At 40.4% G+C, this 72,089-nt stretch overlaps 5 protein-coding genes, 1 long non-coding RNA gene and 2 pseudogenes across 6 annotated transcripts; 5 read left to right on the top strand and 3 right to left on the bottom strand.

Annotated features, from left to right (window-relative positions):
- Window positions 1–2,837: 2,837 nt before the first annotated feature.
- LOC131229782 (pathogenesis-related protein PRB1-2-like) lies at window positions 2,838–3,486 on the bottom strand. The gene has a single exon (XM_058225797.1). It carries the CDS (start codon window positions 3,441–3,443, stop codon window positions 2,955–2,957), a length of 489 nt encoding a protein of 162 aa, XP_058081780.1. The 5' UTR covers window positions 3,444–3,486; the 3' UTR covers window positions 2,838–2,954.
- A 22,217-nt stretch (window positions 3,487–25,703) lies between these two features.
- On the top strand, window positions 25,704–26,311 carry LOC131228896 (secreted RxLR effector protein 161-like). Its single transcript, XM_058224737.1, has 2 exons — window positions 25,704–25,988; window positions 26,144–26,311. Exons 1-2 carry the CDS (start codon window positions 25,704–25,706, stop codon window positions 26,309–26,311), a joined length of 453 nt encoding a protein of 150 aa, XP_058080720.1.
- A 10,933-nt stretch (window positions 26,312–37,244) lies between these two features.
- On the bottom strand, window positions 37,245–37,833 carry LOC131229783 (pathogenesis-related protein PRB1-2-like). The gene has a single exon (XM_058225798.1). The coding sequence runs from the start codon at window positions 37,830–37,832 to the stop codon at window positions 37,296–37,298; it is 537 nt and encodes a 178-aa protein (XP_058081781.1). The 5' UTR covers window position 37,833; the 3' UTR covers window positions 37,245–37,295.
- A 2,867-nt stretch (window positions 37,834–40,700) lies between these two features.
- Window positions 40,701–52,231, top strand: LOC131228895 (uncharacterized; annotated as a pseudogene).
- Window positions 52,232–52,314: 83 nt separating this feature from the next.
- On the top strand, window positions 52,315–53,808 carry LOC131229784 (uncharacterized). Its single transcript, XR_009163587.1, has 2 exons — window positions 52,315–53,548; window positions 53,657–53,808. It is a non-coding gene; the product is annotated as an uncharacterized LOC131229784 (long non-coding RNA).
- A 5,000-nt stretch (window positions 53,809–58,808) lies between these two features.
- Window positions 58,809–59,447, top strand: LOC131229079 (pathogenesis-related protein PR-1 type-like). Its single transcript, XM_058224942.1, has one exon. The coding sequence runs from the start codon at window positions 58,862–58,864 to the stop codon at window positions 59,375–59,377; it is 516 nt and encodes a 171-aa protein (XP_058080925.1). The 5' UTR covers window positions 58,809–58,861; the 3' UTR covers window positions 59,378–59,447.
- A 2,158-nt stretch (window positions 59,448–61,605) lies between these two features.
- On the bottom strand, window positions 61,606–62,416 carry LOC131228894 (pathogenesis-related leaf protein 4-like). The gene is made up of 2 exons (XM_058224736.1): window positions 62,234–62,416; window positions 61,606–61,794 (listed from the first exon to the last, which is right to left on the bottom strand). The coding sequence occupies exons 1-2, from the start codon at window positions 62,414–62,416 to the stop codon at window positions 61,606–61,608; spliced, it is 372 nt and encodes a 123-aa protein (XP_058080719.1).
- Window positions 62,417–65,106: 2,690 nt separating this feature from the next.
- On the top strand, window positions 65,107–65,595 carry LOC131229452 (pathogenesis-related protein PRB1-2-like; annotated as a pseudogene).
- The last annotated feature ends 6,494 nt before the right edge of the window (window positions 65,596–72,089 follow it).

Raw genomic sequence — 72,089 nt, 5'->3', positions numbered from 1 at the left:
TTCTACGTAAGTGTGTGGTTTTGTTTTTAATTATGAAAATGGGTTATATAAACTTTGTTTTATGTGAGATTAGTGTATTCTAACATGTGCTAGAAAGAACTAGATTTTTGAGAAAGGGATTTCGCTTTTAGAAGTGAGGGTTTCGAATATGTATCTCTTGTAATTCTCGATTCATAATGGATTATTTGTTGATTGGTGCTGTAGTTTTTTCCTATAAGGATTTTTTTTCCATGTAAAATCGTTGTATTTTTTCGTAATTGCTCAATTTTTGTTTATCTATTCGCACGTCGTTCGATTCGTTTTAAGGTTACTTCCACACCTAATGTGTAGTGATTGCGCCCAACATTACGAATGAAGCACATCTCTAAAATCACATTAATCAAGTAATCTCAGCCATCCAATTAATGGCTATAAATTGGATGATTAATAGTAAAATCATGAGTGCATAAAGTCCAAAGGAGAAGTTTGGGCTTTAGGCGTAGCTTATATGCACCCTTCTCACACGCACCTCTCCACACATCCACACTTGATAGATTGGCTGTCTGAGTCATGTCTGGAAATGGCAACTTGGATGAGGTAGGTCTAGAGGATATGTTGCTGTAGATGTAGAAAAAAAAAAAAACAATATATATATATATATAAGAGGCTAGACCCGTGGCGGAATTCTCAACGTAAAACACTCATACCTGCGGTCCCACCATATTATATATGTAAAATCCACTCCATCAATCAAGTTTAATGCTTGATGTTAGGGTTAAAAATCAACTAGACCCACAACTTACATGGATCACACCACAGAACGGTGGGGTTGAGATGCCAACCATAGGTTAATCTTCAGGGTCACATGAGATGTATCTTCTGACAAATCCATTAATCAGGTCTAACTCACCGGTCCAAGATAAGATATAAAAATCAGAGTTGTTCAGGATACCGTTGTCACTTGCTTTTGTAGTACAAGAAACAGTTATAATATGATGGACTGAATTTTACATATGCAGCATGGTGGAAATAAAATCTTGGTCTTGTTGCGTGAAGTAGGGGGTCGCAGACAATTCAAGTCCAACGTACCTGGTATAAAAACGACGGCTGGACTGGCGTACAAACAAAAAACTAGAATGCTTTAAACTCCAGTGATAGTTCACCACCGTTATGACAACATTACGAAAATGTTTATGGATCATCGCTATTACATTTGTCACTCATGTAAAGCTATCCTGGCCATCGAAAGTGATGGGTAAATTGTGTTTGGTGCATATCTCTAAAGTCATGCTAATTTAACAACCTTAACCATTCAATTGATGGCTGTCAAATGGATGGTCAAAAGTAAAATCATGAATGCTCTAAATTCCAAGGGAAAAGTAGTACATGGTTATCATTTTCTAAGCATATATCTTGCTTTTTGAACGATTTGGTTGAAATTGTTGGACACGGATTAGCTATTGAACCGAAGTAGCGATTCTGGCTACTGAAGTGACGTCACCACATTCTTTGGGGCCCACCATTATGTATGTGTTTTATCCATACAGTCCATCCACTTGGAGACCTCACTTTAATTAGGTCAAGATCTAAAGAATGAGGCAGATCTGAAGCTCAAGTGGAGCCCACCACAAAAAACAGTGGGGAAAGCGACACCCACGGTTGAAACCTTCCTAGGGCCTACCATGATGTTTATTTGAGATCCAACCTGTTTATTAGTTAAAACATAGATGGAATAAGGTAAAACATAAATATCAGCTTGATCAAAAACTACGGTGGCCCAAAGAAGATTTTAATGGTAGGCGTTCAATCCCCACTGCTTTTTATAGGAATTTCATGTACCAAAAGGAAACTGAAGCAGGGCCCTTGAACCTAGGATATTGCCTTTATGAGTGGTACGCTATTATGAGAGGTACGTTTTGAGGAGAGCCTGGACTTTTGTTCTCTGTGACCCCCAACCCATAGATGACAATTGAGGAGGCCACGCAGGACTTTTGTTTGGTGGGCCCCACATGATCATTCGACTATAGGGCCCCACTGTATGTGTGATTGTTAAAAATAAGTTTGGGGTGATTAGGCTCATGTTGTGTCTTTATTCATTTTATTGTATCCATTGCTACTCAGCTGGAAAATTACTTGTGACAAGGACTCAAATCACGTACTTTGTTTGGTAGCCATCAGGTTTCACAGGCTTGCTAGTTCAATGTACTTGGGTCAAACTAGATGATTTCTTGACCCTCTGGACCCATAATGCCTCTCCTTATTAGCTTGTTGCACGTTCCCCCGCATATAGATTCATGTCCTCATTGGGTCCATGTGATCGGCACACTTCTAGGTTGATCGATCGTGACTGTTGATCTAGTAGGCCACCACATTAGTGACTTGAATGAAGCACTTCTACAGTTGAATATAGACAATCGGATCATCTAAATTACAGCCATTTTTTTGCCATGACCAATCCAAGGTGATACACGCTACACAAACGGTTGGAATGATGTGGTCCTTGCGCGGGTGGCCCAATCAAGCATCTCCAACCGAAGCTTATGTAAGAGACTTATAGTACGGTCAATAGCACTTCTTTTTATCCCCACTTCTTAAAAGTCAATCAGGGTGGCCCCAGTTGAATGATTTAGAGAACCATAGACCATCAAAAACTCAGAAATACCTGATGAGTGGACCACCCTTCTTTAATTTTAATTTTTTATTGTTTGGTTTAGGGCATGTTCACGGTGCTCCCTACCTGATGTATGACCCTCAATTCAAATACATGTGCCATATCCACACGTGTACCACAAACCCACTAAGCATTTTCATGCTAATTAACAAAAATGGTAAAAGAAAACATTACTTTTTTATTATTATTATTAGTAATAAAAACAAACACTCATCTAGGATACATGATCCTTGAGCTTATTCAACAGAAAGATTATTGGAGAGATAATCAAGAGTAGCAACATAATAATATGGATTATAGAGCTCTAGTACGGCCTTCGCCCAACGATGTTGCCAGGAGGGCTGTAGTTGCATGTGATGAAAATTGCACCACTGTTGCACTTCACACGTGCGCAACCGAGTCGGACCGAGTCACGCCAAACTACCTGAGTGTAGTGTCCACACTGCTTTCCGGCTGCACACGTGTTTGCGTTGTAGTTATAGTCTCGTCTCTCGCCGACCCATGAATTCACTGCATCAGCAGCTGTGAATTCACGGCCAGAGCCCCAGAAGATGTTCTCACCATATGGCCCACCTGAGTGCACAAGCCGGCAATCACCGATACGCTGATTAGCGTAGTTCCTGGCAAAGGCCTCCACGGTAGGGTCCCATGTCATGGCGCCGACGCCAACCTGCGCACGTGCGGCATTATGAGCAGCAAGGAAGTCTTGGGGGGAGTTTTGGGCTTGGGTAAGATGAGCCAGGGCTAGACTCACGACACACATCAGAGCGAGTGCAAGGCTGGAGAATGCCATCTTTTTAGCTATTGTTAGGATGGATTGCTTGACAGAAATTAGCATTGTGGGAGGGTTATTTATAGCTGCAAACATGCATGACATGGTATGGGTGGCCATGGAAAGATAAAGGCCACGTCACCGTTCTGTTTTTTTCTTTCTTTGAAAAGTCTGATAGGAAAATTTCTATGATAAAATATTCATCGTTGCCGTGAACTCTCGGGTTACATGGACAAAAAATTCAGAAGAGAGAGAGAGAGAGAGAGCGCACAACAATTATTTTCCCTAGCCATTCATTTGTTTTTGTACACTGTTTAAACGGCCTGATTAGTAGAAAAATATCTGCGCTGTGGCAGTGTTGTCCCTCTCATTGCATAGCTAATGACGTACGATCAATTTAAATTTCGATCAATACCGATCCAAGGTGAGGCCCAAGCAAATGGCCTAATACGGATAAAACGACTAGGGCTGAAAGTTAGGCAGGCTCAACCTGACCGACCTGTGACTGACCTGACATTGGGTTGGGCTCGAGCACGGTGTATTGGGTTCGGTCTCAGGCTTGGGCTATACAAACACCAACCCTATTAAACTTGGGTCCAACCGGCTCGGGTTGGCTGACCCAAACTGAACCCTATTGATATATAAGTTACTTATGAATTATAATTGGGTGTGGATGGTTTGTGTTGAAGGCACAAGAAATTACAGTGCCGTCAAGTTTAACTTATTCATGTCATTGACAATGACTCAAGCTAATAAGATACACTAGATTTCTCTCTCCCAAATAGATTGCATGCAACACAAGATGACTTTTAAAAGAAGAGTTGTCTTATATTTTAGCTTGTTTGTTTAGAAAAAATGAAATTCTTTACCATAAATAACTCTATATATAATTAATAAAATCATAGATACAAAAAGATAAGACATGTATTGAAATATAATACATTAATGCAATAATGAAAGTTATTAGCACTTATCCGGCTAGCCAACCTGACCAACTTGGCTGAGCCCGCTTGGGTTGAGAATTCCCAACCAAGGTTGGGTTAGAGTTGAGGTATGGAAATCTTGGGTTGGGCTAGGCTTGAGCACCAACCTAATCAAACCCATCTAACTTTTAGCCCTAAAAACGTCCATACCATATGTACAGTGAAATCGGATTGCGTATTGAGTTACTCGGTATGACTCAGCTAGGCCCACCTTAAATGTATGTGGTCTATCCACACCGTCCGTCTGTTTTTCCATCTAATTTAATGGGTTGAACCCAAAATTTAAGTATATCCAAAGATCAAGTGGATCATTCCACTGAAAATAGTGGTGATACATTGAAACCTTTCTAGGCCTCACAGCAATGTTTATTTGTCATCCAACCTATTCATAAGATCATATAGACATGGATGAAGGGAAAGGAAGACACAAATATAAGCTTAATCCAAAACTTCTATGGCCCCCAAGAATTTTCCAACGGTAGACATTTAAGTCAATTGTTTCCTATGGTGTGGTCCATTTGAATAGTGGATATGCCTCATATTTTGGCTCAAGCCCTAAATTTATATGGTAAAATGGATGAACAGAGCAGATAAAATACATGAATCATGGTAGACCTCACAGAGTTTACCAGTACGCGAAGGGCCTGTTTGGGCGGTGGGATTTGAAGGGATTAGGTGGGATGGGATTAAAAAAACATAATTATTACCCATGGCAGGGATTGTTCCCTATTGCCATGGGATGAGATTAATGCCATGCTTTGTTGATAATACCGTGGTACATTGGATGGATATACCCACCATCATTTGAAATTACCGAGAATAGCACACGTGTTATATCTAAACCATTCATTTGTTTTGTAACCTCATTTTATGGCATGGGCCTAAAATTGAGGTAGATCCAAAACTTATGTAGCCTCAAAGAAGTTTTCAACAATAAATATTCAATCCCCCTTGCTTTCTATGGTGGGGTCCACTTGAGCTTTAGATTTAACTAATTTTTTGGCCCATGCTCTAAAATAATCTTGATAAATGGGTGGACGGTGTGGATATAGCCCACACATCATACACAACTTGGTAACATTGAGTGAAATTGGATCAGGACCCAATGCAATTCCATTTAATGTAATTCCAAGCTTTTCCATTTCTTCCCAAACATGGGGTGGATTTGGCACGGAACCAGATGAATCCCATCCCACCTATTCCCTTCTAATCCTACCGCCCATACAGGCCTTAAGTGTCGTGAGTTACTCACGACCCGATCCGCTTCCATGTATAGTATCGGCGCAGATTGGGTACTACTCGACAAAGACATAACTAGATATGGACGGGACCTAACAACTAGTACATGTACGGTGATAAAGGGGCACTGAGATCACTATCTTCTTTCTCTATGGTAGACCTTCAATCCACATGCGTGTGTACAGAGGAATGCTCACCTGCGCACCTTCTTACATGAGCACCCATGCATAGCTTTGCACACGTGTCATGAGCACATAATGTGAATGGTCCACATGATGCAGAACCCCTTGAAACTCTATCGATCCAATTTTTAGCCTGATTAAAAACTTTAGTAGACTATAGCAAAGAGAAATACAAATCAATGGAGTAAATTGTTTCCTTTTTTCGATGGCCCACCAGAGTTACGTATCGTGCTGAAAGTTGGGTTTTGAGATTTCAAGGGGTGCCACATCACTTGAACAACTGTTCAGATTTTGTGCCCATAACACGTGCAAAGGTGCACACAGGTGATCACATAAGAAGGTGCACATGTGAGCATTCCTCTCTCTTTATATATAATATTATAGAATGGTATCTAACTTAATTATATGAGTTAAAGAATTAGGAAACTTTTTGAAAATAGTAAAAATCATTACAAAGAGTTTTAAAAAAATAGAGTTTTAAAAAAATAAAATTCTAATCATACTAATCATACCAAAACTTATAAAAAAAAATAATTGTTAGATGACAAAATCAAAGAAACTGTCTACAATCAAACTATTAAAACTTTAAAGATAATGAAAGTGAAGTTTTGTACCAAAATATAATTTTAGCCTAGAGAATCATTTCTCTCCTCTTTTTGAGAAAAGTTTTAGACCAAAATATAGTTTTAACTTAGAAAATGGTTTTTCTCTCTCTCTCTCTCTCTCTCTCTCTCTCTCTCTCTCAATGTGAAAGGGAAAGCAGCTTTATCAATTTCAACATCATAGTCATGTGTTAAACAGATGACCATTCATAAAATCATGACAGTCTACAGCCTTAATGCGCGTTTGGGCTTTCTTCCCCATAGTTTGAACCTTCCGGCTCGATTTCATTCATTCTTAGTCTCTTGTTTAGTCCTCTAACCGTCTTACATCGAAGCCGAAGTGATCCCACTTCAAGCACTTCAAGATTTATGGGATACAACGACAGATAATATAATGTAGAATTTTTAACTGTCCTTGTAAGATGAATATGATTTTATGCATGATGTGTGCCGGGTCTCTTTTAATAATATTTTTTATTTCTTTTAGAGTTTATTGCCATTTTTTTTTTAAGTCATTGATCAGACTGACCTGATCATCAGTACTATCGTACGTTCCTTTATATATTTGCTGTTCATTTAACAACAGTAATTGTATTCTTATCATGTGCAGAGAGCAGATACCACGTGATGGATGATCCACATTTCCAGTAGCACGGCAGTGGTCAGGTGTCGACATTACAGCTCAACTATGAATCTGACCCTTTAAATAGAGGGGCTTTTTTCCTACTACATTACATCTGGGATACATTGGGACCACAATATTAATTAACGGTCTGGATCGTCGTGCATATGTCCTATGGGTGCGATTTCGGAATTTAGTCCTTTGTACGAAAATGCATGTTGCTGGGTCTCGCCTTTCTACCGAACATCGCGTCATGGCACGTTCCATGCATCTCTCTGTACGGGAAAAAAACACTCAAATCATTTGGGATGAACCATCTTGTGTATGTGTAATCCACTCATTCCATATCATATGCTTTAAAAAAATCAGTTTGTTTAAAAACAAAATTGGGCCAAACCAGTGGAAAAATATAAAATTACACCTAAAACCTCTAACTTATGCATTTAATCCCATCAGAATTTTGGGTGACACGAATTTTTGCTTGTTCCACCTTATGAGCGGGTTTGATAAAAGATATATACCATGGTTGCCCCATACAAACCCGTGCTTGGCATCCCATTCACATTGTTCCCTATGTGTCTCCTACATAAGCTGCGGATCTTGATGAATTTTAGCCTTGCCGTCAACATGAACAAGTCACTCTCTTTTTATTTTTATTTTTTAACACACACGTGCACACACCCCCACACGTATCATAGTGGGATTTCACCACCCATGGATACTCAAACCCTTGACCGGGTGTTGAAACTCGTGAGAGTCTACCGCAGGAGGAAGAGTAAGGATCCCATGAAGGATATCACCTGATGGATGCAATGGGATATCCAGTGTTTCCAATTGTTTTGCCATATCATTTTTAAGAATTTAGAAAATTAGGAAGATTCAATCTGCCTAACATAATTTGGAAAATTAAGAAGATTCAAATCTCAGGTGAACTATACTATACTTAACAGCTTCACAATTAAAACTTCTTTTTATAATATTTATTTTCCATTCAACTTGTTGATGATAACACGGTAATAAAAAAGATCCAAAACTTTTGTGGCACATTAAAGGTCAATCACTACTTTTTAGATCTACTTCATTTTTGGGCTCATGAATTTAAATGATTCAGCAAAATGGACGGTCCACACGGATATACAAAATATATACTACATACATCAAGGTGGGGCCCGGTGAGGGCAGCACAATCTTAGGGAGAACGGATTGGCTACTCCCCATGCCACCAGCAACTTGGCTGGTGGTCGATGCTATGTAGGCGCCACCCTGATGTACATGCTTCATCCATTTTTAAAGATCATTTCAGGGATTGATCCAAAAAATGAGAGGAATATAAATCTCAGGTGCACCACACCACAGGAAAACAATATTGATTGGATATCCACCATTAAAATCCCCCTAAGGTCCACTGTACTGTTTATTTGACATCCAGTCTGTTGATTAGGTCATACAAACCCAGATGAAGGGAAAAAACAAAGATCAGCTTCGTCCAAAACTTTTATGGCCCCCAAAAAGTTTTTAATGGCCAAAATTCATTCAACACTGTTTCCTATAATGTGGTCCACTTGATATTGGTATATAACTCATTTTTTGTCTCATACCTTAAAATGATCTAGAAAAATAGATGGACGGAATGGATGAAACACATACATCATGGCGGGGCCCACAGAGCACCGACCATCAGCCATTGGCCGGTGGCCGGGGGAGTAGCCAATCCGTTTCCAATCTTAGGTGAGACTGGGGCCCACCTAATCCACTCCGTGGATGACGTAGATTACGTAGACACATGAGAAAAACGTGCGGCCGGCTGCGGAAACGTCTTATCTTGGACCAGAATCGTCTTCCACAATTGCGGTCCGCCACCGTGAAACGCGAGAGTTATGTGGCCGCCACCGTGTTGCGAGTGTAACCTCCACTCCGTTTATCACGTCACCTTTTTCTGTATTCACCGTACAACGCGAAAAAAAATCCAAAACTCAGCTGGGCCACCATCACCAGTAAAATTTCAAGTTCACACGGTGTGATCCGCCTGAGTTTTAATTGAGATCAAATTTCAGAGTATCCGTTAAGCGTGGTGAGGCCCATCTGATAAACGGTTTGGATAGAATTATATAATTGATGGTAGCCCCAGACACCTACCTATGGTTGGCGTCCCTTCCCCATGTGTGGACTATCTGAGTCGCAGATCGGGCTTATTTTTGCTTCCAAGACTTACCATTGTGTGACGAACGTGATGGACGGAGTGGATCTCTCACAAAAGATATGGCGGGTCACGTGTGTCGTACGCGCTGCGTGTAACAGGTGTTGCGAAGGATTCCGTGCCGGATACGACAAAGGAGGTGTCATGTGATACGCGATCAGTATCTATGGGCAGGATACACGGGTTTTCTTTTTTGACAAGTGGGTCACAATTTCTTTAATCCAGACTGTTAGAACATTGTAGCCCAATGATGATGGTCTGTCCATTGGTAATTTTCTCTCCAAAATTTGTCAATCGTAACCTCTACATTTCTAGACTACAGATAGACGGTTAAGAAGAGGAATACAGTAACTGCCTACATTCTACTGGTGAAAGTAAAAATTCGATGGCTGCGATCTTCCAATATGGGAGATTTTTTTATTAACGGGCCATCCACGGAAGTGGTCTGCTTGGATTACAATCCCAGATATCTTACATCTGTGACACGTTGGCAGGGCGCTTGAGTCGGTTGGATGAAGCCGCGACTGTAAATAGCCGTTCTCTTCGAGAAGGAATGGCCCTCCCCCACCGACCCAGGTCAGTCTTGCGGGGCGCGGTTTCTGTATGGTCGTGATCTTTTTCTTTTTTTTTTTTTTTTTTTTAATTTTATTTGAAAGGCACGCACACACACCCCCCACACACATAGAGCTGGCCATCAAACCAAGTTGGATTGGACTGGGCTCAACTCGACTTGGTCTAAAATTTATATGGCTTGACCTGAACTCGATCCGATCCAGGACATCTGACTCAAACTGATCCGATGCACGTCTGGCCTAATTCAATCCAAGTCTGACTTGGTCAGGAAAATCGAGTCGAATCGGGTTGGGCATGATTCGGATTGGTCCATAAGACCTTTTCTCCAAGCTTTTCTGCCATTAGAGGAATGAAATCCTCAAAAGCTATCGCATTTTTTTTTTCATTTTTTGCCACCCCTCCTACACTCATCCTCACCTCCATTATCATCCTTTTCCTCTCCTTTGTCAGCCTCATCATCATCTTTGTTTTCTGGAGCAACAACTATGGGTTTGCTTCTGCCGATGATAGCTAGAACATTCTTCTCGTTTAAGTTAGCTGCTCTTGGCAAAACAACTATTTGCTTTGACAGCAAACCCATCACCAAGAGCAGCAAAACTAGAGATTTCCCAGCAGCAGCCAAAACAGCTTCTGCTACAACAGATTCTATTGCAGAGCAGAGCATCCTCTCCAAAGCAACCAAATCCTCGTTGACATCTAAATTGCGTGTTGTGCATGTATCTATTCGGATCGGGTCGAATCGGATCGGATTGGATCGATTCGAATTGACCACGACCCGAACTCGATCTGAAAAACTGTTAGATCTAGATCGCCCTAGTCGATCCGCATTGATCTAGGCCGTCGGGTCGGATCCACCGGATCAGGTCAGACATGACCAGCTCATGGTGTTACCACCTATGGATACTCGAACCCTTGATTAGGTGTTGAAACTCCTAAGAGTCTACCACCAGAGCGAGAGTAAGGATCCCTGTAATGTCGTGACCTAAATGAGTTCCATCAAATCTTTTCTGTGGAGCTCACTCGAATATGTTTCTTGTATATATACATCATACATACACTTTTTCAAATCGGACCAAAATTGAAGCAGATCCACAACGCCGGTGAACTACACCACAAGGAAAAGTGGTGATTGGCGGTTAATTTTTTTGTGGGCCACAAAAGTTTTGGGTTAAGATGATATTTGTGTTTTCCATTAATTTGGGTAAAGATGATAATTGTCTTTTATATTAATCTAGTTCTAACATCATCAACAGGTTGGATGAGAAATAAAATTACGGTAGATCTTAAGAAGTTTCTAATGGCTCGCGTTCAATTATCACTGCTTCCTGTAGTGTGGTCCATCTGAGATTTGGATCTATTCCTTTTTTTTTTTTTTAATTATTATATTCTAAAATGATACGTAAAAATGGATGGACAGTATTAACTTGGTCAGTAGCCGAAGTGGATTGCATGGTGTGCAGCACACCATTTTCATGACGTCACCAAGTTATGTGGCCCCACCCTGATGTATGTGTTATATCAAGACAGATTATCCATTTTTCAAGATCTTTTTAGGGCACGACACCGAAAAAGAGTCAGGTCCAAGTCTCCGTGGACCATACCGTTAGAAAATGGTGGCGATTGAACACTCACCATTAAAACTTCCTATGGCCTACTGTAATGTTTATTTCCAATCCAACCTATTGACTAGGTCACACTGACCTCGATAAAGGAAAACACAAATATCAGCTTCATCAGATCCTTTTGTGGGCCAAGTAGTTTTTAATGGTTAGGCACCCAATTCCCACTATTTCCTGTAGTGTGGCCCACTTGAGCATTACGTCTGCATCGTTTTTCATATTATGCCCTCAAATAGTATGGAAAGAAATATGGGCAGTGTGGATAAAACATATATGTCATGGTGGGCCTCACAGAATTCTTGACAGGACCGTCCATCTCTGGTGCGAGCGTAGCTTATGTGGATCCCAGTTGGTCCGTATAGGATTGCGGATTAGGTGTTACCCTTCCACATGAAACAGTGGTGATCGAATCCCCACCATTAAAAACTTCAAGGGGGCCACAAGAATGTTTATTTGCCATCCGACATCTTGATGAGGTCAAGAAAACTGAGATGAAGAGACCACACAAATATCAACTTGATCCAAAACTTTTGTGGCTCGGAAGAAGTTTTTAATGGTCGATTACTACTGTTTCCTATCTTATGGTCCACCTTAGATTTGGATCTACTTCATTTTTGGATCATACCTGAAAATAAGTTTTCAAAATGGATGAACGGTGTGGATATAAGTTCATATATTATGGTGGCCCCACTATAACGATTAGATTTTTGAAATTTTAAAATTTTATTTTGGATTTCAAGAGAGAGAACCATCAATTAATCCCTTTATCCATTTAGGTAGGTGAAGCAAGATTGTTCCCCATGTTCTTAAGAATCTTTACAGGAGGCTCACCACCTTTTCCTTCATATTTCACTTTAACGGTCCAATAAATGTTCATAAACTCAAATTTCAGATCACCAAGTAATCCTAATTTTTTAGGTCATGATACATCTAAACTGGGATCCATACACAAATGGTCCGAAATGATGAATCATGGACCCACTTGAACGAATTAAAACCTCGTGAACACGCATGATCCATATTCCTATAATTCATCAGAAGAAAGATTACGTGCACCAACGAAATTCCGTGCTTGCCCATCTTCATTTATTTATTTATTCACTTTTATGTTTTTATTCAGCCACCCATGTTTGATAAAAGTGATATGACCATATAGTCTAAGTATTATCTATTATCTGACCTACTTTCTTGAGGATTATCTTCCAAAGGACCTATGGGATCCAATTGCAATAGGATAGGACCGCTGTTCTATGGGCACTGTATATACAAGTGGGTCCATGTTACTTAATCTAGGCCGTTGATCTGATGGGTGCTATAATGGATGGGGGATGCCAAAAATCTATTGGTTTTGGGATGTGCTTAAAGAGGCGTCTCAGCCTTCTAATGTGGAGCTGACTTGTAAGTATGGAGCACATCTCTAGAATCACATTGATCAAGTAATCACAACCATCTAATTAATGGCTATGAAGTCGAGGATTAAGAGTAAAATAATGAGTGCATAAGATCCAAAGGGGAAGTTTGGGCTTTAGTGTAGCTTATATGCACCATTGCCACACGCACCTCTCCATACATTCACACGTGATAGCGTCATGTGTGGAAACTGGTTCAATCCGAGTTCGATTTGAGCTGGATTCGATTCAAGTCGAGTCGAGCTGGGGCCAGCTCGAACTCATTTTCGAGCTCAAAAAATCGGCTCGAACTCAGCTTTGAACCAAGTCGAATCGAGCTTTTTCGAGTCGAGTCGAGCGAGCTAACCGAGCTAGCTTAGTTTATGTACACCCCTACCGGAAGCTCGCTAAAGTAGATCCCACATAGGTGACAATGGTCCTTACGGTTACATGGTCTTCCTGCCGTGAAAAAAATAAAGAAGAAAGAAAGAAAATGCTAAATGGTCCTCTCGCATGAGGGACTTATCCAGTGAACTCATCCCACATCTTGTGGAGGGCCTACTAGATATTCTTTTAGTAAATCTATGCTATCCACATAAAAGGGATTTTAATTTTATACTACCTGCTCAAGTTTAAGGGTAAAACTTATTGTGGATGGATCACACTAGAGGAAATAATTTTAAATTAACTCACATCATTAATACAATTATGGGCCACAAACAGGTTCAATTTGTTTTTTGAAATGAATTTACTGGAGGTTTATGATTGTCCGATTCAAATAAATGAATTAGATATACTCAAGGGTGACTCCAATCATTAATTTAGTAGGGCACATCCCATTCTTAAGCAGTGCGAAGTAACAATGGACAAAGGACATTTTTATCCTTTGAAAAGCCTAAAAAATATTTTAGGGTAAAAAAAAGATATAAATTAAAAATGTGATGTACATGTCATGGTTACTTTGTCATTGAGAGTTATTTTAGTTAATTTCCACTGCTAACTCCAAGACTCCACCGTGGTTAAGACTATGCATCCCTTACCATGTGGCCTACGTTGATATATGTCATCCACGTCCATGTCATTCATTTGTCTGCATCCCTTACCGTGTGGCCTACCTTGATATATGTAATTCATGTCTATGCTGTTCATTTGTTTTTTCATATCATTTTAGGGTATGATCTTAGAAACGAAAAATATCCAAATCTTAGGTGCACCATACCAGATGAAAAAAATAGTGATTATACACCTTATCATTAAAAGCTTCACAGCTGCTCTCAGACAAACCTAAGGTTCTGCAATGTTTATTTGCCATCCAACCCCTTGACAAGGGCACATAAACCTGGATGAAAGGATAAAACAAATATCAGCCTGGTCAAAAACTTTTGTGGCCTATAAATAATTAATCAATCACTATTTCTTATACAACGGTCCATCTACTTCATTTTTAGACTCATGCACTAAAATGATTTAGCAAATGTGATGGACGGCGTGGATAAAGAATATATACATCAAGGTGGACCCCATGGTAATGGCTGCACCCTTGGTTAAGGTCCACCGCACTTAATCCACTCCCAAGAATATATACATCAAGGTGGACCCCATGGTAATGGCTGCACTGTCTTGGTTAAGGTCCACCGCACTTAATCCACTCCGAAGATGATGTGCTGATGATTACGTAGACACATGTTTGAGAACTCATCACATGTGATGTGAGCCCAAAATTCTGAAAGGTCCACCTGATGCAGAACCGCATGAAACATCCATGGTCCAACATCTACCATCATCTAAAACTTTGGTGGGCCATGGAAAATAAAGCAGTTTCCTTAATTTGCATCTCTCTTTTCTATGGCTCACCAGAGTTTTGGATCAGGTGAAAATTCGTCCACGGAGATTTCATGGAGTGCAGCATCACATGGACCACCGTTCGGATTTTAGGCGTGTAACACGTGTGAAAACGTGCACATGTGTGCAGACACACAGGTGAGGTGAGCATGCCTCAGCTTGCATAAGAAATCGGATTGTGTGCTGAGTTACTGTACGCTCTTATCGTACTGAGTAAACTCAATTGGCCCACCTTGAATGTATGTGGCCTGTCCACGCAGTCCATCTGTCTTTCCATCTAATTTAAGGGTTGAGCCCAAAATTGAAGTATATCCAAAACACAAGTGGATCATACCACAGGAAACAGTGGGGATAATCATTTTCACCATTGAAACCTTGTTGGGCTCCATAGTGATGTTTATTTGTCATCCAACCGGTTAATAAGATCATATAGACATTGAAGTGATGTTAATAAGATCATACAGATATCGATTTGGAAAACACAAATATAAGCTTGATCCAAAACTTCTGTCACCCCCGAGAAGTTTTCAACGGTGGACATTGAATTCAACTGTTTCTTGTGGTGTGGTCCATTTGAACATTTTTTATATTTGATTTTTGAGTTGAAGTTCTAAAATGATCTGGTAAAATGGATGGACGGAGTAGATAAAATACATAAATCATGGTGGACCTCACGGAGTTTACTCAGTTAGCTAAAGTATAGTGAGTTACTCACTACGGAATCCGCTTCCCTTGCCTAACGCCCAGCTGTGGACTAGTTGTCACCGGCACGAGATTAGCTACCGACAGGTTAAGCAGCGAGACTAGCTACTGAAGTGACGTTATCAAGTTACGTGAGACCCACTATAATGTATGTGATGTATACTCACCATCCATCCATTTGGAGATATCAATTTAAGATATGATCCAAAGAATGAGTAAGATCCAAAGCTCGAGTGGACCCCACCACAGAAAACGGTGGAAAGAGTGACACCCACCATTAAAAATTTCTAAGGGCCACAAAAGTTTTCGATCAAGCTGAAATTTGTGATTTCCCTTCTTTTATGTCTGTCTTAACTTATGAACACGTTGGATCACAGATAAACATCACAGTGGACCTTAGGAAGGTTTCAACAGTGGGCGTCACTCTCCCCACTATTTTCTGTGGTGAGGTCTACTCCATATTTGGATCTTACTCATTCTTTGTCTCATACCCTAAATGATCTTTCCAAATGGATGAATGGTGTGGATACAACATATAGATCATGGTGGATTTCACGGAACTTGGTGATGCCACTGCAGCAGCGAGTCTCGCTACTCAACGTGTCGGTATTTTTTATATTTTTTTTCTGAGTTAGCTTGTTAGTACACACTCCTACCGGTATCTACTCCGCGTCCCACGGTTAACATATCCATCCCGCGATTCATGGCTATATAATGTCTACGGATACGTTGGACCCGTTTCCCTTTTTTTTTTTTTTTTTTAATCTAAGAGTTAGCTTGTTGGACCCGTATCCTCTTCTTGGACCCGTATCCTGATCATCAATTGCGGTCCGCCGCCGTAAAACGCGAGAGTTATGTGGGCCCACCATGGTGTGAGCATAAAATCCACTCCGTCTACAATGTGACCTTTTCTTCATTCACTGTACCACCCAAAAAAATCATCCAAAACTCAGGTGGACCATGCCACGGGAAAAATGTAAAATCACCACTAAAATGTCCAAGTTCACACGGTGTGATCTGCTTACATTTTAGATGATACCAATTTTTAGCGTCTTGGTTAAGCGTTTCGAGGCCCATCTGATAAACGGGTTGGATGGAATTATATACTTGACGGTAGCCCCAAACACATACCTATGGTTGGCATCCTCTCCCCATGTGTGGACCATCTGAGTTCCAGATCCGGTACGATTTTACTTGAATAGCCTACCATTGTGTGGCGAACGTGATGGACGGAGTGGATCTCCCATGCAAAATACAGCGGGCCACGTTTGTTGTACACGCTGCGTCTAACAGGTATTGCAGACGATTCCGGGCCCCGAAATGTTAGGGATCATGTGAAACGCGATCAACATCTATGCGCATGATACACCGGTTTTCTGTTCTGACAAGTGGGTCACATTTACTTTAATCCAGACCGTTAGCCCATTGTAGTCCAATGTTGATGGTCTATTCAGCAGTAATTTCCTCTCCTCGATCTGTCAATCGTAACCTTTGTATTTCTGGACAACAGATAGACGGTTAAGAGGAATACAGTAACGGCCTACATTCTACTGGTGAAAGAAAAAAAATTCGGTGGGTGGGATCTTTGAACATCTGAGATTTTTTATGTATGGATCATCCACAGAAGGGGTCTGCTTGGATTACAATCCCAGATATCTTACATGTGTTCCACCTTGGCAGGGTGCGTGGGTTGGTTGTACGAAGCCGCGACTGCAAAGGGAGCGGATTGGATACCCCCCTTGACACCGGGCAATGGCTGGTAGTCGGTACTCCGTGGGCATTCTTAAAGATCTTTTTACGGCATAAGACCAAAAATGAGAAATATCCCGATGAGAAATATCCCGATCTGATATGGACTACATTACATGAAACAGTGCTGAATGAGCGCCAACCATTAAAAATGTTTTGGGCCATAAAAGTTTTGGATCGAGATGGCTTTTATTTTCCCCTTCATCTGGGCTTGTATAACCTAATAAACAGATTAGACATCAAATAAACAGTACTATGGGCCTTAGGAGGATTTTAACGATGGGTATCCAATCACTATTGTTTTCATGTGGTGTGGTCCACCTGAAGTTTATATACCTCTTATTTTTGGAATAATACCTAAAATGGTTTTTAAAAATGGATGAACATAATGGATGAAATACATACATCACGGCGGAGCCCACGTAGCACCGACCACTAGCCATCCAATTGACATTTAATGCTTTGTGCATTTTAATGCAACCAAGCTTATTATTTGGTGTGGTCCACTTGAACGTTGGACCTGACTAATTTTTGTTTTGATGCCTTAAAATAACCTGAAAAAAGGGATAAACGGCTTGGATGTAAAGATACATCACGACCCATTTATGACCCATTTCCGAGACGAAGCCTACCTCATTATACCTTCCAAGCATAACCCCCGGTTGTACGGACGCCATCCCAAAGGTAGAAAATGCCTCTGCTTTTTTCCTCCAACGAATCGGTTGATGGATGAAGGCTGGGATACCTATTACTACGGATTATAACCGCAGCAGTAGCCGAACCCATTGACTGATAAATATTGGCAGCAGTACCACCGATCCAGCAGTAATGCCGCCGACATCTGGACATCTGTGCGGTAGTGCCGTCCGGGTGTAGTAGTTCCACCCGCTTTTTTGTTAAAAAATTGGGTGGGTCCCATCATGGGCCCCACATAATTTTGAAGGGGCCCCACACTCAATAATCATGATTTTGGTGGGCCCTACATCCACCTGTGCACTTTTTTTTTCTTCTTTTAGCATAGATAACTTTATTCTACCTACATTTTTATCTAATACATATTTATATAAATATGTATATATAAGTATATAAAAATTTTCTCTCTCTTTTTTCCATTTATTTCTTTACTCATTTAACAAGAATATCTTCTAAACCAAAATTAGTTACTTAATGTACCCTATATGATTTTTGGGGTAGGAGAAGCTACTTTAGCAACCAACCTCTTTATTTTCCAAGATTCCATCAGGTTGATGGTCGAAAATCCATTTCATTCACTTCGCGGTAAATTTCAATCAATTCGCGGTCAATTTCATTCATTTCATTTTCCTCACGATCAATTCCATGCATTTCATGGTCAATTTCCCTCACTTCATGGTCATTTTCATGTATTTCGCGGTCAACTCGCTTCACTTCACCGTCATTTCCATGCATTTTACAGTCATTCCCGGCGATTTCGTGTTGATTCACAGTCAATTCCACGCATTTCACGGTCAATTTCCTTCACTTTACGGTCATTTTCATGCATTTCTCGGTCAATTCACTTCACTTCACCGTCATTCCCATGCATTTCGCGGTCATTCCCGCCGATTCTGTGTTGATTCATAGTCAATTCCACGCATTTCACGATCAATTCCCTTCACTTAACGGTCATTTCAATGCATTTCGCGATCAATTCCCTTCACTTCATCATCATCTCCATGCATTTCACAATCATATTCGGCAATTCCGTGTTGATTCACGGTCATTTCCATGCACTTCACGGTCAATTCACTTCACTTCACTGTCACTTCCACTCATTTCACTGTCAATTCTCTTCACTTCATGGACATTTCCATGCATTTCACGATCATATCCGGCAATTCCGTGTTGATTCACGGTCATTTCCACGCATTTCATGGTCAATTTCCTTCACTTCACGGTCATTTTCATGCATTTCGCGGTCAATTCGCTTCACTTCACCGTCATTTCCATGCATCTCACGGTCATTCCCAGCGATTCCGTGTTGATTCACAGTCAATTTCCTTCACTTCATGGTCATTTCCATGCATTTCACGGTCAATTTGCTTCACTTCACCGCCATTTCCATGCATTTCACAGTCATTCCTGCCGATTCCGTATTGATTCACGGTCAATTCCAAGCATTTCACAGCCAATTCCCTTCACTTCACGGTCATTTCCATGCATTTCGCGGTCAATTCGCTTCACTTCACCGTCATTTCCATGCATTTCACGATCATATCTGACAATTCCGTGTTGATTCACAGTCATTTCCATGCACTTCACGGTCAATTCACTTCACTTCACGGTCACTTCCACTCATTTCCCGGTCAATTCTCTTCACTTCACGGACATTTCCATGCATTTCATGATCATATACGGCAATTCCGTGTTGATACACAGTCATTTCCACGCATTTCACGGTCAATTCCCTTCACTTCACGGTCATTTCCATGCATTTCGCGGTCAATTCACTTCACTTCACCGTTATTTCCATGCATTTCACAGTCATTCTCGGCGATTCCGTGTTGATTCAAGGTCAATTCCATGCATTTCACGGTCAATTCCCTTCACTTCATGGTCATTTCTATGCATTTCGCGGTCAATTTGCTTCACTTCACCATCATTTCCATGCATTTCACGATCATTCCCGGCGATTCTGTGTTGATTCATGGTCAATTCCACGCATTTCACGGTCAATTTCCTTCACTTCATGGTCATTTCCATGCTTTTCGCGGTCAATTCGCTTCACTTCACCGTCATTTCTATGCATTTCACGGTCATTCCTGGCGATTCTATGTTGATTCACAGTTAATTCCACACATTTCACTGTCAATTCGCTTCACTTCACGGTCATTTCCATGCATTTCGCGGTCATGACTCGTGAATCTAAACGTGGGGCCCACCAAAATGGAGTACGAGTCATATCACCGGAAATGACTGGGAAATGAATGGAAATGACCCTGAAGTGAAGTGAATTGTCCGTGAAATGCGTGGAAATGACCATGAAGTGAAGTGAATTGACCGTGAACTAACATGGAAATGATCATGAATTTAAACGGAATCATCGGAAATGACCGTGAAATGAATGGAAATGACCGTGAAGTGAAGCGATGCATGTAAATGACGGTGAAGTGGAGCGAATTGACCTCGAAATGCATGGAAATGACCGTGAAGTGAAGGGAATTGACCGTGAAATGCATGGAATTGACTATGAATCAACACGAAATCGCGCAGGAATGACCATGAAATGCATGGAAATGACCGTGAAGTGAAGCAAATTGATCGTGAAATGCATGGAAATGACCGTGAAGTGAAGGAAATTGACTGTGAAGCGCGTGGAATTGACCTTGAATCAACACAGAATCGCCGAGAATGACCATGACATGCATGGAAATGACCGTGAAGTGAAGGGAATTGACCGTGAAATGCATGGAATTGACCGTGAATCAACACGGAATCGTCGGAAATGATCATGAAATGTATGGAAATGACCATGAAGTGAAGCAAATTGACCGTGAAATGCATGTAAATGACCGTGAAGTGAAGCGTATTGACCGTGAAATGCATGGAATTGACCGTGAATCAACACAGAATTGCCGAGAATGACCATGAAATGCATGGAAATGATGGTGAAGTGAAGCGAAATGACGGTGAAGTGAAGCGAAATGACCATGAAATGCATGGAAATGACCGTGAAGTGAAGGAAATTGGCCGTGAATCAACACGGAATCGCCAGGAATGACCGTGAGATGCATGGAAATGATGGTGAAGTGAAGCGAATTGACTGCGAAATGCATGGAAATGACCGTGAAGTGAAGGGAATTGACAGTGAATCAACATGGAATCGCTGGGAATGACTGTGAAATGCATGGAAATGACCGTGAAATAAAGTGAATTGACCGTGAAATGCATGAAAATGACCGTGAAATGAAGAAAATTGACCATGAATCTAAACGGATGATAGTGAAATGAAGAAAATTAACCGTGAAATGCATGGAAATGACAGTAAATCTAAACGGAATCACCGGAAATGACTGTGAAATGCATGGAAATGACCATGAAGGGAAGCGAATTGACCGCGAAATGAATAAAATGAATAAAATTGACCGCAAGGTGAATGAAATGTATTTTTGACCATCAACCCGATGGAATCTTGAAAAACTACTATGTTGGTTGGCTAAATTAGTTTCTCCTACCCAAAATCATATATGGTATATTAAGTAACTCATTCTAGTTTAGAAGATATGCTTGTTAAATAAATAGGCAAAGAAATGAATTAAGAGAGAGAAAAATATTTTTATATACTTATATATACATATTTACATAATTATGTATTAGAGAAAAATGTAAGGGAGAAATAGTTCTCCGGTAGGAAAAATAAAAAATAAAAATCTGCTCGACTGCCGCGGCGGTAGTGCCGCCGCAGTTAGTGTTTTTTTTTTTCCTTTTGTTTTATTATTTTTTTGGGTCCCATCATGAGGTCTGTGTTATATCCAAACCGTCCATCTATTTGGTGAGCTCATATTAAGGCTTGAGACAAACAATAAAATGGATCTAACTATCAACTGGACCACACTGTAAAAGGTAGTAGGGAATTGAATGTCTACCATTGAAATACTTTTAGGGTCTGTTTGGGCAGTGGGATTAGAAGGGATCAGGTGGGATGGGATTCAGAAGACATAATTATTACCCATGGCAGGGATTGTCCCCTATTGCCATGGGATAAAATTAATGTCATGCTTTGTTGATAATACGGTGGTGCATTGAATGGATATGCCCACCATCATTTGAAATTACTTAGAATAACATACATGTGTTATATCTAAATTGTTCATTTGTTTTGTAATCTCATTTTATGGCATAAGCCTAAAAATGAGGTAGAACCAAAACTTATGTGGCCCCAAAGAAGTTTTCAACGGTAAATATTCAATTCCCATTGCTTTCTATGGTGGGGTCCACTTGAGCTTTAGATTTACCTGATTTTTTGGTCCATGCTCTAAAATAATCTAGATAAATGGGTGGACGGTGTGGATATAGCCCACACATCATGGTGGGACCCACACAACTTTCCAAATATTAAGTGAAATTGGCACGAGACCAATGCAATTCCATTTAATGTAATTCCAAGCTTCTCCATTCTTCTCAAACATGGAGTGGAATTGGCACGGAACCAGATGAATCCCATCCCGCCTAATCCCTTCTAATCCCACTGCCCAAACAGACCCTGAGGCGTTACAGAAGTTTTGGATCATTATGAAATTTGTTTTTCCTCTTCATCCACGTCTTTGTGACCTTAGATTGGATGGAAAATAAATGTTATGGTGGGCCTTACAAAATTTTTAACTGTGAAAATCAATTTCCCCGCTGCTCTTTGTGGTGTGGTCCAGCTGATCTTTGGGTATGATTTTTTTTGTTTGATAATGCTCCGAAATGATTTCGAAATATGGATGAACGTTGTGGATATAATAAATACATGACGGTGGGGCCCATGTAACTTTGATAGCTTTTGAACCGTTCGTACAACTCGAAATTCGAGGAGAGTCAGCGCTCGTTTTCGAGCACCAGGCGATCCGCCTCAGGAAGGGAAGCAGAGGCATTTTCGACCTGAGAAATGGGGCCGTAAAGCTGGGGCTTATTCTTGGGAGGTAAAAAGCAAGTGGGCTAAAAAAGGTTGGTGGGCCGTATATGGGTCGTACAGTTGGAAATTTCCCTTCGGGAAGTCATGGTCTTCATCAACGATCCACGTCAGTCTTGCGAGGCGCGGATTCAGTCAGTTCTGTACCAGACCAAGTTCCGTGAAGTCTCTTCCATAAGGCCCACCTAGAGATGTATTTGTTGTATATCCACGCCGTCTATCCGTTTTTCCAGATAATTTAAGGTCCTATACCTAAAAATGAATCAGATGCATTTCTCATTTGGTCCACATCACAGGAAACAGTGGTGATAGACCATTAACAAGTTTTGGGTCAAGATGATATTTGTTTTTCACTTATTCAAGATCTTTTTGACTGGATGGAAATAAAATTACGTTAGACCCTAGGAAATTTTATTGGTAGGCGCTCAATGATCACTGCATCCTACGGTGTGGTTCATATCAGAATTGGATCCGCTTCATTTTTCTTTCTTTCTCGTAAAATGAGCTGGAAAAACGGATGGACGGTAGGGATATACAACACATCGAGGTGGGCTTCACGAAAAATCTGACGAAACTCGGTCAGGTCTCGATCTGATTGAAACCGCGACCCGTGGCCGTTGCTCACGCCTTCCAGCCGCCTCTTATCCATTCAGCTTTTAAGCCCGAGACAAGCACTAACGCACCCTCGCCCCGGATACTTTTTTTCCTATAGACGCAACCATCCATCCAGCTTCCTTTCGTCGACCCTAACAAAACTTAGCTCATTAATCCAGACTCCTACCCGTAGAGAGGATCCAATCTGAAAAATCTACCCGTATCTGAAAATTTTACTTTCGTCCCGTAAGTTTTTGACTGTTCAGAAAGGAAAAAAAATAAAAAAAAAAAGCATAAAAGGTAAGCGTATACAGTGCTAATTATTTCCACTCCCTCCCTCCCCATCTTTTATCGTGTGTTTCACGCGCTATCGTGACCATTATCACGCAAGTTCCCCGTAAGAGATGCTTGGAATTTCCAACTGTACCAAAAATTAGAATGGGTGAGAGCCCTTTGTTGATTCACCACCATTTTGACTCGTCCTAATCACATGTGGCACTCATGTAAAGCTATCCAAACCATCTAAAGCCTCGGAAAAGTTATGGATGGAATAAATATCTAAAGTCACATGGATTAGACGACCTTTAACCATCCAATTGATGGCTATCAAATGGAGAGTTAGATTATCATAGTCCAAACTCCACAGGTAAAAATATTTTCCCGTCATCATCTTCGCAGTATATTTCTGGTTGATGCTCCGTACGTGATTGGGTCACCGAACTGGATGTTCCTGATTGCCTCACAGACATGCCAAGCATAAGGTTGAAGTGTCACCACCATTTCTTAAATGGTGGGAAACTTCTTAGAAGTCTAGCCCATTCAAAAGAGTGCATGCCTGCAGCGTCGGTCCTTCCTAAACTCTCTCTCTCTCTTCTTTTTTTTTTTGTAGCAACTTGCATTTTCCCTGACCAGTCAAATGCATGACAAGTCAAGGTCCGGGTGTATGTCTCCTTGAAAGAGTAGTCTCTCTCTGTGTGCGAGATCCAGGCCGTTCATCAGGTGGCCCCACAATGTAGTTGGTCTGAAAATCAGGACGGTAAAGTCATAATGGACAGTTGGCCATTCTATTTTAGTGTGTCATTTACGTGCAGCACACCTGATGATCAGGCTGCCTTATTTTTGGTGCTGCCACACATTAATTTAAGGCCCATAGACGAATAGCCCAGATCGCTCATGCGCCAAAATGACACCGTATGTAGCCAACGCGTTTCTCTTGGCTTTTAGGGGCAATGAACTTTGGTCAACTGACATGCGTTCTTGACCCTCTAGGCCTAGGAAATCATGGAAGCGGATTGGCTGGCGTACTAGAGGTGCACATGGTTCTGTCCGGTCCGGTTGTGGGGTGAAACCGGAACCAAACCGTTCCTAATGGTTTTACAATTTTTGAAACTGGAACTAGACCGTTAGCACCCTAGAATTGAACCGGAACCAGACCGTGAAAAACGGTTCGGTTCCGGATCGGTTCCACGGTTCTGGGCAGGGATTTGCAGGTGTCACAGCAGCATCTAGATACGGAGAGAGAGAGAGAGAGAGAGAGAGAGAGAGAGAGTTTTGCATTTAAAAAAAAAAAAAAAAAAACTATCAAGCCACCTTGAGAAAGTAAAGAAGATACGATAAAGATGTGGAGATGGGCGAAGGAAATCACACCTGCTTTCTTGGGCAAAGATCTCCAATGCCCTTCTCTATTTTCCTAAATATACTTGGTTAGCAGTGCGTCTTCTGTTGCAGTCCATTGACCCTTATGCAATCCCACCTTAGGGCAACATGAAGCTCTTCCCATATGAGAGAGAGAGAGAGAGGCAGCATCAGGCGAGAGAGAGGGTAGGGGCAGGGCAGGGCAGGGGCAGCACCAGTTGGGTGAGAGAGATTATATATTTAGGTTTTTTTATTTTTTATTTTTTAAACTAAAGGTTAGGATCAATAGTTCGATTTCGTTCTACAGAGCCCTAAACCAGAACCGATCCGTATCCAACGGTTCTCGAAATTTTGGAACGGGAACCGGACTATTAGCACTCTAGAACCGGACCGATCCAATTGTTCTGGTCCAGTTATACGGTTCTATCGATTTGATGTGCACCCCTATGGCGTACCTCACACCAGCTATATAGTTGGTGTATTGACGTCAACAAGTTCTGTGGATCCCATCATGAGGCATGTGTTATATCCAAGTGGACCACACTGTAAAAAGCAGTGGGGGATTGAACGTCTGCGATTGAAACCCTTTTGGCTTGTCGCAGAGGGCCTATATCGATAGGGTTCTAGAAAGGTTTAACATGCAAAGTTGTGCTCCTAGCTAAGCACCTATTGTAAAAGGTGACAGGTTTGGCCAATATCAGTGTCCTAAGAATGACCTAGAAATGGACAAGATGAAAGATATTTCGTATGCGTTAGTAGTAGGGAGCATCATGTATGCTCAGGTCTGTACGTATCCGGATATTGCTTTTGTGGTTGAAATGTTGGGCATGTACCTTAGCAATCCAGGGATAAACCATTGGATAGCTGTTAAGAAAGTATTGAGCTACCTGCAAAGGACAAAGGGCTTCGCACTCACGTATAGGACATCCGACCATTTGGAGCTGGTTAGATATACAGATGCATTTTTTGCGGGCTGTGTCAACAGCAAGAAGTCCACCTTGGGCTATGTATTCATGATGGGTGGTGGAGCCGTATCTTGGAAGAGTGTGAAAAATTGATTATGGCATCTTCCACCATGGAAGCAGAGTATGTAGCTTGTCATGAAGCTACAAGTCAGGCGATCTGTCTTTAGAGTTTTTTCTCTGGTTTACGGGTTGTGCAGATGATTTCGACACTATTGAAAATCTATTGTGATAATTCAGCTGCAGTTAACTTCTCCAACAACAACAAGCATTCATCAATGTCTAAACATATTGACATTAAGTATCTTGTTGTGAAGGAGAGAGTTCAGAATTGTCAGGTGTCTGTAGAACTTATCGACATGAGGTAGATGATAGCGAATCCTCTCACTAAAGGTCTTCCTATTATGCTCTTTAAGGAACATGTGACGTCTATGAGAGTTGTAGATCCCAAGAATGTATTTCAGTAGTGGGAGTTTTTCATTTTTTGATCCGATTATGTACAGACATTTTAGAGATCACTTTTATATACATTGATGATTCGATTATTCACTCCTTTAGTGTGCACTTTCAGTTATGAGTAAGCAAGAATTTGGTTTGTGTCTTAGTGACACGTTCAGATGGACCACTTGAAGATAGGCACGTGTAAACACATTTAGATGTGCAATCTTCATACCACACCCCATATCTTTGATCCATGTCGTTGCGGCTATTGGTATTCGTGACCGTGATTCGTCGCACTTCGAAATATATAAATGTTGTGTTGACTACCACGATTCAATATCTGTAGTCTTGATGGACCGGATCTGACAAGCGTTGCTCATAATTATCCAACGGTATTGTTTTGAAATTCAGTAGGGCGCCCATTAAGAACTTTTCAAAAGCAAATGCATTTTTTAAAATTTATTTTCACAATCAAAATAAAATGTTTTGTTTTCTTTTAGAGATCAGTGCAGCCCAAGTGGGAGAATGTAAGACTCCTATTAGGTGGGCGACATATGATCATCAGATCTGACCGTTATATTATTCAGATTGAGTGATTCAGTAAGCCCTACTACAGTTGTGATCATTATAAATAGGTTTGGGGCGAGACGCTTGAACCGATGTCCCTATACTCGGTTATTAAGTCAGATATGGAAACCTACGGTGTGGAGACCCTAGAGGGAGAAGTGTGATGGGTAAGCTTCTAGTCATCTTTCCTATAAATAGACATCTTGGTCCCCTCACCAACATATGAGAGAAACCCTAGTCCCATTGAAGGTTCTCCTAAAGGTGTAAGGTGCGGAAGATCAAGATTCCTGTCGGCAGAATATCTTCCTAATCAGGTACGCTTTCAGTTTATGGTTTTGAATCTCCATTATTTGATGCATAAACGATCCAACAATTCCGCAATACAAATATAATACCCAAATCATATATGTAATGAGGGAGCTATGATCATTTTTATTGGACCGACGATCCATAGTGAGTACCAGCGATTCACAGTGAGTATTGGCGATCCATAAAAACTTTGGGCTCAATTTTAAACAATTAAATGGTTCCCAAATGAGGTGATTCTAAATCCATTTAAAATTTTATCAAATTACCTTATCAACAAGTATAAGATCTCTCAAATTGGACATGTAATGAGTGAGTTATGACCACTTTTGTGGGATTTGCAATTCATAGTAAGTATCGGTGATCCATATTAACTTTGGGCTTACTTTTACATAATCAAATAGTGTTCAAATTAGGTGATTCTAAAGCCATTTTAAAGCTCATCAAATTATCTTTCCAACGAGTATAAGATCATGAAAATTACACATGTAACGGGGGAGTTATGATTGTTTTCGTTGGACCTACGATCCATGGTGAGTATCGGCGATCCATAGTGAGTATCGACGATCCATAATAAAATTGGGCACATTTTCGGGCAATCAAATTATGTCTAAATGAGGTGATTCTAAATCTATTTGAAATTTCATCAAATTACATTTTAAATGAGTATAAGATCACTCAAATCGGACATGTAATGAAGGAGTTATAACCGCTTTCGTGGGACTATCGATTCATATTGAGTATCGGCAATTCACGGTGAGTATAGGTGATCCACAATAACTTTGGGCTCACTTTTGGGCAACATTTATCAATTTCAACATTCATCACATTTATCAATTGCAACATTTTTTTGTTAAAAAATCTATCACTTTCACAAACTCTCACTATTCATACTTATAAAAAGATAAATAAAAATAATAATTATAAAATGAACCACTATATCATCCTCCCTTTCACAAACCCCCATCATTGATAACGATAAAAAAAACATACAAAAGCCATTATTATCCTAATCTAAACTTACATTTGGCCGACATGACTTATACGTCGAAGAGTGTGGCGTAAAAAAAAAAAACTTAAAAGCTCAGTAAATTGGAGGGAATGATGTCGAAAGCTTGCTAAAGTGGATCCCACATAGGTGGCAATGGTCCTTGCGGCTACATGGTCCCCTTGTCGTGAAAAAAATAAAGAAGAAAGAAAGAAAATGCCAAATGGTCTTCTCACATAAGGGACTTACCTATTGAACTCATCCCAAATCTTGTGTAGGGCTTACTAGATATTCTTTTAGCATATCTAAGCTGTCCACATGAAAGGGATTTTCATTTCATATTACCTGCTCAAATTTGAGGGCAAAACTCATTGTGGATGGACCACACTAGAGGAAATAATTTGAAATTAACTCACATCATTCATATACTTATGGGCTACAAACATGTCCAATTTATTTTTTAAAATGACCAAATTGTGAATTCATGGTCATCCGATAAAAGAAAACGAATCTGATTGGCCCAAGGGTGGCCCCAATCATTAATTTAGTGGGCCCACATCCCATTCTTAAGTGGTGCAAAGGAACAATGGATGAAAGGACATTTTTGTCCTTTGAAAAGCCAAAAAAAATATCTAGGGAACAAAAAAGTATATAAATTAAAATTGTGATGTCAATGCCACCGTTACTTTATCATTATCATTGAGAGTTATTTTAATTAATTTTCACTGCCAACTTCAGGACTCTACCATAGTTAAGACTAGTGTGCGTCCCTTACCGTGTGGCCTACGTCAATACATGTAATACATATCCATGTTATTCATTTGTTTGCCTCCCGTACCGTATGGCCTACCTTGATATATGTAATTCATGTCTATTCTATTCATTTGTTTTTTCATATCATTGTAGGGTATGGCCTTAGAAACGAAGAAGATCCAAATCTTAGGTGGACCATACTAGATGAAAAAAATAGCGAGTGAACGCCTCATCATTAAAAGCTTCGTAGCCGCCCTCAGACAAACTTAAGGTTTCTGCGATGTTTATTTGCCATCCAACCCATTGACAAGGCCACATAAACCTGGATGAAAGGATAAAACAAATATCAGCCTGGTCCAAAACTTTTGTGGCCAATAAATAGTTAATCAATCACTGTTTCTTATACAACGTTCGTTCTACTTCATTTTTGAGCTCATTCACTTAAATGATTTAGCAAATTTGATGGACGGCGTGGATAAAGAATACATACATCAAGGTGGGCCCTACGGTAAGGACTGCACCCCTGCACCGTCTTGGGTAAGGTCCGCCGCACTTAATCAGCTCCAAAGATGACATGCAGATGATTACGTAGACACATGTTTGATTACTCATCACATGTGATGTGAGTCCAAAATTCTGAACGATCCACGTGACGTAGAACCGCATGAAACACCCATGGTCCAACATTTACCCTGATTTAAAACTTTGGTGGACCGTGGAAAATAAAGTAATATTTTTAATTTGCATTTCTCTTTTCTATGGCCCACTAAAGTTTTGGATCAGGGTGAAAATTGGTCCATGGAAATTTCATGGAGTGCAACATCACATGGACCGTTCGGATTTTAGGCTTGTGACATGTGTGAAAATGTGCACACGTGCGCAGGCACAAAGGTGAGCATACCTCCCGTTGCATAATGCCCAGCTGCGCACCAGTTCTCACGAGTCAGGACGGGGATAGTCCTCACGAATCAGGACGCAGATTAGGCGCTGACAGTTTGAGCAGCGAGACTCGCTACTGAAGTGACGTCAGCAAGTTCTCTAGGACCCAACATGATGTATGTGTTGTATCCACACCGTTCATCCATTTGGAGATATCAATTTAGGGTATTACCCAAAGAATGAGTCAGATCCTAAGCTATTTTGGACCCCACCACAGAAAATAGTGGAGAGAGTGACACCCACCATTAAAAATTTCTAAGGGCCAAAAAAGTTTTCGATCAATCTGAAATTTGTGCTTTCCCTTCTCTCATGTCTGTCTTAACTTATGAACACGTTGGATCACAAATAAATATCATAGTAGACCTTGGTGAAGGTTTCAACGGTGGGGCGTAGGTCTACTCCAGATTTAGATCCGACTCATTCTTATCCCATGTCATATAAGTATCTCTCCAAATGGATGGATCGCGTGGATACAACACATTCATCATTTTGGGTCCCACAAAACGTGGTAACGTCCTTTAGCAGGAAACGGATTGGCTACTCCCCCTGACACCAGCCAATGGCTGGTGGTCGGTGCTATGTGGACCCCAGTATGATGTATGTGTTTCATCCATTCCGTACATCTATTTTTACAGATCATTTTAAAGTATGAGACCAAAAACTAGTTATATTCCAATCTCAAGGGGACCACATTGCAGGAAACAGTGTTAAATAAGCTTCGACCATTAAAAACATTTTGGGGGCCATAAAAGTTTTGGATCGAGCTGATTTTTGTTTTTTCCCTTCATCCGGGCCTGTATGACCTGATCAACAGATTGGATGTCAAATAAACAGTACATTAGGCCTTAGGAATATTTTAATGGTGGATATCCAATCTCTATTGTTTTCATGTGGTGTGGTCCACCTGAGATTTATATCCATATAATTTTTAGTATCAAGCACTAAAATAATCTATAAAAATGTATGAACTGAATGGATGAAATAGATACATCATGGTGGGGCCCACGGAGCACCGACCACCAGCCACGGGGATGGTGTCAGGGGGAGTAGCCAATCCGTTTCCACTTTAGCAGCAGTCTCGCTACTCAACCTGTCATTATCTAATCCGCGTCCCACGAGTTAACATGCCCATCCCGCAATTCATGGCTGTAGATTGTCTACGGATATCTTGGACCTGTATCCTCTTCAACAATTGCGGTCCACCGCCGTAAAACGCGAGAGTTATGTGGGCCCACCGTGCTGTGAGTGTAACATCAAATCCGTCTAGAATGTGACCTTTTCTGCATTCACTGTACAACCCAAAAAAATCATCCAAAACTCAGGTGGACCAAGCCACGGGAAAAATGTAAAATCACCACTAAAATCTCCAAGTTCACACGGTGTGATCCGCCTACATTTTAGATGATACCAATTTTTAGAGTCTCCGTTAATCGTTGTGAGGCCCATCTGATAAACAGATTGGATGGAATTATATACTTGACGGTAGCTCCGGATATACCTATGGTTGGCGTCCTCTCCCCATGTGTGGACCATCTGAGTTGCGGATCTGGAAATTTTTTTCTACCGTAGCCTACCATTGTGTGGCGAACGTGATGGACGGAATGGATCTCCCACGTAAAATACAACGGGCCACGTTTGTTATACGCGCTGCGTCTAACAGGTGTTGCAGACGATTCCGGGCCCCATACGTTAAGGGATCATGTGAAACGCGATCCGCATCTATGCGCAAGATACACGGGTTTTTTGTTCTGACAAGTGGATCACATTTACTTTAATCCAGACCGTTAGCCCATTGTAGTCCAATGATGATGGTCTATTCGCCAGTAATTTCCTCTCCTCGATGAGTCAATCGTAACCTTTGTATTTCTAGACAACAGATAGACGGTTAAGAGGAATACAATAACGGCCTACATTCTACTGGTGAAAGAAAAAAATTCGGTGGGTAGGATCTTTCAATATCTGAGATTTTTTTTTTTTTATGTATGGGTCATCCACAGAAGGGGTCTGCTTGGATTACAATCCCAGATATCTTACATGTGTGCCACGTTGGCAGGGTGCGTGGGTTGGTTGTACGAAGCCGCGACTGCAAATAGCCTTCCTCTTCGACAAGGCAACGACCCACGTCAGTCTTGCGAGGCGCGGATTCAGTCAGTTCGGTACCAGACCGAGTTCCGTGAAGTCTCTTCCATAGGGCCCACCTAGAGATGTATTTGTTGTATATCCACGCCGTCCATCCGTTTTTCTAGATAATTTAAGGTCCTAGACATAAAAATGAATCAGATACATGTCTCATTTGGACCACATCACAGGAAACGGTGGTGATAGACCATTAACAAGTTTTGGGTCAAGATTATAATTGTTTTTCACTTGGTCAAGATCTTTATGACATCATCAACGGGTTGGATGGAAATAAAATTACGTTGGACGCTAGGAAGTTTTAATGGTAGGCGTTCAATGATCACTGCTTCTTATGGTGTGGTCCATATCAGATTTGGATCTGCTTCATTTTTCTTTTTCTCTCGTAAAATGAGCTGGAAAAACGGATGGACGGTATGGATATACAACAGACATAGAGGTGGGCTTCACGAAAAACCTGACAAAACTTGGTCACGTCAACCCCCAGTCTTACTCCTGTGAGTCCGTGGCCGTCATTCACGCCTTCCGGCCGCCTCTTATCCCTTCAGCTTTTAAGCCGAGGTAAGGCGGTACATGAGCGAAGCTAGCTGGGCCCACTCGATCTAGCTTGGCATGACTCAGCTGTAACAACTATTCGAGCAAGCCCAGCCTTATATAATTCAGCTTGCTTTGAAAAAGAGCTGAGTTCGATATTTTGATTCAACTAAACTCAAAACTCAGAGCTCGAATATATATATATATATATATATATATATATATATATATATATATATATATATTGAATATTTGATTTTGGAGTTGGGTTGGATGCGGGTTGAGTCAGTTGAGTTAAGTAGTTGGGTCAGGTTGCTGGGTTGAGTTGGGTGTAGGTTGGGTGTTGGGTTAGGTGTTGAGTTGGGTCAGGTTGAGAGCAGGCTCGACTCGATTCGAGATAAGCTCACTTTGACTCGATCTACTAGCTCGACTCAAAAGATTTGACAAACAAGCCAAGCTCCAATGATAAGCTCTAGCCCGAACTCGAGTAGAGCATGGATGACTCAAACCAATCTTGGCCCACATCGACTCGACTCGGCTCGATGTACAACCCTAACTAGAGATGATACGTTCCATCGCTTGAAACCAAAATACGGTAGAGCCATCTCGCCACAGTAAACGTGATAAGGCGATGCATTGATCAGATTGGTTCATCGTGCATAACGCATTATGGATGGTCCATTTTCCAAAAATCATAACTACATCAATTTTCTTTACCTTCCCATGCTAAATGTCAGTCGTTCATCATTTGTATCTTCTTCCATCTCTATGATAAGTCACATAGTAGGGTCAACTAACGGATGGTCCAGATTCCCTAGTGATAATTCACCCTGCTACGTGTACAGTGGGGAAAGGGCTCTACCATTCATAGACACTTGTTTGTTGAACTAAGAGTATAGCTGGACATATCTTACCCGATCCGGTGGATCTGACCTGACCCGACCCGATCCTACCCGAACCGACAGCTTGGATCGGTGCGGGTCGAGTTGGACCATCCAGATCCAAATGGTTTACGAATCGAGTTTGGGTCGTGGCTAATCCGGACCGACCCGACCCAAAACCCGATCTGAATGGGTCCGATCCGACCCGACCCCGATTCGGGGTGGATAAACCACATGTATTCGTGGTGGGGCCCATTAGAGTTTACTCATTACACACCAGCTATATAAGCTGCTGTAGGTACGTGTCGTGCGAAGACGGAGAGACGACCCGGAAGGCTTTCTCAGGAAGTTCCTGTGCTGGGATGTAAGGTGTGGTCCACCATGATGTTTACGAGAAATCTAACCTGTCCATCCTTTTTTTGAGCTCATTTTAGAATATGTGGCGTCAGATTTTTGCTAGGTCTAAAAGCTTCCGTCAAAGTGAAAGATCTGATCAAACAGAAACGCCAAAAAATTAGGAGGATCCAAAACTCGATTGGGCCATACAAGATGAAATAGTGGGAAAAGGAATTCCTACCGTTGAAACCTTCATAGGATCTGACTTGATGTTTATATGCCATCCAAACTGCTTATAAGGTCATTTTTATTGGGATGAAGTGAAAACACTAAAAACTTAGATTAATACAAAACTTTGATGGCCATATAAATATCTCAACGGTAAAAAATAAATCCCCACTTTTTCATCTCTTGTGGCCCATTTGAGTTTTGGATCCACCTTATTTTTTTCTCTAGTGTCCTAAAATGAGATCTAAAAACGGATAGACAGGTTTGATTTCTCACGAACATCATAGTGGGTCCCATCCGGAATAATTGCGCACCTGCGAAAGACTTTCGCAGGAAATCCGAGTCCTGGGAAGACGAAATGACGTCTCTGACACTCCTTGAGCTCCGGTTTGTACGAACGGTTCAAAGGAGATCAAAGTTATATGGGCCCCATAGTGATGTATTATTATATCTGTACCGTTTATATATTTTTAGAGATCATTCTAGAGCATTATCCAAAAAACGAATAATATCCAAAGATCATCTGGACCACACTACAAATAGCATGAGAGATAATGATTTTCACCTTAAACAATTCACGTGGTCCATTTGATACTTAGATCTGTCTCATTTTTCGTCTCAAACATTAGGACGAGCTTGTAAAATGCATGGATGGTTTGGATACAACATATACCCCATGATCAAATTCACAGAACTTGCTACTGTCAATACAGTGCAATGCACTGTGAAGCGTGTCGCAGTGGTTTCTTGTTAAGCAAGCCGCTGTGCTTTCGTGCCCAGCAAGTCTACACCACGTGTTGTGCAAAGGCCAATGGAGTCTGCGCCTCAAGCTCTGAGTTGTATGAACGGCTCAAATGAGATCAAAATTACATGGGCCCCACAATGATGTATTTATTATATCCATACCGTTTATTCAATCTTGGTGATCATTTTAGATCATTTGAAAAAAAGTTGAATCATATTTAAAGGTCAAATAGACCACACCAAAAATAACAACGAGGATAATGATTTTCATTGTTAAATTTTTTTATCCGAATCGTGCCAAACCCGATTTGACTCGGTTTCCCTGGCCGAGTCGGACTCGGGTCGGGTCAGGTCAACTGCGCATCGGGTCCGATCGAGCCAGATCTCCCTAACTCTGTCCCGGATCGAATCGGATTCAGGTCAGACTACTTGCATTTCGGACCGGATCGGGTTGGACCCAATTCGATCCGACTTGGTCCGATGCCTAGTTTTAACTAAGAGAGGATGCTATTCCATTTGGACTATACACTCAGTATATTTGTTGGTTAAATATGTGGAACCAAGATAAGCTACCCGTGGGATAAGTAGTTAATTTGTGTAAAATAACCTATAATCCAAACGAGCCGTTTCGAGTGTAACGCACGCTCCCTCCCTCCCCATCTTTTATCGTGTGTTTCACGTGCTATGGTGACCATTATCACGTGAGTTCCCCGTAAGAGATGCTTGGAATATCCAACTATACCAAAAATTAGAATGCGTGAGAGCCCTTTGTTGGTTCACCACCATTTTGACTCGTCTTAATCACATGTGGCACTCATGTAAAGCTATCCAAACCATCTAAAGCGTGGGAAAAGTTGTGGATGGAGAAAATATCTAAAGTCACATGGATTAAACGACCTTTAACCATCCAATTGATGGCTATCAAATGGAGAATTAGATTTTCATAGTCCAAACTCCGTAGGTAAAAATATATTCCTGTCATCATCTTCGTATATTTACTGGTTGATGCTCCATGCATGTTGGGTCACCGAACTGGATGTTCCTGATTGCCTTACAGATGCCATGCATAAGGTTGAAGTGTCACCACCATTTCTTAAATGGTGGGTAACTTCTTAGAAGTCTAGCGCATTCAAAAAAGTGCATGCATACAGCTTCGGTTCTTCCTAAAACACTTTATTTATGATTTTTTTTTTTTTTTTAGCAACTTAGCATTTTCCCTGACCAGTCAAATTGTACAAATTAGGAACATTTAAAAATTAGTTTATAAATTTGATATTAAAAATAAAAAACAAATCCTCTAAACTAGATCTAACCGTGTCATCTCTTTTCAAAATAATAACATTAGTCCCAATTGAAACCCCTTCATCTAGGTTTTTGTGACCTTATGAACATATTGGATGGAAAACAAACTTTATGTTTGGCCCTAAGAAATTTTTAACAGTAAAAATCATTATCTCTACTGCTATTTGTGGTGTGGTTGGGTTGATCTTTGAATATGATTCATTTTTTGTATAGTTAATCTAAAATGATCTCAAAAAATGGATGAACAGTGTGGATATAATAAATACATCATTGTGGGGCCTATGTAACTTTGATCTCCTTTGAACCGTTCGTACAACCCGGAGCTCGAGGAGCGTCAGCGCTCGTCGCACGACACGTACCTGCACCAGCTATACAGCTGCTGTGTGGTACACCAGCCAATCCGCTTCAGGAAATCATGGGCCCAACTGGGTCAATCATGACCGTTGATCTGTTAGGTCCCATACCAAGGGACTATAATTAGCCTAAAAATGGACGGTTTGTAAATGTTGAGCAATAGAAGCATCTGTTAGTCAATCGGATTGCTAGGATTGTCAAATCAACTGTACTAATGGTTTTTCTATCACTAAACCAATGGTTCTGATTGTCTAGACGGTGGAGATGCTGGAAAATATAGACCCTTCATCTTCAAAGAGGATTTGCGTGATTGGGCCACCCCCTCATGACATCAAACAGATCCAGACTGTTCAACAACTGGTGACCAACATGTAGTGGCTAAAATCCGGTCAGATGATCCTAACCATATATCTGAATCAAGGAATTCTTTTATCGAATATACACCATCACTTAAATCCTGCGATTGGACAGATAGGATCGTGTAATCATAACCATTTTATGGCCGTGTCTAATCCAATGTGATACACACTACACAAACGGTTTGGATGATGTTGTTCTTGTGCCAGTGGCCCAATATAACAGTATTATATATAGTAGGATCAACATCACTTATTTTTTCCCGTTCATACTAGGAAATCTTACAGTGGCCCAATCTAAAAATTAGACAATCATAACCATCCATCCATTCTCACATGGGCCATGAATATCTTAGCATTCTCATGGTAATTATAAAGAAACAATAAAATAAAACTTCAATTTATTTAATATTACCAGACTTGTTTAACTAAAAGATTAATAGAGTGACATGAAGATTGGAATTATAATAATATGGATTATAGAGCTCTAGTAAGGCTTTTGCCCATTGATATTGCCACGAGGGTCGTAGTTGCAAGTGATGAAAATTGCACCACTGTTGCACTTCACACGTGCACAACCGAGTCGGACAGAGTTACGCCACACTACCTGAGTGTAGTGTCTGCACTCCTTTCCGCTTGCACACGTGTTTGTGTCATAGTTATAGTCCTGTTTCTCGCCGACCCACGAGTTGACAGCATCAGTGGCTGTGAACTCGGCCCCGGAACCTCCGAAGATGTTCTCACCGTAGGGCCCACCTGAGTGGGCAAGCTGGCAATTGGCAATAATCCGCTGATTAGCGTAGTTCCTAGCGAAGGCCTCCACAGAGGGGTCCCATGTCATGGGGCCCACGCCGACCTGTGCGCGTGCCGCATTGTGAGCGGCGAGGAAGTCTTGGGGGGAGTTTTGGGCTTGGGTAAGATGAGCCAGGGCTAGACCCATGACACACATCAAAGCGAGTGCAAGGCTGGAGAATGCCATCTTTTTAGCTATTGTTGGGATGGATTGCTTGGCAGAAATTAGCATTGTGGGAGGGTTATTTATAGCTGCAAACACACACGAAATATCATGGGTAATCAACAAAAAACCAAAGGCTAATGGGAACTGTTCGAAGCTCTTTTTATTTCCATGAAAAGTCTGATTGGAAATTTCACTCTTAGTCTAAGTCATTGCCGTCACCTTTGGGCTACACGCAAAAAAAGAAGAAAAAACTAGCCAATTACGAGCAGGAGAGAGACGTGAGGTTTTTTTTTTTTTTTTGATTTATTATTATTATTATTATTATTATTATTATTAAAAATCAAGAGTTGTATATTTCATCTATCATGAGGCAACTTTACAGAGGAGATACAAGTAAAGTTAGTCCCTCCAAAACAAAAAGGAGAGGAGGGACGAATGAGAGATGGAGACGTGAGGTTTGTTAACGTGAGTATTGGTGCGGGGAAATCTAAACCTGTTACTCACGCAAGAAGAGCAATGGTTATCTACAACTGAGGTCTGAGTATAGAAGCCACCGGCCGGGGATGAGTAGTTTCCCATAACTCAGGAATGAGTTGCTGAGATGAGTTGTCAGAAGATTGACTTGGTATAAAGGACTTGTCTCAATCGGACTATTTACCATATTGGAAGGGCTCATGGGAGAGTTGTGCGCCCAGGTTCTAAGCTCCGAGCTCACCCAACATCCCAAGCTGACCAGGCAAGCCACTGCAAGGGGTGGTACGATAAATCTGGGATCTGATCTGATCCTTGCCAGCCGAATATCTCTTTAATAAATCAGGGATAAGGATCCCGGATAATCAGGATCCTCCAGCGTCATCCAGGAGGATTCGAAAACTCCAATATTCTCCGTTGCCCTATATAAACAACAAATAGTCTTTAGAAAATGGGTAAGACACTCGAGCCCTACACTCTATTTTACGAATTTTGACTTGAGCATCGGAGGGTCTACAACCAACACTGACTCTCCCTTGCTTATCTTCTTCCTAGATTTTGCAGGTCCATCGAAGGGTAACGAGAAGAATTTCATAACCGCACCGACTTCATCTGTTGGCCAGATTTCAATGACAATAGATTGGCACTGCATGTGGGAATGACAGCAAAGCCAAGTTCCCATAAACTCTAGTACGAATCACTATTTTCTCCTTCTCCCCTTCAATGGCCAAGAAGAAGGAAATAACATTGGCTACGGCTGAGTCTGCTCATGGGGAGAGGCCTAAAGACGCTCAGGCCTTGCAGTCGGCTCCACGGTCCTAGCTACCATCACAAGTAATGGCTCAAAGACCCCAGAACTGGGGTAGCTGGCTCATCTCCCTTGAGAATCAGGTAGGAGCCCTAACTGGCAATGTCGACTATATCATGAGGCTGCTAGAAAGGTAGCATGCATCCCTTGTTGATCAACAAGAAAGGTCGCATGCATCCCTGAAGATTAGCCGTCGTCCAGATTCCGAATGTCCCAAATATCACCCTATTCAAACTCGGGGGACCCAACCAAACACATAGAATCATTTAGAGCATGGATGAAATTCCATGGCGCCGCTGGACTTGTGATGTGCAAGGCATTCTATCTAACAACACACACCAGGATAGCCTGTAAGTAGTACAAAAACGTGAAGTCGAAGTCCATCGGCTCTCTTTCGCCCAGCTCGGCAAGTCCTTTGCCACCCAGTTCGTCGGAGGTAAAGATATACACAAGTCAACGACTCACCTCCTTATGGTAACTTAGAAGGACAATGAGTCGCTGAAAGACTACATCATCAGGTTCAACGTCGAGGTCATCCAGGTTGATGGCTATTTCGACGGGGTAGCCGTCACGACCATCATGGCCGGGCTTAGATGAGGGAGTTTCCTCTTCTCGCTCAACAAAAACCCCCCAAAGACCTTGGCTGACCTGATGAACTAAGCTCCGAAATACATGAGCGACAAGGAATTGTTCGACGTCTGCAAAGGCTCAGAGAGAGAGAGAGAGAGAGAGAGAGAGAGAGAGAGAGAGAGCATTAGAGCAACTCAACAAAAGATTTTTTTTAAGCGAAAGGAGAGACGATGACCAGGGTGGCACTTCCTACATTGCTGAGCTCCAGAAAGCCAAATTTATCTGTATACTCCACTCAACACGTCGCCCAAGAAGGTGCTCATGGAGGTCAGAGATAAGAAAATTTTGAAGTGGCTGAGCAAGATGCAGTTCACTCCAGAGAAAAGAGACAGATCAAAATATTGTAGGTTTTTATGAGATCATGACCACGACACGACCGACTGCTTTAACCTCAAGGAGGAGATTGAGTCCCTCATTCAAAGGGGCTACCTACGCGAGTTCATCGACAAGCGCGAGGAAGACCGACCAACTCCTTGGCAAGACAGAGAGAGAGGAGCACAACGAGAATGATCCAATTGGGGAGATCTGCACCATCTTTTGTGGACCAGCCAATGGAGGAAATTCCAACCGAACACGACGAGCTAATGCTTGGGGTGCAAAGATTACTGACCAAGTCCATCAGGTAGACCTTGCCAGCCGACTTAGGAAGGAGCCCAGGATAAATTCATGCATAATCGACTTCACTGAGGAAGATCCCAGGGGGATCCAACACCTCCACAACAATATGCTTAGCAGATATTCTGTTTGCGGTTGCCTTCGACAAGATGGGGATATGGTGGTCGAGATTATGGCCTGTGTGAACCCCTTTGTTCGATTTCGCAAGAGAGAGTGTGACCTCGAAAGGGAGACCTTCGACAACTAGGTCACCACCATAGTAAACTTCCTCATGGTGGACCGCCCTTCAGTGTATAATGAAATCTTGGGCAAACCATCCTTGGATATCATGTGGGTTGTAGTCTTCATTTATCACCTTTGTATGAAGTTTCTAACCGAGCATTTGGTTGATGGAGTCAGGGGCGCCTAGCATGAAGCCTGATAGTGCTACTCGAGCACGACAACAAAAGTCAATGCCGATCACCTCCCTAGATCCCCAGGAAGAAGGTATAGAAAGAGGATCACCTGTGAAAGATTCGGTAAGGACAGTTCAGATCGAGTCACTGCTTAGTTCCCTACCAATCAACCCCTTCAACAAGTGCTACAAAAGACAGATGCTTCAGGTTGCCTCGCCAAGGGTGGTCAAGAGTGGTGAGTTCGACATAATATATTGACCTCGAGTGGCCATCAAGTGAAGGTTGCCTCCCATCAATAGAGAGTTGTTTGGTACTATAATTCGACACCGAAGCAAAGATGCTTCAAACTAGAGGACTGTGTGCTTTGCGAAGTCTCCTTAGACATGAAAGAGCCTGACTTGGGAGCCTTAGGATCGAGTTGGGAAGGGCACTACAAAGTCATCGGTATAGTCTGACTAGGGACCTACTGGCTAGAATACTTAGAAGGACAAGCCCTACAAATGCTTCAAGCATTCAGTTTTCGATAAACACCTCAGGTGTTAGCAACTTATAAAGAGTTTCCATAAATTAAGTATCATATTTCCTACATCGACGACAATTCTACTGTCTCTAAGTGACAAGCACAGTGGCTAAAGAGCCGAGGAAAGAGTAAGGCCAAAGCAAGCACCCTTCGACTGCGAAAGACTCGGTGGTAACTGTCCTGATTGAAAGAGCCGAGGTAAGGGAAAGGCCGAAGAAGGCACCATCCTGCTAAGCATGTTGCCCTGATCGGGTAACAATCAGAGGAAGACACGCCAAAGAAGGTACCTTCCATACTGACCTGAGTAGTCGGACAAGCATCGTGATGAGGGAATGGCCAAGGAAGGCACCCTCCAACTGAGCATGCTACCATAATCCGATAACAATCAACGGAAGAAAAGTGGTAGAAGGTGCCTCTCGTACCAACCTATGTGCTCGGAAACAAAAGTAGATCCCAAGGAGACGCTCACTGAGCAAGAACAACCAACACTATTGTAGGGATTCAAAATCCTGCCCAAGGACCTCACTTCCGAGCCCAAGGTAGGTCAAGCTCGAAAGAAGGGGAAGCAAGCATACAAACTCACAAAGTAAAGATAAAAGTGAGATAAAATGATTTTTTTTTTCATTACATGAGAACAAATCTTACAATGAAATTATGAAGAAAATCTTTACAGCCAGTCAAAAGAAAAAGTAATACAAATTTTGAACTAGAGATTCCCGCGCATCTGGACCAATCCACAAGTCTTACTCCCAGCCTCGTGTATGCTGAGCTCAGGAGTAGGGGGACAACTATTGTAGGGAAAACCAAACTAGTCCCCCACGCAGGAAGAGCAACAATTATCTACAAAGTGATACTCCTCCAAGCTGAGGTAGACCCTTCGAGCTGGGGATTGCTAAGGTCCGAGCATAGAGGCCAGCAGCCGGGGATGAGTAGTTTCCTTAACTCAGGGACAAGTTGTCAGAAGATTAACTTGATAGAAAGGACTCGTCTCGATCAGACTATCTACTATATGATAATGGCCCGTGGGAGTGGTGCTCGGGTTCAGAGCTCGGAGCTCACCTAGCATCCTGAGTTGACTAGGTAGGCCACCACTAGGGGCAGTACGAGAAATATGGGATCCGATCCAACCAAGCCAATTATCTCTCCAATAAGTTAAGGATAAGGATCTTGTATAATTAAGGATCCTCCAGCATAATCAAGGAGGATTTGAAAACTCGAATATTCTTTGATGCCCTATATAAACATCAACCAATTTTCAGAATATAGGTAAGACACTCGAGTCCTAAACTTCGTTATCGAATTACTGTCTATGGATTCCGACTTAAGCATTGGAGGGTCTACAACTAACATCGGCTCTCCCTTACTTATCTTCTTTACAGTTTTTGTAGGTCCATCGAAGGGTAACGAGAAGAATTTCATAACCGCACCAACTTCATTTATTGGCCAGATTTTGGTGACAACAAGTATGGAGCCATGCCCATCCACACACAAGCACACCTGTAAAAGAACTTGTATTAAGAGTATGCATGAATTCAAATATAGAAGTCTATCTCACCCTTCGTAGGGTTATTTAAATAAGGAAAATACAATCAGAATTCCTTAATTGTAGGGATTACAAAGTATAAAGATGGAGTACGTGTTATATAGCTTGTCACAAATAGACTTCAAGTTACCCTATAGATCTTGAGTGAATCCTTTTCAAGTTACCCTATAGATCTTGAGTGAATCCTTTTCAGGGTAGTTGTGGGGCAACTCTCTTTGATGTCTTCCTCATTTGCAATTGTTGCTGAGAAGTGACTTGCTTATGCTCATCCAGATTAGCTTTGGATGGAGAAGCCCCACTACCCTCAGTGTCCCTACAGGAATTCGGAAACTTTATGGAAGGACACACGATTTGAGCCCCCTCTACATTCTTCGGTTGTTCATTAATGACAATATGTTATGTTATAGTAGTATCTTCCACAATGTTCACAATTTCAATGCTAATTGCATTTGTTACATTCCCCATTACTCGATCATCTTCGGACGTTATGCACACTGGAAAGGCACATCCTACACCAAAGTTGAGAGTGGCCTCGAACCGTTCAACAGCCAAATAACAGCTAGTTTCTCACCAACAGCTATAAATGGTCATATGGAGTTATGACCCTGGACCAAAATGTCTAGCAATCTTGGCCTATATAAACGGTGTCTGGGTAGTTCATTGGACCATCACCAACATGAACTCGAACCACCCTCACATATGACCCAACAAGAAAAGCAACAATGACTTTTGATCAAGTCAGCAAGGTTCTTACGAACCTTAGCCAACAGTCTTTAAAAAACAGACCAAAGCAGTCACTACAAGAAATATGGTTTTTACCTACGAAACTTTTACCTACGAAATTAATTTTCGTAGGTAAAGATGACTTTTACCAACGAAAATCATTTTCGCAGGTAAAAGTAACCTTTTACCAACGGTCCAAGTCATATTTACCTACGAAACTTTTCGTAGGTAAAAGGTCTTTTTAATCCACAGTTTACTTTTACCTGCGAAATATAATTTCGTAGGTAAAAGCTATCTTTACCTACGCAAATTTTCGTAGGTAAAGAGTGTTTTGAATTTTTCAAAGAAATAAAAAATCGAAAAGATTACTTTTACCGACGAAATATAATTTCGTAGGTAAAAGATATCTTCACCTACGGAGCTTTTAGTAGGCAAAAGGTGTTTTCAATTTTTCGGAGTACTTTTACCAATGAAATATAATTTCGTAGGTAAAAGATATTTTAACCTACGAAACTTTTACGGATTACTTTTACCAACGAAATATAATTTCGTAGGTAAAAGATATTTTCACCTACGAAACTTTTAGTAGGCAAAAGACATCTTTACCTACGAAAATATTCATAGTTAAAGGGTGTTCTAAATTTAGGGAAAACCCCTCTTAACCTACGAAAATATTCATAGGTAAAAGGTCTTTTGAAATTTGAAAAATTGAAAACCTTACTTTTACCTGCGAAAAATAAGATCGTAGGTAAAAGCTATCTTTACCTACGAAATTGTTCGTAGCTAAAGGGTGTTTTGAATTTTTGAAATGGATCGACAGGTGCGGTTAGGAAAAAGTCATCTTTACCTACGAAAACTTTGGTAGGTAAAGGGTGTTTTGTAAATTTTATTCATAATCGAAAACCTACCTTTTACCTACGAAATTTAGGTGTGTAGGTAAAAGCCCTATTTACCTACGAAAATTGTCGTAGCTAAAGGGTGTTCTCAATTTTTTCAAAAATCGAATAGCCTACTTTTACCTACCAAAGCCATATTTACCTACGAAAAAATCCGTAGCTAAAGGGTGTTCTGAATTTTCTATATATCAAATAGTTTGCTTGTACCTACGGTACTATATTTCATAGGTAAAACCCATCTTTACCTACAAATATTCTATGTCGTAGGAAAAATCCATCTTTACCTACGAGTGTTTTGAAATTTTCGATTATACCCAAAAGTCTACTTTTAGCAATGAAATTGGATTTCGTAGGCAAAAGTCATAGGGTGTTTTGAAATTTTCAAAATACAAAAATCGAAAACCTTACTTTTACCTACGAAATAAAAGCCCTCTTTACCTACGAAACTTATCGTAGCTAAAGGGTGTTCTGAACATATTTACCTACGAAACTATTCGTAGTTAAAGGGTAATTTGAATCGAAAATAGTCGTAGGTAAAGGGTGTTTTGAAATTGTAAATTCTAAATTTTTATGTACCTACGAAAATATTCGTAGGTAAAGGGTGTTTTGTAAAGCCATCTTTACCTACGAAAAGTTTCATATGTAAAGGGTGTTTTGAATTTTTCAAAATTTAGGTAAAGGGTGTTTTGAAATTTTCAAAATACAACAATTGAAATCTTTAGTTTTACCTAGTCATCTTTACCTACGAAAATTTTCGTAGATACAGTGTGTTTTGAATTTTTCAAAATACAAAAAATCGTCAGTAAAAATGTTTTTCCTAATGTAAAAATGTATATATTTTTGTAGTAATGTTAAAATGTTTTAATTTTTAAAAAATTTTGTTAGTAAAAATGTGTGTATGTGTGTGTGTGTGTATATATATATATGTTTAGTTTTTATATCATATGAATGGAAATTGTAGAGTTTTGCTAAGCGCACACGCGTGTGCAATTAAACTCGTGTACGTGCCACACATATGCCAGCATGACACATACATGCTAGATCTCATCCATCCATCAGGTTAGTCCTACTCTGTATATGTTTTTTTCTTTAAAATAAAATCTGGTAAATTGAGTATGTGGGCCTCAATTTGGAAACAGTGAATGGGTTAGAAAACTTCAACCAGGTTTTTTAGAGCCATACTTTTTTTAAAAATTGTGGCCCACATAACACCTGGACCAAACGGATTCTTGAATTAAGTTATTATTATTATGTTTCTGTTCTGATAGATGGACTGGATCTTAGATCTATTATGCCATGCTGGCAAATATATGGCATGTACTCAAGCTGTATTGCACATGCGTGTGGGCTTAGCAAAGCTCATAATACAATATTGATATTTCAACATTTTAAAAAGAGAACTAATCACCTATATGCAACGGTACCATGGCTCGCGTTACCGTGTCATTTATGGAGGACATCAGTACCATGAAAAAGGTAGGCCCCTCAATGAAGATTGTCCTTCTCGAAAAACAAGCTGATCGTCCATTCATTCTCCTTACGCGTGACAATGATGTACGACTATCCAGACCATCCAAATTGTGAGATTAAGCAAATCTCTAGAACCACAAGGTCAAGTAATCTTGACCATCCAATTAATGGCCATCAAATAGATTATTAAAAGAAAGCAGCGAGTGGTCCAAATTCAAAGTAAAAAATCAGGTGCATGGTTAATAATCTTCTCTTTGTCATTTTTCAATTATACTCCATCTACACTTGGTTTAACGATTTGGATGGTTGTGATTACTGTAAAACTATGCCACCTGTACAGCTAAAGAATTACCTCCAATTTTTAAACGTTGCCCACTCTAGAGTCACTATGGTTGTACATCGAGCCTAGCAAATGGATCATATGGATATACAATATATAAATCAAAGTGGGCTCACAACTACCCCATCAGTCAAATGCACCATTCCATGGTGGGCCTAGGGCTTAAAAATCAAGTCAATTCGTGACTTTTTTGGGCCACACCACATACAAAAGTTGAGAGGGATTACCCTCCATTAAAATATTCATAATCATTTATTAGGCCCACTGAGATGTGGTTCACAAATCTAGCTCATCCATTATGTGTGTCCCACTTGGATGAGGAGTCAGACCAAGTTTCATATGCATGAAAATTTCAAGTGAGCCCAACCAAGTGCATTTATATGTTTTAGGCATTTATTCACATGAATTTAGAAGGTATGGCCCACCTAAGATCCGTATACGGCTGATTTTTGGGATATCCCATAATTTAAAGGGGGCCCATCAAATGCACGGTGTTGATGTTTGACACATGTCATGGTAGAGCCCACACAACTTGACCTTTGTGTTTAATCCACGCCGTCCCCATGAGGTCAAGCTGTGTGGGCCTCACCATAACATGTGTCAAACATCAACACCATGCATTTGATGGGTCCCCTTTAAATTATGCGATATGCCAAAAATCAGCTGTATACGAAACTCCGTTGGGCCATACCATCTAAAGTCATGTGAAGACATGCCTAAAACATATAAAAGCACTTGGTGGGCCCCACCTAAAATTTAAATGCTTCTGAAACTTGGTATGACCCCTCATCCAAGAGGCACACACATAATGGATGGGCTGGATTTGTGGGCCACATCTCGGTGGGCCCAAAAAATAATTATGAATGTTTTAATGGAGGGTAACCCCTCTCAACTTTTGTATGTGGTGTGGCTCACAAAAGTAATAGATTGATTTGATTTTAATCCCTTGGCCCACCATTGGATGGTGCATCTGACTGATGGGGTAGATGTTTGACACGCATCATGGTGGGGCCCACAGAGCCATACCAGACCAAGGACTAAATTTGGGCGCGCGCTTAAAAACAAAGCCGCGCCCAAAAAAAACCCCCAAATCCCAAATCTCTCTCTCTCTCTCTCTCTCTCTCTCTCTCTCTCCCTGTTCCCTAACCCAGATCTGGTCTGTCTTCTCCTCTTCGGTGAAAAGAGGCCGCGCCGACGGCCGAATGGCAGAAACGATCCCAGCCGTTGGATGATACTCTCCCTGCCTATAACAAGGATCCAGTTCCCTTCAGAGTTTTCACACAAAAAGGGGTGAGAAATGAAGAAGAAAAGGGAGAAGGAGTAGAGCCAAGCCCGGCTAGGTAATCAGTCCACAACTCAGCCTTTCTCTTCTTTCCTTCTTATCTGTTTCTCCTTCTTCCATATGTGTAGCTATAAGGCTCTGATATAAGCCAAGTTTGGGGCCACGATCCGTCCATGGCGGAGCTTGAATAGGGCTTGAATACGGTCCCTGTTTTGAGGATAAACGTGACCTGATTACGGGCCCTGTTTGAGGCCGAACATGGCCTGAGTTCAGGCGCTAGTTGGGGCCGAACAATGGCATGAAAATGGCCCCAGCTGAGGGCTAAAACTTAGTCCAGAAACAGTTCATAATCGGGCTCTGTTTGAGCTGCAACAAATCCCAGAAATCGGACTGATATCAGTCCAGAAATCCGGGTAAAAATGCCCCTGTTTCAGGCCGTTCCTTGGCAGGAAAAACGGCAGCCACCGTGCCTCTATTTAAACTCTGATGAGGGTTGAACATGGGCCCCACTTGTACAAGTTGAAAACCCAAACATGCCATAGAAAGCCTCAGGCCAAGCATTATATATACCTCAGTTTATAAACAAAAAGCCAAAAATAAGCAAACTTAATTACACCTTGTTAATAAAACAAATCCATCTTTGAGTGCCTATAGATATACAACATCCTTAAAAACATAATGCAGCAGAACTCGAAGTCGACAACAACACTACATTCTTTTTTACTTGCGCATTAATACGTGATTTTGGATTTCTACTCTTACACTATTAGTAGAAAATCCAAAAGCAGTTAAATGATATTCATGTGGATTTGAAAGAACTCTTTTGTTTTTTCCTAATACAACACAAAACATCCCCATTTGTTAACTTAGGAAAGTTATCCTTAATTTGTTCTTCTTTTTTTATTTTTTTACAAATTTTAATTTATTTATTTTTTCATATTTTTTTATTTTTTTTTAATTTTCAAAAAAAAAAAAAAACAAAACAAAACAAAAATATGTTGTCGCATATGCAATTGCACATGATCAAATATGCAATTCAATAAAGTTGCTTGTCACAAATAAAAAAATTCTTATTTATTGCAATGTGATTGAACCACATTATCACAGACTACATTTAATGTAGCAATGTTGCCAATGTCGACGATGAAGAATTCAAAGAGCTTCATAGATTTGGAGTAGTTATCCTAAGGAAGACAGTGATCAACCTCATCATGTCTTTCCCTGAGTTAAATTTCAAGAAATAGATTCGGAGTAGATATTTTCTTTTAAGAATTGAATGGCCGTTTTATTTATAGTTTCACTATAGTTGATGGAACCATTGAAACCCTTCCATACTTTTAGAAGCTCTTGAAAATCTTAGATATTCATAATCTTGTTATTCCTTTTCTTTTGTAATTCAATATAGCAGTGTTGTTCGCCTTTTTGTACTTCCCAAGGTTCTGTCTCAGCTTTTGAAAGACTGTTGCTAGTTAATAAATAATTTATTTACTATACATGCATGCGATTCCCTTTTTATCTGATGCTCAATAATTTATCTGAAAACCAACAGTAATTTAAGGACTTTTGGAAAGGGGGAAAAAAAAAGAAAAAAAAAAAATCTTGGTTGTCTTCGAGTCAACCAGCACACATTCATCTACCAAGCTTCATTCATTCTAGACTAAATTCAAATGAAGGAGAAACAATGGTATTAAATAAACTATATGGTTAATGCAGAGATCAGTCTTGTATTTGCCTTTTGAAATAGAAATATGATTGCTAGGAGTAGGAAAGAGAATTTGGTTTTAAAGATGTATTTGGGAGGCAGACAGTCATGTGAACAGACTTGCGGCGGGTGACTGGATTGGAGCTAGTCATCTCCGATGCAATGCCTCTGTTGTATCTGAGCCCTTGTCAGCCCTCTCTGTATTTATGTTTCTCTTTCTTTAAAATAAAATCATCACTGATGTTTGGGAGAATGTCCTTTCATCTGCTATTGGAATGCAGGTTGTATAGGCACCTCCTCATTGTAACTTTCTCTGTTTGAGGTCCCACCTCCTCATTGTAAGTACTAGCAAATTTCTAGATGTAGCAAGTCTTATAGTTCCCCTGAAAACCAAACTTTTGCAGGTTCATCTTTTAGATGTTTTTAAAGAAGTGCCATCTTTGCCTTGAATTTGTTCACTGTTTGTCAACTTTGGGCTGCACTGAGTTTGTTTTCTTCCAAGTTCTTCCAGGCAGTCTCATCTGTCATTATGCATTTTCTAGTGAAACTTTTATGTAATTGTGTTAAAATGCAAACCTTTCTACAATTACGGCCATGCTTTGAGAATCTCACCTAAATCTCTCTTTTCTCTATTGAATTTCTTACTTGTTTGTGGGTCCTTATGGTTCATGAAGACATCTCCCATGTATAGCTTGAATTGATTCCCATGATTCAGGAAATACTTACTCAATGGATTATTCTCCACTTGGTGAGAACAACACCATCTGAGTCACCACTTTTGGAGGATTTTAGCTCCGCCTTTCGTCATTGCGCATTGGTAACTGCATGTTATGCTTCTTGTACAGCTGGAGCATTTTTCTCTTAGTTCTCAGTTTCCTTATTGCTCCATAACTTAAATCACCTAATAGACAATTTGAAATTACTAGAGCCTGTTGGCTGAGACAATTTCTATGCAAGTACCTATTAGCCTAGTTATTTTTTTAGGTTCTTTTTTCAAGTTTGCTTATTGCATTAATAAAATTTTGATTTGTGGTGTAAATGGACTTTCTTGGATGTTGAGTTTTGCTTTATCAGTTATTTGCTTGAGGAGGAAGATCTCTTTTTCCTTATGAGGTACCATAAGAAACTTCTTTTGCCTTTATACAAAGCACAAAATGTATCCTTCTTGTTGCTGAAGTGGGGGTCAAATTGGGTTGGGTCTGGAACCTTTATTGCAGTACATATGGACAAAACTAGACAAAACTCGGGTTCAACTTCCAAATTTGAAGTGTTGTGGCATATTTCTGCATATGGTATTGTTCAAAAGTTAAGAGAACTTTTAATCATCACATGTGGCATATTTCTGCATATGGTATTGTCAGATTTCTTAACTCAGCTCCTTGTTGAATCTCACAAATTTCTGTTACTACGAAGAATACTATACTCAGAAAGTTGTGCTAGTGTTTTTTTTTTTTCTGGTTGTATTTATTAAATAGGTATGAGATGAGTTGCACTAGTAGGAGCCTCACCTACTTTGAATTGGGTGTGTATGGATGCTATCGAATTTGGTTGCAATTAAAAGTATACTAAAGTGGAAATAAGCAAAAGTACCTGGCAATCATATTCAAGGACTTGGCTTCCAGTTGCAACTATGCCACTTTCAAGTCAGATTGGAAAGGAATATGATTCCAGTTTGAGGCTTACTTCATTACAATCATTAGGGAACACCATTAGCTTAATTGTACATACAAACATGGGTTTTTTTTTTTTCCTTCTTAAATCTTATTTTCATAAATGTTGTACTTCAATTTTTAAAGACAGTTGGAAACATATTCTCATGTGTCTCTAGTGTTTGTGGTTGATAGAAATTAAATGTAAAAGTTGATTTTTATTTTTCATTATTTGTTTTCCTTTAAGATTTACGTGTCCTTGGAGGGTGTGGAGCAAGAGAAGGTGGAAACTGTTTTCAAGCCTGTCTGTTGATATTAAATTCCATGACGTTCAAGGGAAGAATTACCGTTGTGCCATACTGAAGTTGAACAAGGAGATTGTGCCTGAGCAATGTAAGGTGGTTGTTAAGCCCAACCGAGTCATTGTCACACTGTCTAAAACTTCAAAAGGGAATTGGCTTGATTTGCACTTCAAAGAAGATAAGGTAAATGCAAAATTTTCATTTCCTCTTTCATTTCCTGTGTCTTTGGATGATGAAAGAACATATGCATGGCATGGTAAAAAAAGGCATTGTTATTATTATATGGCAATCCACATTACTGCTATCCAAGGAGTCAGCCTGTCTTTGGATGATGAAAACCGAAATTGATATTGTTTTGTGAATTATAGTTGAATGTATATGTCCACATGGGTACTTGGGTACCTTGGAGATTATCATCTTTGAACAGCTCTATACATTCCAACTTGTGTGGTTTTGTCTCGGAAATGGTTATAAGGTTTGTTTTATTATTTTGCAGTTGAAGCCAAATATGGATACATAAAAGGATCCAATGGCTGGAATTATGGATTTGATGAAGGTAAGTCTTGTATCCATTCTTTTCTTGGGAAATGTCCTATGCCTCGGCCTGAACTAGCAGTTTTTTTTTTGAGCCAACATTCTGTGCATATGAGTCCTAGCTTTTGTTGTGCCCCATTGTTGATAGGGTAAATGCTGTGGAAACCACCTCAGGGAGAAGATCCTCGCCATCTATAATTGCTTTCCTACAAATGGATGATTAAAAATTGAAAAGCAGTTATGCTAGCATGAAATGAACTGTCTGGATCACTGAAAAGCAGGCCTCAAGTGTCCGGCATGCTGACACAACTGAAAATTGCCCTTTTTTTCTATAGGCTGAGCATCATACATTACCTCCTTTTGTCAACCACCATGGATATCAAGGGGTTGCACATTCTGGATTAAGCTGAGAAAATGACCTGTTGCAGAACATGTATGAGGATGGAGATGATGACATGAAGTGGATGATTGCAAAAGCATGGACAGATGCAAGATCTGGGAAAACAGCTAACCCATTGCAGGGATACCGGTGAAATTCCCTCAGCCTGATGATCAAATGATAGAAATAGGAGGTTTACCGGTAATGCATCTAGGAGTTTGATTATACCGAATGAGTGGTACACTTGTGAAAGTTACTCTAAGGGTGTCCTCAGATGCTGCTGCTGAAATTTAGCTACCAGATGAATTGCTTTCATTTAAGAAAAAACACCCATTTGAGCGACTAACTCAGATGTTGCTGCTGAAATTTAGCTACCAGATGAATTACTTTCATTTGAGAAAAAACTCCCATTTGAGCAACTAACTCATGAGTGGGCTTCATTTAATAAAATAAAATAAAATAAAAAGCTATTCACAAGGTAGTGCATCTGCTGTAGTCCAAAATCCATGTTGGTTAATTCTCTTCAACTATCAATTATTTATTTATTTATTGTACACATTTGGCCTTGCTGATGATAGTACCAGCCAGATTTGTAGGTAATGACAGTGGTCCCCACCTGATGAGTGGCATGGATCTTGTTTGGATGTGTTACGTTTCCATCTCTAATTAGGGTAGCCTCTGCATTGCTTGTCAACCAAATAATCCCGATGCCCCTACTTAGGTGAGCCTTTGATATTGTGGACCCATTAGTGTGGAATGGTCAGCTTTCCTCAGTGGGAGCAACTGGTCGCAGAATCACTCGAACTTGTATCTATTAAAATCATAAAACGAAATTCGATATGTTTAAGAGCCTGTTTGCACACAACTGGTGTTGAACTGCAGATCAGTTGAATAGGATTAGAATTAGCTCCATCCATTCGTTTCAAGTGGGGAGATGAAAGAAAATTGGTAGGAGAACTGCTGGATTCTGCCAGCTTCCAGCTTCCATCCCTGAAAGTATTTGAGATGTGTGCACCGTCTCATATTTGAATCCCCTTTCCTGTGACAAATCTGAAAAACTTGGATTTTTTTATTTTTTATTTTATTTTTAATCCCATATTCTGTCATTCCTAACACACCTTCGGAATTTTAAATTTGGAGAAAATGAGGAGGTATGGCCAGAATTACCCCCTCAGTTCATGGAGATTGCCAGAGTGGATTAAAGGTAAAAGATGTCTTTTCTTTTGGTGTTAAACCAAAAAATGGTAACACCTATTTGAGATTGGACTATTGGCAGCAACGAAAGCCTGCTAAACAATGTAAGAAAAACAAGGAAAGAAACTAACTGTTAATAAAAACCCACTTAACTTCCACTAATGAGCTCAACAATGTATATCCATCCCAAGAAAATACAAGCAGGACTACATCTCCAACTCATCTATGAAAGGCTGAAAACCAATCACCACCGTTAAGGGCCTGCAGTTCTATAGATAGCAACTCATTTATTCCTGCAACAACCTGCTACAGCCTACAGCTAGGCAAAGGTGAAATTCTCTCAGTCTTCTTTTTCTTTTCTTCTTTTTTATTTTTTTGATGTATTCTATTTGTATCACTTGTATTCTTACATAATTGTTTGTGATGTGTATTTTCAGGTAGTGGAGTAAGATATGTGGGTCCACTAAATTCGCTTAACAATTGGATGAATGTAGTAAGTAGTAACTATGAGTTGGTTCGATCATGTTGCTCCATGGATGGTGATCTTTGACGCAACATTTAGGTCTCAGGTGTGATCCCAATTTACCTACCCACAGAAAAAAGGGGGAAGAAACTACTATTTGGTGGAATATACAATATATTGGAGTTTTCTCCTATGCTTTATTGGCATGGAGGGAGGGGCTGGAGCTGGCTTGACTTCGTGATATTAAGAAATAATTTGAGTATTAAAAAATTATGAGTCTTAATGCTTTCTAAATGTCCAACTAAGTCTTAAAAATTGATATAACAGAAAATATTAATCCAAACATGAAAACATAATACAACAGTTTCATGTTTTTATGTTTTATTTGGAGAATTCATCACTGTTGCTATGTGCAACATTTTACTTTTCTGTCTGAGTTACAGTTCATTTACAGCAACATGGAGCACCTATGAAGTCTCTTGGTTCTCGGCTTCAACTCTGAGATGGTATATCCTAAGGTCATAGGATCCAGCTGCCTATTGTGTTTTCTAAGCTGTTTATGTTTTGCTTATAATTTCAATTGATGCTTCTGTTGATGATTGGAGCATTGTGATGCTTTTATGTGATTAGATTCCATTCACTAAGTTTTCATGTTCAACTTGAATATAAAGAAATTGTTGCTTATTTTATATTTGCACTCAACGACACATACGTAAGAGCTATTGTTGAACATGGATGCTTTACTCTAGGAAAGCATTGATAGGTTGTCCCAACGACATATCCAGAATCCTCTGTTTCTCTTTGTTTTCTTCAGTTCTGCTCTTGAAAAAGAAAAAGCAAAAAAAAAAAGAAGAAAAGATGTTGTCGTCGTCCCAACCAGCATTAGATCAAATTAGTTTTGTAGAAAACCAGAATGCCTCAGGTCAAGGATGGATGTAGTTTGTGTTTGTTTGGAAAAATGCGAATGTAAATATAATGAAATATATTGTAACAGGTGTATAACAGGAAATTTTGCCTGAATTTGGGGGGGAAAAAAAAGACTTTTACCACGCAAATTTTCATAGGTAAAAGGTTGAGTAAATAGCTATTAGCTACGAAAACTGTCGTAGGTAAAAGTCTTAGCAGTGTTTTTTTTTGCTACGGAAACGTTTGTAGAGAAAAGTCTGAACACACTTTTTACCTACGAAAAAGTTCATAGGTAAAAGTCTTACCATTGTCAATGGAGCGTTCGCAACGGTGATTTACCGACGAACTATTTCGTAGGTAAACCTCTTTGCCTACGAAATAATATCATTTACCTACGAAATATTTCGTAGGTAAAAGTCTTATTAACCTTTTTACTTTCGTAGGTAAAACGTCTTACCATTGCCAACGATGACATTTTTCGTCGGTAAAAACCTTTAGCCACGGTATATTACCAACGGAATTATCGACGAAATTTTTCGTAGGTAAATCTCTTTGCCTACGAAATAATATCATTTACCTACGAAATATTTCGTAGGTAAAAGTCTTATTAACGTTTTTAATTTCGTAGGTAAATGTCTTACCATTGCCAACGATGAGATTTTTCGTTGGTAAAAACCTTTAGCCACGGTCTTTTACCAACGAAATTATCGACGAAATTTTTCGTAGGTAAAGCTCTTTGCCTACGAAATAATATTATTTACCTACGAAATATTTCGTAGGTAAAAGTGAAATTTCTTGTAGTGGCCTAAACTAATAACAATTTTCTAATATTCTCTTTGATTTGAGATTTTATTTTGCTTATCAGTCAGGAAAAATTATGTGTATAGAGTTCCATTCACAGTTCTTCGTGTTTGCTCAACACAACCACATGCTTGTCGTATATATCCTAGAAATTGTTTGGCCACTCAACAGCATTCTCAATCACTTTGAGAAAGGTCAAACAATGCTTTAAGGGCAGCAGATCACACGTGCTTCAGGATGTCCTTAACTTTTTTATTTTTTATTATTTTATAGAAATTATAAATCCATAATTTTTGTTAACATAATGGCACAACTAGCACTTCTAATGTATGTGCACATTGTTACATGAACGAAGTTTGGCACGTGACCCCAACACCGGCCAGCTAGCTGGTGCCAAAGCTCTACGGCCCCACCACGGCGTTCATGTGTGCACGTGATGAGACACCACAACTTAAAAAAATAGTGAACTATCACTGCAGTCGGCGGCGAAACTAGGAAACATTTTTTTTAAAATACTAGATCTAGTTAAGTCAATTTGCATCCGGTCGATCATGGACAGGGATAATAACTTTGTTACTCCGGCATAGGGTGATGCTTGCTACTCAGACACGGAAAAATTGTACATATGTCACACAAGTAACTCAAATCAGACCATCCAAAATGTGGTTATAGTTTAGATGGACTATAAACCAAAAATCATACCAATTTAATTACCAAACTAGCAGATTGATGGACATTTAATGGACGGTTGAAATGAAAAAAACATTCCGATGATCAGTATTCATTGGACATGCATGTGTGAACTAGTGAGGCCATAGAATTGTTCAACCATTTTAATTTTTGGATGATGACCCATTGACAGCGGGTTCCCTAATTTGAACGGTTTAATTTAGTTAAGGTTTGCACGTGTACTATTTCTGAGAGCCTGCATATCAAGCATCACACGGTGGCGAAGTATTAAATAATTCCGTACATGGGTGGATTGACACAGGCTTATGCTTTTGGCGAAGGCTAATAAAAGATTCAGCCGCCGGGCCTTCTTCCTTTGCTTCTCATTATCGGGAGAAGATTACGTGCGGCGTCTAACTAAAGATGGTGCGGCGCTTACAGTGGAGCAAACCTTGATGCATATATTATATATCCATGCTGTTAATCCGTTTTTCCAGATCATTTTAGTGCATGAGCCCAAAAATTAAGAAGTTCAAAACCTTAGGTGTCTATAGGAAACAGTGGTGATTGAATTACTTACTATTAAAAACTTCCTAGGGCCTACCGAAATATTTTGTAGGGATTATTTTCAATCCAATCCGTTGATAAAGTCACATAAACCTTGATGAAGGAAAGAAAATAAATATCAGCTTTATCCAAAACCTTTTTTGGCTCGTTAATGGTCAATCACGACTTTTTCCCAATGTATGGTCCATATGAGATTCTTATCTTATTATTTCTTGGGTTCATGCAATAAAATGATCTTTAAAAAAGGATGAACGGTGTGGATATAGAATAAATACATGGAGGTGTGCTCCACGGTAAGGGCCGCACCAAAACATCTCCCCTCTTTATCTATCCGTGAGGAGATAGTTTTGACTACTCGCGGTAGAATTCTACTCTCCGCACGTGCTGATATGGCGCGTGTGTGATCTCTGTTGCTTAACATGTGGGCCACATCATACATGTGCTGTGGCCTCAGATCAAGGTTGTTAATGAGGTTGGCCACATTATGATGGTCCACCTAATGACTGAACACGTGCCACGCATGTGTAGAGCGAGTAGGATCCTAAATCCTACTCACGAGCCGCCTTAGCTGTTAGCGCGTCTCGTCAATCAATGAAAGACGCTGTAGGCCGAGCAAGCCTCCTTATATTTTATACCGGAAATGTTTTTTTCATACAAACGGCAGTTTTTTTTATAGTCTGGCAGGGGAGAATGTTTCATGCTCATGCACTCACAAAATGCATACGTGGCATGGAGCAAGCTTAAATTAAACCGTCCAAATTTTGAAACCCACCGGAAAATTTAAAACCATTGACAAAAAATCGTAATCTCTGAATAATCAACATTAATTTGTTTAAAATAGACAGTTCATTATCCCCATGGTCCATTATCTCCATTAACATTTCAAGTCAGCATATCATCTTGGATTAAAAGTCATCTCAGATAGGTCCCACGGTATCAACAGTATGATTTGAGCTAAAAGTATTCCACATGTAGAATCTTGATTGCGTACGTATGACTCACCATAGTCCTGCACAGTGCCAAAGCTTTTCTTCTCACACGAAACTTTAGTTTAATCAAAAGAAATTTATCTACTCAATAAAAATCAATCTTCGGTGGACGTCCGCATCGGAAGCGGATTGCGTCGTACCCCCGCCCGGACGTTAATCCGTCCGGGCATGGCTCTGCGAGGCCCACCGTGATGTAAGTGTTTTATCCACGCCGTTGATCGCTTTTCTCAGATATTTTAAGTTATGATGTTAAAAATAAGCAGGTCCATGGCTCCAGTGGAACACACCAAAGGAAGCTGCAGTGATAATGACACTCACTGTTGAAACTTTTCTAAGGGCCACCATGATGTTTGTGATGTTTGTTTTTACCATCCAACTTATTCATAAGGTCATGTACACGTGGATGAAATGTAAAAACAAATATCAGCTTGATCCTAACCTTCTCCAACTAACAAGAAGTTTTTAATGGTGGAAGATCAATCCCTCACTTTGTGGTCCACTTAATCCGTTTAACACCCTAAGTTTTTGGCTAATGCCTTCAAATTATCTGAGAAAAGCGATGAACGGAGTGGATGAAACACTTACATCACGCTAGGCCTCACAGGGCCCTATGTAGACGGCGTACCGTCCGGGCGGAGGTAGTACGCAATCCGCACCCACATCCACTAGCAATAATATGGAAAGGAACGGCTGCCCCTTAACAATAGGCAGGGGCTATGTGGGACCCACCGTGATGTATAAGTTATATCTATCCATCTTTCCACATCATGTGAGGGTGTGGGCACAAAAATGAGTGGGATTCAAAGCACAAGTGGACCGCAACACAGAAAGCAACGGTGATAATGACACCCACAGTTGAAACCTTCTAACAGCCAACGTGAGTTTATTTGCCATCCAACCTGCTCATAAGGTCATATGGGCCCGGATGAAGAGACAATACTAATATCAGCTTCATCCAAAACTCCTTCGGCTCCCAAGAAGTTTTTAATGGTGGAAGTTCAATCCCAAATGTGTGGTCCATTTAAGTATTGGATCGACCTAATTTTTGGGTTCGTACCCTAAAACAATCTGGAAATATGGATGGCCGGCATGGATAAAACCTATACATCAAGGTGGCCCCAAAGAACCCTGCAGCCTGGATGGATTATCTTCCCTGCGGCCTTTGAAATGCTATAAATACCACAAAATACAATGTACATTTTCAACATCCAAACGAAAGGAAATATCATTCTTGAAAAGAGAGCATCATGGCATCTTCAAGCCATGCATTAGCATTCATGTGTGTCATGGCCCTGATCCTGGCCCACCTCTCAATGGCCCAAAACTCCCCCCAAGATTTCCTTCGGTTCCACAACGTCGTACGTGCACAGGTAGGCGTGGGCCCCATGAGCTGGGACAACGCGGTCGCGACCTATGCCCGGAACTACGCTAACCAGCGCATCAGCGATTGCAATCTCGTGCACTCAGGTGGGCCATACGGCGAGAATATCTTCTGGGGTTATGGACGCGAATACACGGCTGCGGATGCCGTGACCTCATGGGCCAGCGAGAGGCAGAACTACAACTATGACACTAACACGTGTGCAAGCGGGAAAGTGTGCGGGCACTACACACAGGTGGTGTGGAGGAATTCAGTCCGTCTTGGGTGCGCTCGTGTGAAGTGCAACAATGGGGCATTCTTCATCACGTGCAACTATAGCCCACCGGGAAATTACGCGGGCCAACGTCCGTACGATATTCTCATCAAACCACACGTTGCTTGATATTGATGAAGCAGGAATGCCAACTTCAAAAGCACTTTTGTACATTTTTGTTGCTCGGGTTCTCATCAAACGCATGGCTGACGTGTACAAGATATGGATTGTCGATATGGTGGGCCTTGATCTGATTTTTGGGTCAGGCCAATAAATGGCTGGGATCACCAGATGAGTGGTCGGATCTTGTAATCCTACGCATTTCTATATATGCTTGTGTGAGATAATATAAATTATGGTGTTTTCCTTAGAAAATGGGCTGTAAATGGATCTTGGGTTGTCTTGACCAAGGGATGAATTTGCGTTAATCTTTCTTCAGGTTGAGCATTGATTTATGTGGCCATTCACAGTGGAGCCTGCGATTTTGATGGTCTGGATTAAAATGCTAGAATAGCCATTGTGTTTATTATATACACGCAAGGCTTTAAAAATAAACAACTCCGACGGACTGGGTTGACTCATGGGTCCTGAGTCTATGGCGACTTGGTCGAGTTCAGGGTCTGACTTTGCCGATTCAGACGGAGTCACCTCCAATTCCTCACCCTTATCCGTGGTGCTGAAAAGCATCAGAGTCGGATCGGCCCTGCAACCGCATATTGTGTAGAAAACCAGGAATATGATTTTCAAGACCTTGGCCTAGGCCACAAATCCGGCCGGTGTTGGCCATTGTGTGGCTGTAATCCATTAAGCCATGGTCCAATCCTGACCATGGTCGTAATCAGGCTGGAAAGATGTTGGTCAATGACGCAGGGAGGGACATGATGAGGTTAATCACCGCCTTGCTTATGAGATATCTACGGAGCTCTTTGGACTCCTCACGGAGCTTCCTTGAATCCATGATGGAAAAAAGTCAAAATAATTTCTAATAAATTTGAAACAACTTGATTGATGATTAAAAAAAAATCACAACCCTTTAGATAATGAGCTAGAACTTATGACAAAGTTTTAGACTTAAACACCCTAAAAACATAATTTACCATAAATAGTATACTTACCATTTACAGAAGACCTCCATTCCTACAAGACTCCATGGTTTTTGGCCAAAAATAGTTAGTGTGCAATTTGGCGCAACCTAATTATTCTCCCAACTTTTTAAAGCCATTTTCATGTTGAGCACTACTCTTAGAATTCAAAGGATCAATAGTTATACTTGAATTCAAATTTACTATTTATAGTAAAAAAGAAATTAAATGAAACTTTTGACTATCTATATGATGGAATCTCGTAAATCCGGCGTGGCAATCCAACATAACCGGGTTAGTTGGTTTAAGTAGCTTCTCTTACCTAAAATCATATATAATAATGTTGAAAAATTCATCCCAATTTGTGAGATATGACTGTTTTTTAAGTTATTATGGTCCGGATCATTTTCACCTTCAATCAAGCCTTCTCTAGTCCATCTTTGCCATGAAAGTCTCAACAACCCACCCTACATCAGTCTAGAGTAGTAGTGGTCTTGTAATGAAAAGAGTTATGTGATCAAAGGCTTCAAAAGGTTCAACTAAACTCTCTCTCTCTCTCTCTCTCTCTCTCTCTCTCTATATATATATATATATATATATATATAATATTAGAATACAATTAGTTAGATCAATAATTGTCTAATGTATATGTGTCTCAATTACACCATTAATAAAAATAATAATTAAAATTCTTAATTATAAAAAAATAGCAAAATTCTAACTATAATAAAAGTTTTGATTGTAGTAAAAAACTTTTAAAGGCCAATTTCTAAAGATAAAAATTTCAAATAAACTTTTGTTAGAAGAGTCCTAACATAATTAAAAGTTATTTCTTATATATATATATATATAACTTTAAAAATAAGAATATACTATAAAAATAGAAAATATTTAAAATAGTAATTTTTCTTAAATTTTTATTTTTGAGTTAAAAGCATGTGTTTTCTTATGAAATAGACGGACGTCACCCACTTTGTCCGTCAATTCACCCCAAATGGCCCTTTACAGTAAAAGTTAATAGGTTGTGCATCACATAACGATACCCCGAGCATAATACACATATTTTATTATAGAGCATCGCAAATTCCTACCTTCTTTCCTGACTAGTAGGAAAAAAGAAATAGATGTGCATGAATTTCACTTGAAATTGTTAACGGTGTGGATCAAATGAATCCTAAACAAAACCTATTTAGGACACATTGATCTATCACCACACATGATCACCAAAACTTATGTACACTAACAATCACACGCTCAAGAACTCTACTATGGGCACTACCCCACGAGGTTTCCATGTAGGTAATAGTTGCATATGATGAAGATCCCGTTGCTATTGCATTGGACCCATTTGCAACTGAGCTGAACTGAGTTGCGCCACACGACTTGTGTGTAGTGCCCGCCTGCTTTCCCCACTACTGCAGGTGCTGGTGGATTGTCATATAGCCCTGCTTCTTGTTGAAAAATCTGCCGGAAATAATAAATAAAATTTTAAAAATAGAATATAGAAATACTTAAAAGTAAAGAAAAGATGACTTATTTGATTGAGTTAAGGCGTGACTGGCTCACTTGGTCTGAAACCAAATTTAACTTTCTTGGACCGCATCCCAAATACAACAGGTATCTTAAATAGTTGGCCTTCAGGGTACAATGACTATGGCCTAGTTCTAGCAGTGCACTCGCTGTACATATGCTCTAACTAGCTTATAGAACTTAGGCCCAAAGTGAGTTGGCTCAGCAGCGAACTCAATTACAAAAAAACCCTATGAATGTTATTGAGTTATATCCATTGAGTTTGAACTCACTAGTGCGATCACCTGAACAAACTCGTCTCTTGTTTGAAACTGGTGCAAAACCCCAAAGGTGCAAGTATACTCTCGGAGAAAAACAGTTAGTTACAGTGTACTCTCAGTCCAGATATAAACGCATGTATTGTCGTGTCCCATGCCATATTGCCAACACCCACTTGCACACGAGCAGAGTTGTGGACACCAAGGAAATCTTGTGCTGTGTTTTGGGCTTGAGTAACATGGGCCACAGGAAGGCCCGTGACATACATCCAAGCTAATGCAAGGCTAGACAATGCCATCTTTCTACTCACTTTCTCTATGCTATCCTAGCCTTTGATGGGTTGATGCAAATGGGCCTAAGAGGTGGGGTATTTATAGTACTGAGCTAGCACACGATGGAAAGAGTGGGCCGTTGGGAAGAGCTAACTTACATGTACAAAAGTTTCAATTTCTTAAGAAAATTAAGTCATTTGCACCTCTTTCGTAGGAACTTGCAATAATTTTAATATCTACATGAGCCAATGCCTTTACCAAGTGCATTCTATCAAATGGTCTTCTTGGCACTTTCATCTCACACGTGTTGACGTGCAGATGTGTGAAAGATCCAAACCACTGGTCAGGTGGGCCTGGCACTGTAGAGAAATGACGGAAACTTAGCCTGATCGATGGTCCTTTTCACTTGATGATGAGATGAACCTGATTTCTTCGACAAGGCATCTAAGGGTGAGACCCATATGATGAAAGTCTTGGATCTTTCTCACGTATTCTAGATAGACATGTGTTAGAGATAAGAGTAAATTTAGAATAACATGGAAGGAAATCTTAGAAAAGAGATCTATATATATATATATATATATATATATATATATATATATATATATATATAAAAGAGAATTAACTAATTTAACTAACTCCTTTTTATCCTTTAGAAGTTGAAGCTTTGACACTTCTTAAATATTTATAATAAAAGAATAGGAAAGATAGTTATAATCCTACATTAATCGAACTTCCTAAAAGTGGTTGGTTTACTTAAGCTTTTTTGGATTTGGTACACACATCTTAGTGTAAGATAAGCTCTCCTGGTAGTTCAAATAGAAAGCGGATTGCCTGTGACTCGGGCGCAGAGTCCACAGAGATGTAGATGACAAATCCAATCCGTCCATCTGTTTTGAAAGACCGCAATAGGACGGATGTCTAAATATCAGATAGATACAAAACTTAGGTGGATCACACTGACAAAAAAAAGTACCCTTGAAACCTTCCTGGAGCTGACCTTGATGTTTATATACCATCCAAACGGTTCACAGGGTTATTAACACTCAGATAAACTGTAGGAAGAAATATCATACTAATACAAAACTTCTGCCACCCCTAGGCGTTCAATCCCCACTGTTTAGTGTGTTTTGGTCTATATCTGCCTGATTTTTAGAATCCTGTCCTACTGTAGTCTTGCAAAACAGATGGACCGAGTGGATTTGTCACGGACATCTCTGTGGGCCCCACACTACCCCTGCAACCGGAATATCTCTCTGCCCGGGGTCACTGGTACTCCGCTTCCATTTCATTAAAGAAAATGATCTGGTGGCCCGAAACAACCCACACTGGCTCTCCTACGGGAAAATCTTGACCTTTTGATTGGTGCAATGCCAATAGACCGTCAAGATGAGAAATAGTGCCACTGTAAACGTTGAACTGGAAAAGGCCCAACATTGGCGGCTAGGATCTTCCAATCTGAAAATTTATGGGGCAAGATTAACAACAGAGCTCTCAGCAGATGAACGGTATGGATCATCGATCCATGGCCCCACTTGCACAACTTGAAAAACCAAGTATTCTATGATTACTTCCTTAGTCAAAAAGTGTAGATGATCAGTCACTTGCGTGTGTTCCCACCATTAAATATGAATAAGTAAATAAACAAAAATCAGCCTTTCATCTTTCTGCAATACATTGCATCTGATCATGGACCATAAAAATGAACGGATTGGACGCCTTTAGAAATGGGCTTCAAAAGTCGCGAAGAAACATCTAATAGGTGGGCTTGGCAGTGGACCAGAAGACCCACAATCTGGAAGGTTTTTAATAATGGGCCTTCCCATCCCAGCCGTTCTTATGGCCTGGCCAACTTCAGTGGTGGAGCCTGAATTTTTGGTCCAAGGACAACATTAGGGGGCACATAATGTGGACGGATTGGATGTCATTCAAACATCATCTTGTGCCCACAAATTGATTTAAGTCCAAGCAAGCTAATAAAACCAACCAGCTTTTGGGAAGTTGGATTAATGTAGGATTCCAACAATCATTCCTATTCTGTAATTAGAAATCTTTGAAAAGAAATGTCAAAGCTTAAACTTGTAAAGGATAAAAAGCAGTTAACTTAGTTATTCTGTTATGATATGTTTCTCTTTTCTAAGCATTTCTTCCATGCTACTCTTAACTTCACTCCAATTTTTCTCTAACTCGTGTCTATATACAGCATGTGTGCAAGATCCAAGCCTTTCATCAGATGGGTCTCACTCTTTAGATATCTTGCCTCTGAAATCAGAGGCTGATCTGACCATCAGGTGAGCCATACATGTTTAAAAAATGGACCATTAAAAGAAACTGACCATCTAAACTTAATCCAATCAGCCTAGTTTTTACTACTAACCATCCACACGCCAGGCCCACCTGGCAAGCAGCTTGGATCTCACACACGTCTGGCAGATCAACATGTGTGAGATGCAAGTTCCCACAAGTACACTCGCTAGAATGGATGGATCGAGAAATTTTTACCATTTTCTACGTAAAGGGCGCACATGGGCTACGTTAATTTTCTTATGAAATTGGAACTTTTGAACATGCACGTAAGCTCTTCTCAATGGCTCACTCTTGCCATATTTTGCTAGTTCGGCACTATAAATACCCCACCTCTTAGGCCCATTTCCATCAACCCATCAAAGGCTAGGATAGCATATAGAAAGTGAGTAGAAAGAAAATAGTGAGAGAGATGGCATTGTCTAGTCTTGCATTAGCTTGGATGTGTGTCATGGGCCTTTCTCTGGGCCATGTCATCCAAGCCCAAAACACACCACAAGACTTCCTTGATGCCCACAACACGGCTCGCTCGCAAGTGGGTGTTGGCAACATGACATGGAACACAACAGTAGAGACGTATGCCCAAAACTACGCCAACCAGAGGATTAGCGACTGCCAACTCGTGCACTCAGGTGGGCCCTACGGCGAAAACCTCTTCTGGGGCTTGGGCTAGGAGTACACGGCTGCGGATGCCATGACCATGTGGGTCAATGAGAAGCAGTACTATGACTATGCCACTAATACATGCGCCAGTGGACAAGTATGTGGGCACTATACACAAGTCGTGTGGCGCAACTCGGTTCAGCTCGGTTGCGCACGGGTCAAGTGCAATAGCAGTGCGATCTTCATCATATGTGACTATTATCCACGTGGAAACATCGTGGGGCAGCGCCCGTACTAGGGTTCTTCAGTGTGTGATTGTTAGTGTTAAATAAGCTATGGTGATCATGGGCCTTTTCCAGGATTCATTTGATCCACACCATTAATAAATTCAACTGGAAATCATGTACTTGTATTTCTTTTTCCTACTTATATGAAAAAAAAATAGGCTACAGGGACTTTTACAAGTCGAAATCATATGATTGTAGTGTGGTTTTCCTGCTATGTAACAAAGATTCAGTGACTGGGCCCATATCTACAATGTAGACTGTGGAAGTATGAAAAGGTAGTATTGTGGGCCCCCATATTGAACTGCCTTCTCTTTCATTGTTAAGCGCCGGGTTTGGAGTAGCGTGGCCCAGCTACGCCAAAGCCTGTCCAAATCCTGGCCAAGAGTTAAGGAACTAAGCCCAGGCCCAGTCCATGTTAACCACCAAAATACCACAATCCTAAATAAATCTGGGCATGTCAAACCTACTCATACAGCCTGTATGCATAAGCAAACCTGAGTCCTAACCAATTCACTACTGATGTAGGGGTGGGGTAGACCTGATGAGGTGCGTTTAGGGGATAATTACTCTGAATCCATGAAATTTCTCTATACTCCTCATAAAGATTTCTCGAATTCGCAGGGAAAAATCGAAAATAATTTGAGTTTACAATCCTTTAAATAGTAATATCAATCCTACAAATAAGTTTCGGAATCAAACTCTCAACTCAAACTCTTTAAAAACGTGATTACTATAAATAGTAAAATTACTATTTATAGATTGTCATGATTTCTACTCGACTTTATGGTTTTCGGCCAAAAATAATAAGTATCCAATTTGGCCTAACCACTCTATTCCCCTAATTTTTTTAAAAAGAACTTTTCATGTTCGGCAGACTCTTAAAACTCAATCGATCAAAAGTTATGATCAACTAAAACTTACTATAAATAATAAAAATGAAAATAAAATAGATTTTCAACCGCCTATCTGATGGAATCTCACAAATTCAGTGTGGGCAACCTGGCGTAGCAAGTTAGTTGGGCAAAGTAGCTTCTCCCGTGCCAAAATATATATGATACGTCGAGTAACTCATTCTGATCCATGAAATATGCCTGTTTTAAGGTTCTGACGGTACAGATCACTTCAGCCTCCTATCAGGCCTTCTTTGGTCCATCTTGGCCGTGAAATTGACTGCGACCTTCTCTACATCAACTAGCAAGCCAAAAATTCATTGGGTCGGTCCAACCAATGGGCCTTGAGGATCAGCCCAAACCCAGTATAGAGTCCCATAGACTCCAACCGATCTTAACCAGAAAAAAGGCCCATCTTCCGCCTATTTGAAAGACCACAAGAGAATTTCTTCCTTTAATGTAGTTAGGGGTGGCATTGGGCTAGGTTTGTGCCGGCCGAGGCCGGATCAGCCAGTGAGGTCCAAGTCCCGAACCCAAGCCCAAAACTATTTATTGGCCCAGGTCTGATCAGGTCTGGCCCAAATACTAATAAAATCCCTATTTCTAAGTTCCCGATCCATCCATTAATCAAGTAGGCCATTCATGCACAGAGAAATAGACACTTAATCTAAGATCCTAAGGTATCATATTATATTGCAATAGCCCGGCCGGATGTATTGGAGCAAACCTCTTTCACGGAGGTTCACCAAGATGAGGTCCACCAATAAGATGAACGGACTCAAAAGCTAGCCTTGGTCCACACACGCGTCGTCATCAAGAGTCCACTAATTACTAGTAGATGCTTTATATGATGGCACATGTGGAGAGACACGTGCTAATAGGCCAATCAACGCTTCCTTTCAATAATCAGTACAGAACGTCTAAGTTCCAAAGTTTAACAGATGGTCACTTCTTTCCATCACAGTAATTTAAAATGGAGGGCTAATCAATGGTGGGCCCACATGATGGACAATAATTACATCTCTTTTCGTACGATGGATTTGATCCGTACATTTCTTCGTTGTTGATTGAGCAATTAGGTTCACTCAATACAAAGTGGCTTTCAATGGATTGATAATGAAAGGTGGGCCACATGATGCTCAATTCTTATCATAGATAAGACCTCTTTTAATGCATAAATATTTACCGTCCATTTCTTATCCATTGATTGAATGGTTAGGACCAACATATCTAAACACTCTCTTAGAGAAATGGGCAACCAAAGGTGGGCCCCACACGATGAGTGGTCCATAATAATGACTGACCGCTATTATATAGGGCTAGGCGTCGAGTCAAGTCGGACCGAGTTAGGGTTAACTCGACTCGATCCAATTTCGAAATAGGCCTGACCTGAACTGGATCTGACTCAATATCGAGTCCAGCATGCTTGACTCGATCCGAGTTTGGTTTGGCCTGGACTGATCTGGACCGAGTCCGATCCGGTCAGAAGTATTGAGTAGGGTCGAGTTGGCACCAAGTTGGATTGAGAGATGAGGGAGGGAGGGAGTGGAGAGGAGAGAGAGAGGAGGAGGAGGATGGTAGTGGGTGGTTATCGGGCTTGAGAGAGAGAGAGAGAGAGGTTGGTATCGAGTCAGGATAGGGTTAGAGTTGGGTCGAGTCGGGTTTCGAATCGAGTTGGGTCTAACCGGATCGAGTTTCGGGTCGAGTTGGGTTGAGTTACTGGGTAACTTGAACTCAACTCAGTTTGAGTTCAGATTGGGATAAGCTTACTCGGTTTGAACCGACTCACCCATTCGGTTCGGGTTGAGTTGAGTTAGCCAGATCGAGTCGTCTCGTGCCCACCTCTACTATTATAATAAATCTAGATAATTCATTTTCTTAGCTATTAATCAGATGATTAGTATTTTGTTTAAATTGTCTTTTCATGAAGTGGGATGAACAGTGAAAGGTGGACGGTCTTAATCAATACTTATAACTTCTTTATAATAATCAATATGGATCATTCATTTTCTTTATCAACAATACATGATTAACATCATCTAATCGAAGTGATTTTTGAGTGTGATGGCAATAAGGGTGGGATACATGATACCGAGCTTGTATTCATGATTAGAACACACACACACACACACACACACATACACATATATATATATATATATATGGGAAAAGGTACTATGCGCTCGACGTCACACGATAAGCTCCCATGAGGTTAAGCTGTGTGGGCCCCACCGTGATGCGTCTCGACCATTAACACCGTGCATTTGATGGGTCCCCTTTAAATTATGGGATATTCCAAAAATCAGCCATATACGGAACTCAGGTGGGCCATAACATTTAAAATCATGTGAAGACACCGTTAAAACATATAAACACACTTGGTGGGGCCCACCTGAAATTTGCATGCATTTGAAACTTGGTCTGAACCCTCATCCAAGTGGGACACACATAATGGATGGGCTGGATTTGTAAACCACATGTCGGTGGGCACAAAAAATGATTATAAATGTTTTAATGGTGCACGGCCCCTCTCCACTTCTGTATGTGGTGTGGCCCACACAAGTCACGAATTGACTTGATTTTTGAGACCTAGGCCTACGATAGAATGGTGCATTTGACTGATGGGGTAGATGTTCGAAACGCATCACGGTGGGGCCCACACAGCTTGACCTCATGGGACGAACTTATATTATATATTTTAAAACACACACACACATACACACACACACACACACACATATATATATATATATATATATATATATATATATATATATATATATATATATATATATATATATATATATATAGTACTATGAGGTCGACTAGAGCTGGGCATCCCAAGGATGGACGGGAGCAGATTAGGGGCCTCACCCAAGATGGTGAGAGTCTTAACCGTGGGGCCTATCTTGATATATGTATTCTATATATATGTTGTCCATTCTTATTATTTATTTATTTATCTTTTGGATCATATGTTTGAGCATTAGTTCAAAAGTGAAAAAGATCCAAATCTTTGGTTGACCATATTGGGAAACCGCAGTCATGGACCATTAACTGACTACATAAGTTTTAGATCCAGCTAGTTTTATGTAATATTATAATAATTTATATGGAAAATAAAAATTAAAAAAACACTACAGTAGGCTGTAAGAAGTTCTTAACTATAGCGCCTTCAATTACTATTGTTTCTCGTCATGTGGTCCACATGAGATTTGGATTTTTCTTTTTCATTTTTTAGGCTCAGGCATCAAAACGACCTGAAAAATTGGATGGATATCATGGATATAGAATAAATACATTAAAGGTGTGGGCTCGTAGGGTAGTACTATCTTTGGTGAGGCTGGGCTGCACTTAATCCGCTTCAAGACCTGGCGCTGACGTTATAGTGCTCTTAGTTGCATGCGTTAACATGGAAAGTTCAATCGATTGATCTGAACCGTCTGTTAATTGAAAGTTCAATCGATTGATCTGAACCGTCTGTTAAGTTCAGAACATGGTTCATGGATTACCACTCAAAAAATCACACTATCAGATGATCTAATCCATCTTTGATTTGTCCTTTTTTTCTTTTACCATACTTTTTCCAAGTCATAAATGGAATGGCTCCGATTGCCTAACGAAACTGATTCTTTAGAATCATAAACAACGGATGATGGGATCTAACATATTTGTTACTGGACCTATTTTGTATAAACAATCTTGACTGTCAATATTAAAGGACATTGATCAACGGTTAATATTTGCTAAATTTATATGATGCTTGCATGGTAACTCATGAAATGTGTGCTTGACATAATGAACAGTTGGGATCAATGAATTGTAGTGTCTAAGTGTCCCAGTGCAATTAGGCGCATTATCGAAATTGAATTTGTGCATTGTATTTTCTTCCTAACCGTCAGTTTCTTTTTTTCTTTATTCTTTTTTAATTGTAAGAGTGTCAGCTGCCTGATGAGTGGATTGCTCTGATTTATCGACCAGGAAAATTTCCCCGAGCTTAATTGGCAATCACTGGCTTGGATTTCACACGCGTGTACAAAGTTGGCATGTGTACCATCGTTCATCTATTCACTCTCTCCTCCCCCTCAGCAGATGAGGAATCGTAATGAACACGCCTAGCGTGACTCGGAAGCGGATTGCGTGGTCCAGCACACGCCACCGGTCGGTGGTGTATTGACGTCACCAATTTCTGCGGGCCTACCATCATGTATGTGTTATTTCCAACCTAACATGTTGTATATGTTATATTCACACCAACCGTCTATTTGAAGATATCATTTTAGCCGGGGGCTTGAAACTGAAAAATAAGGTAGAATATCCAAAGCTCAGGTGAACCAGGCCACAAGGATAATGATGCTCAATGTTGTAGCCTTCTTGGACTTATTATGATTGTTGATGCAGAAAACCGGCTAGCCTTTTTTGGACTTTCTTATGCTTGCATAAGAAAAAAGAAAGGAGACCTGGCTAAAGCAGGAGCCGATGCCTCGAGGAATCTGAGTCAGTCAAATAAGGAGTTTTATGCTAGAAATCATGTGTACTTTTCATCATTAGAGGCGTCTCTATTTATAGATTATGTGAAAAGGTGGCGTAGGAAGAGTTGATATCCCGTAGTAGGGTTAGAATCCTATTAGAAGATCGCCCTAAAATTCCCTACTAAGATACCGACGAATCCATATCGTGATAGGCTACTTGGATCTTCGGCTACAATCCATCAGATTTCGATAGGAGGTTGTCCATGCCGACCTGAAGTGTATTGGCCCGGGACATGCCAACCTGTGTCATGTCGAACCGTCTCATTAGTCGCAGAGGGATTCCTTTCATTGAGGTCTAAGATCCCTTTTGTTGGCAGGGTATCAAGCTCGGGTTTAGAGTTTCTACTATTGTGCAGCTCAGCTGTGTGCATAAGATTCTGACTTAACCTGTTGCCATTGGTCAATTCAATTTTTCCTATAATAATAATATTTATTTTTCATTTAACTTATTGATAAAAGTCACATAGACATGATAAAAATAAAAATCATCTTGATTCAAAACATATGCGACCCTAGGAAGTTTTAAATGGTAGGCGTTCAATCCCCTCTGCCTTCTGTGGTATGGTTTACTTGAGTTTTGTACTTAATTCATTTTTAATCCATAATTTTTTTTTAAAAGGACCGTACGGGTATAACACATACATCATCGTGGAGCCCGTGATGACAACGCACTTCAGCATGATTCCTTTCGTCATCGTGGAGCCCGTGATGTCAACAGACTTCTGCATGACTCCTTTAGGAGTGTACCTGCTGCCAAGTAGGTGCAACTTTCATGAGATCCAACCGTTCATCAGGTATATATACTTTTTCTTCCACCATTGACGGTCTAAAACTCATGCAAGCCACCCCATAGAAAACAGTTTGAATGGAATACCAACCGTTGGTATGTTTAGGGCCCACCGTGGTGCCTATATTTCTTCCAATACATTTATCTAACTTGCCTAGTCAGAAAGAAAGCATTCACCAATACCACGCTATTCCAAAACTCAGTGCATAACATGTGAATTTAAAAGTTTTAGGTATAAGTCTCAATGGGGTGGCCCACTTTAGTGTTGAATCAACCTGATTTTTAAGATCAATACC

This window comes from Magnolia sinica, chromosome 16 (genome assembly GCF_029962835.1).
Source record: "Magnolia sinica isolate HGM2019 chromosome 16, MsV1, whole genome shotgun sequence".
Classification (NCBI taxonomy): Eukaryota; Viridiplantae; Streptophyta; class Magnoliopsida; order Magnoliales; family Magnoliaceae; genus Magnolia; species Magnolia sinica.
Note: the sequence above shows the minus strand (reverse complement) of the source record. Positions and strands in the feature narration are given on the sequence as shown.

Coding starts and splice junctions, on each gene's coding strand:
- LOC131228896 (XM_058224737.1), top strand. CDS start 25,704: ATGGACAAGATGAAAGATATTTCGTATGCGTTAGTAGTAGGGAGCATC. Junction 25,989..26,143: donor AGAAGTCCACCTTGGGCTAT/GTATTCATGATG, acceptor CGGGTTGTGCAG/ATGATTTCGACACTATTGAA.
- LOC131229782 (XM_058225797.1), bottom strand. CDS start 3,443: ATGGCATTCTCCAGCCTTGCACTCGCTCTGATGTGTGTCGTGAGTCTA.
- LOC131229783 (XM_058225798.1), bottom strand. CDS start 37,832: ATGCTAATTTCTGCCAAGCAATCCATCCCAACAATAGCTAAAAAGATG.
- LOC131228894 (XM_058224736.1), bottom strand. CDS start 62,416: ATGGCATTGTCTAGCCTTGCATTAGCTTGGATGTATGTCACGGGCCTT. Junction 61,795..62,233: donor CGTTTATATCTGGACTGAGA/GTACACTGTAAC, acceptor TATTTCCGGCAG/ATTTTTCAACAAGAAGCAGG.
- LOC131229079 (XM_058224942.1), top strand. CDS start 58,862: ATGGCATCTTCAAGCCATGCATTAGCATTCATGTGTGTCATGGCCCTG.